We start from the raw sequence: 72,089 nt of genomic DNA, 5'->3' as shown, positions 1-72,089 counted from the left end.
TTTCTTTCTGTCTTTCTTTCTGTCTTTCTTTCTGTCTTTTTTCAGTCTTTCCATCTTCCTTTGTTTCTTTCTTTCTGTCTTTAAAAATAATCTGTCTTTTTTCCTTTCTCTCTTCCTTTCTTTCTTCCTTTCTTTCTGACTTCCCGTCTGTCTGTCTGTCTGTCTGTCCGTCTGTCTGTCTGTCTGTCTGTCTGTCTTTTTTGTCTTCCTTTCTTCCTTTCTTTCTGACTTCCCGTCTGTCTGTCTGTCCGTCTGTCTGTCTGTCTGTCTGTCTGTCTGTCTGTCTGTCTGTCTGTCTTTTTTGTCTTCCTTTCTTCCTTTCTTTCTGACTTCCCGTCTGTCTGTCTGTCCGTCTGTCTGTCTGTCCGTCTGTCTGTCTGTCTTTTTTGTCTTCCTTTCTTCCTTTCTTTCTTCCTTTCTTTCTGACTTCCCGTCTTTCTTTCTTTCTTTCTTTCTTTCTTTCTGTCTGTCTGTCTTTTTTGTCTTTCTTTCTTTCTTTCAAAATAAAAGGGTGAGCAAAATTTCAGGAGGACGTTATATTGTGTGTGTGCGCGCGCGTGCGCGCATGTGTGTGTGTGTGTGGGGGGGGGTTTGTCTTGAGCGTACATGAACAGCTGAAGCAGAAGTCAGACGTGAGGCTTGTATCCTCTGCTCCAACGCCACCTTGCCTCCTCCTCCTCCTGTCTGGCGGCTCCTCATCCCATGACCCTCATTGTTCTTCCTCTCTTCCTGCTGGGCAGGTGGCATCACAATGGCTGGCAGTGAATAGCCCCGCCCTGCATGGCTCTGCTGCCTGCCGTCCTCACACAAGCTTGAACACTTCACCAGTCATGTGATGTGAGGCCACGCTGTGTCAGACAGCCCAGCCCCGGCATGCCAACTGGAGGTGATCAGCCCTTCAATCCTATCCAAGTAGGGGCGTCAGGGTAGCGCAGTGGTCTATTCCAGCGCCTAACAACGCGGGGATCGCCAGTTCGAATCCCCGGATTGAATCCCCGTGTTGCCTCCGGCTTGCTCGGGCGTCCCTACGACACAACTGGCCGTGTCTGCGGGTGGGAAGCCGGATGTGACTGTGTCCTGGTCGCTCCACTAGCGCCTCCTCTGGTCGGTCGGGGCATCTGTTCGCGGGGGGACACAGTGGGGAATAGCGTGATTCTCCCACGCGCTACGTCCCCCTGGTGAAACTCCTCACTGTCAGGTGAAAAGAAGCGGCTGGTGACTCCACATGTATGGGAGGAGACACGTGGTAGTCTGCAGCCCTGCCCGGATCGGCAGAGGGGGCGGAGCAGAGACCGGGACGGCTCGGAAGAATGGGGTAATTTGACCGGATACAGTTGGGAAGTGGAAAAAAAGAAAAAGAAAGGGCATGTCTGTAGGATAACATACCTAAATAATTAGCTTGGTCAGGTTGGGCGCTAGAATGCAGAGATGAGAGACAGCAGTCATGTCATTACACAGCTGCTTTCTTCACGTGACCGCGAGACACGTGGCGTGGAAGAGAAGCCAGGCGATACTCCGGCTGATCCGTGCTCTGCCCTCCGCTTTACGCCGTAGTGTGCTTAGACACGCACCACAGCCGCTGCTGCCAAGCTAGGAAAGGGCACGTCAGGCAATATGAGATAGATATGTCACACATTGTCTATGGACAAGGAAGATATTTTGTAACAACAAGGGTACTTGTTGTTTCGCTATTCAATCTGAGTCAACAGTAACACGTGATAGCGCTTGTTGGGCTGCGCGACACTGCAGCCTTTACTGTCCCAGCCCACATAACCGTAGAGAAACTGGTCTGAGCCTTTTCATAGCCTCTTCATAGCGTCTTCATAGCTTCTTCATAGCCTTTTCATAGCCTCTTCATAGCCTCTTCATAGCTTCTTCATAGCCTTTTCATAGCCTCTTCATAGCCTCTTCATAGTCTCTTCATAGCCTCTTCATAGCCTCTTCAAAGCCTCTTCATAGCCTCTTCATAGCCTTTTCATAGCCTCTTCATAGCCTCTTTATAGCCTCTTCCTAGCCTCTTCATAGCCTCTTCATAGCCTCTTCATAGCCTTTTCATAGCCTCTTCATAACATCTTCATAGCCTTTTCATAGCCTCTTCATAGCCTCTTCATAGCCTCTTCCTAGCCTCTTCATAGCCTTTTCATAGCCTCTTCATAGCCTCTTCATAGCCTCTTTATAGCCTCTTCATAGCCTCTGCATAGCCTTTTCATAGCCTCTTCATAGCCTCTTCATAGCCTCTTCACAGCCCAGTCGAACCAACACATACCCAAGGCCTACATTTCCCACAACCTTTGCGCGTCGTTTTCCTTTCCAGCCGGAAGTTACCGACTGTAAACAAGATGGCGCTGTCCGCGGATGAGGAAGAGGAGCTGCTCTGTTGCCGGCCTGTGTTGCAGAGAACAACCTCGCGGAGGCGGTGTGCGCGCGCGCCCACTTGACGAAGGGAGGAGTCGAGAGGGGGAGTTCAGCATGTTGCTGAGGGGTATGACAAGTATGGATGAGGAAAAACATCGTTTCCATACTGTATAGAAGTTGTAAAGCCACGAAGAAGAAACCAAAGGTTTCCAGTGCCACAGGAAATGTATGTCGATGTGAAACAGTTTCATGCCGAGCCATGTTTTGTGTGACACTGGTACGCGAACGCTAGGTCCGCTATTGCGTCATTTTGGTCCGTGTATGGTACGGCAGGACTATGAATTGGCCTTAAGATCAACAGCTAAGCCTGCTTTGTTGTTTTCCAAATCAAGTCAAGTCAATTAATTTGTATCGCCTAAATCCCAGCAGAGGGCTTACGTTGTCCAACACAGGCAAATAGAGTAAATAACAATGAACGACACCCCCTATCTTGACTCTCGATTTGGATCAGCAAAAAGTCGTCAGGAACCTTTTCAGTTAAACATGGGCACATCAGAGGAAGAATCCCTCTTCAAGGATGGATAGGCGTGCAACAGGTACCAAGTGGGCATAGTAGACATGTAGCCACAGATTTACAATAAGCACTCAATGAGGCACTTAGTGATTGGAAAAACAATGCTAAATACATGGAGCAAAATGTCAGGCATCTTCCCCATCCCCCCAGGAGCACACCAGCTGTTCTCCCAGGGAGTATGTCAGATATCCTACACAGATGCCACCACAGAGCACGTATAGCCCTGTGCTTCAACGCTAGTTGAGTATTGTTGAACCCTGGAAAAAACATAGAGCCCCCAAGCACACGGGAGACAGACGCAGACACAACATTCACACAAGACAGTGTGGAGTGAGAGTGATGCATAGCTGGCACCACCACAAACAGTGACAAATGAGTCACAAACAAAAACCAACAAAAGGCAGACATTGGAGGAAACAGAAATAGGCTACAGGAAAGAGAAATAGACTCCCCCAAAAGATGCATATGCATATGATTATAATTAACTATTGGTCTCCCAGATCCTTACCTCGACCTTCACCACACCGAACCCATATCAAAACTTAACCGTCTTTTAACCTTTCACCTTAATTTAACCATTCACATCAGCATAGATAAGATAGATCAGACTTTGGCATTGTTTCTAAGAATCAGAATTAGAATACTTTACTCATCCCTGAGGGGGAATTGGGTAAGCTAAGGCTGACAAAAACAGCTTTGGTGATTTCTTCATTGCTCAAAAGAGAAGATTAAATCAAAAACACAACCAAAATACTTGACCTCAGAACTTTGGAAGACCACACAGCTAACAAGATTTGAAGTTAAATTTCATACTTATGTCTGTGTCTCGCATGACCAATCACCAGGATCTCCGTTTTGTCAACTTAAGAAGACGACAAGCAGACAAGCATGTCTTTAAATTTGGAAATTGTGAGAGATCATTTGACTTTACAGGCACATACAATTGAGTGTTGTCTGTGTAGCAGTAGGAAATAATTCTGGAACTGTGGATAATTTGACCAAAAGTTCAGTTTAAGAATAAAAATGCTCAGTACCCAGATGAGCCCTGGGTTCACCACAATGTATTTAGAGGTAGCATTCTCTCTCTCGTCTCTCATCTTCAGCCGCTTTTCCAGGGTCGGGTTGCGGTGGTAGCAAGCTAAGTAGGGCACTCCAGACGTCCCTCTCCCCAGCAACGCCCTCCAGCTCCTCCTGGGGGATCCCAAGGCGTTCCCAGGCCAGATTGGACATGTAGTCCCTCCAGCGCGTTCTGAGTCTACCCCGGGGTCTCCTCCCAGTTGGCCGTGCCCGGTAAACCTCCAAAGGAAGGCGCCCAGGAGGCATCCTAATCAGATGCCCGAACCATCTCAACTGGCTCTTTTCGATGCGAAGGAGCCGCGGCTCTACTCCAAGCTCCCTCCGGATGTCCGAGCTCCTCACCCTGTCTCTAAGGCTGAGCCCTACGGAGGAAACTCATTTCAGCCACTTGTATCCGCGATCTCACCCTTTCGGTCACTACCCAAAGCTCATGACCATAGGTGAGGATTGGAACACAGATTGACTGGTAAATTGAGAGCTTTGCCTCCCGGCTCAAATCCTTCTTCGCCACAACGGTCCAGTACAACGTCCGCATTACTGCTGATGCTGCACCAATCCGCCTGTCAATCTCCCGCTCCATCCTACCCTCACTCGTGAACAAGACCCCGAGATACTTGAACTCCTTCACTTGAGGCAACAACTCATCCCCAACCCGAAAGCAAGAATCCGCCATTTTCCAGTAGAGAACCATGGCCTCAGACCTGGAGGTGCTGACTCTCATCCCAGCCGTTGCACACTCAGCTGCAAACCGCCGCAGTGCGTGCCGGAGGTCGCGTTCGGATGAAGCCAACAAAACCACATCACCTGCGAAGAGCAGAGATGCAATTCTGAGGTTCCCAAAAAACGGACACACTCCTCACCTTGGCTGCGCCTTGAGATCCTGTCCATGAATATCACAAACAGAATCGGAGACAAGGGACAACCTTGGCGAAGTCCGACACCCACCGAAAACGTGTTTGACTTTGTGCCAAGAATGCGGACACAGCTCTCACTTTGGTTATACAAGGGCCGGATGGCTTTTAGCAACTGTCCCGGTACCTCATACTCCCGCAGTACCCCCCACAGAGTGCCCCAGGGTACACGGTCGTAAGCCTTCTCCAAGTCCACAAAACACATGTAGACTGGCTGGTCAAACTCCCATGCCCCCCTTAGTGCTTCTGCAAGGGTAAAGAGTTGGTCCATTGTTCCACGGCCAGGACGGAATCCGCATTGTTCTTCCTGGATCTGAGGTTCAACAATCGGTCGGAGCCTCCTTTCGAGCCCCCTAGAGTAGACTTTCCCAGGGAGGCTGAGCAATGTAATACCCCGATAATTGGAGCACACCATCTGGTCCCCCTTTCTGAATATGGGATCCACCACCCCAGTCTGCCACTCCACAGGTACTATCCCCGACCTCCACGCGACGCTGAAGAGGCGTGTCAACCAAGACAGCCCAACAATGTCCAGAGCCTTCAGTATCTCAGGGCGAATGTCATCCACACCTGGCGCCTTGCCACCGAGGAGATTTTTAACTACCTCAGAGACCTCTGCCAGGGATATGGGTGGGGCTTCCCCTGAGTCTTCAGACTCTACCACCTGGTGGTGAGTTGGATCAGATGGCGGGGAAGGCTGCTGGACAGACCTGGCAAACCCAAACGTGTAGTGAGGGTGAACTGGGAACGTCTGGTGGAGGCCCCTGTCCGTGAGGTCTTCAACTCCCACCTCTGGAAGAAGTTCTCATGTATCCCGAAGGAAGCTGGGGACATGGAGACTGAGTGGGCCATGTTTAAAGCCTCTATTGTAGATGCGGCAGGCAGGAGCTGTGGTCAAAAGGTCATCGGTGCCTGTCGAGGCGGTAACCCAAGAACCCGCTGGTGGACACCAGTGGTGAGGGAAGCCGTCAGGCTGAAGAAGGAGGCCTTTCGGACTTGGCTGGCCCAGGGGTCTTCTGAAGAAGCAGACAAGTACCAGGAGGCCAGAAGGGCTGCTGCTTCGGCAGTCACAAAAACAAAAACTCGGGTGTGGGAGGAGTTCGGCGAGGCTATGGAGGAGGACTTTCGGTTGGCCTCAAGGAAGTTCTGGCAAACCATCTGGCAACTCAGGAAGGGGAAGTAGGACTTGACTCAGGCTGTGTTCAGCCGGGGAGGGGAACTGTTGACCCGGACTGGGGATGTTGTCGAGTGGTGGAAAGAACACTTTGAGGAGCTCCTGAACTCGACTAACACGTCCTCAGTGGAGGAGGTAGCATTACCATGACAGATAAAATATGCTGTCTCAGACAGATGGGATTTAGCCAAGAAAGAGATAGTCCGGAGATACCTAAGTAGATCTCAACATGGTCTAGACCAGTGGTACTCACTAATTTTCTTAGGTGAGCCACTTATGAGTAAGACCATTCCTCAAAGAGCCACAGAGATTGCAGACATAACTCGGGTGTTTTTTTATCATCACTCTCAAGATATTTACCATCTTTGTGTATGTTTAAAAAAATATATAGTACCATGCTTTCCATCCTTACATCTCTTTTTATTCTCAATTAATAATTACATTGATTTATTAAAATATGTAATACTTGTTTGTGAGTTTATAAGGCTGGGAGTGGAACCCATCTTATGTATGCATGTACATATGCAATTATACATAAGCATTATCAACGTGAAAAAAATGTTTCACAAATACAAAGCTACACACATAGGCTATACGTCTACCCATGAGCCCACGCTGTTACGTAGCCTACGTTCTTTCACGTATCTTCAGTATGCTGCCACCTGCTGGATAATTCATTTCAATATGCTAAAACAGGACACAAATGGAACCTATAGAAGTAAGTTATAGCTGTGTTCTTATTGTTATCAGTGGATCTATATGAGGCACAAAACAAAGTCTCACAAGCCGCATGTGGCTCGCGAGCCGTGTAAAGAGCAACACTGGTAGACGTATATTGTGGTCAGTAGTGTCAAAGGCTGCACTAAGATCAAATAACAACAACACTACTAGAATCAGAATCCACTACCAACAGAAGATCATTTGCCACTTTTTGTGAGCCCCAATCTAATTGAATGAAAAAAATCTAAACATGGATTGTTATGGCTTAAGATTGCTGTTGGACAGCAATTTTGGTCACTAACCTATTGGACACTAACCTTCAGCGCTGGGTTAAGGTTAATTTTATTTTTTAATAGCGGTTTAATCATCACACTTTTAAAGGCAGTATTGGTATCGGGGTTCCTACAAAGAGCCAAAGTTCTTTAAAACATTTTTTCAGGGAGAGAGTCATGTAAGTGGTGAGTTTATAAGGCATTTCCAATTCTGGAAACATACGTATCCAATTAGACAGATTTCAGAATTGGCCTGAGAAGTCACCAGTTGCTTTTCTGCCAGTGTTTGTAAAATTGATGGAGGGTATACTATATTTCGTTTAATTTCTAGCCCTCTCAATCAATCTTGCTACACAAAGAATTTCAAGAAGTTTTGAGCTGCAAATAAGGAACATCTTGGTGGAAGATTTTTTTTTTCTTGTCAAAGTTAAACTATGGGATCAAAATAAAATGCTAGGCTGTGCTGAGAGATGGAGAATGGAATATTTGGAAAGGGTGACCAGCAGCACAGTTTTGGGCCAAGTCCAGCCAGAGGTGTCACTTTCTCATACAAGCAGATATGTCTGCAAGACAAGTAGCAACCTGCACAGGCACCTCAGTGTCTCCTGATAGGAAAAAATGTAGAATTGGGCAGTATCACTGTTGCAATGGTTGGAGAAACCATGTGCCAAAATGGTTGGACCAAGCAAAGTGTTGCAGGCTGTAAAAAGGAGTGGGCTAAGTACTTAGCCTTGAGACTGACCTATTATTACATATCAGGGGGCAGGCCCCTGATTTGACCCACCTTGGTGCTACACCAACAAAACCTAGGTCCATCAGTGTTGAAAGTATAACCTGGTAATTCACTGTGTAGGTCGAGGAGGATTATTATTGATGAATTGGAGGAAGGTTTGCCTGGGTGGAGTGCTCCAGTAACTGCAAAAAGTTTGGTTTCAGTTGAGGGACAGCCCAGACTGATTTGGCTCAAGTATGTTATTTTGGAGAGAAAGAGAGAGAGCTGATTGCTTTCTGTTTGCTCAGGAGTTTTGGCAAGAAATGGGAACAGTGAGACGGGATGATAGTTTTACACAAGACTGATGTTTTTTCAGCAACTGCGTGATCTCAGTTAGGCTAATGTTGGATGGAAAGACACCAGATTGGAGTGACAAATTGAAAATGTGGGTTAGATAAGAGCTTATGATGGGGTTGATAGTCTGGAGGGTGAGTGAATGGGATCAAGTTGTGAGACAGTGAGAGAAGAAAGAAGACCCGTCTGTTAAACTCCTAAAGTTTGCAGACGACACAACGATTATCGGCCTCATCTGGGATGGTGACGAGTCTGCATACAAATGGGAGGTTGAACAGCTGGCCCTCTGGTGCAGTCAAAACAACCTATAGCTGAACATGCTCAAAACTGTGGAGATGACAGTGGACTTCAGGAGAACCCCCCCCCCAACACTGTCCCCCGCACCATACTCGACAGCACTGTGTCTGCGGTGGAAACCTTCAGATTTCTGGGATCCACAATCCCCCGGGACCTATGGTGGGCATCCAACACAGACACAACCATCAAAAAGGCCCAGTGGAGGATGTACTTTCTCTGTCAGTTTAGGAAGAATGACCTGGCTCAGGAACTGCTGATTCAGTTCTACTTTGCAATAATCCAGTCTGTCCTCTGCACATCCAACACTATCTGGTTTGAATCGGCCACCAAACAGGACAGGAACAGACTACAACAGACAGTCAGGACTGCAGATGAAATCATTGGTGTCAACCTGCCTTCCATTCAGGACTTATACACCTCCCGAGTCAGGAAACGGGCAGGCAACATCACTGCAGACCCATCACACCCCGGTCACAACTCCTTCCAACTCCTCCCCTCTGGTAGGCGCTACATAACACTGTATGTCAAAAACAACCAGACACAATAACAGTTTCTTTCCGCAGGCTGTCACTCTGATGAACACTTAACAATGTCATAATAAATCTAAGCATGCTGTATACACTGTCGTATACATGCACATTCTGTCGTGTCCACCTACCTCACGTACATAAATAAACTGCTAACATTTATTCCAGCAGCTTTGCACTCTGCACCATTGCATTGTTGCCTTCTTGTTTCACCTGTATATAGTCATTACTTGTATATTCCTGAAGATTGTTGTGTTGTTATTCTATGTAAGTACATTGACAGCCACTAAACCGGAGTCAAGATTCTGATTCTGAAAGTTTTGAGACTAGTTTAAGAGGAGGGGAATTCTGGCATTATGGACGTCTCAAGACCAGTGGTAGTAGGAAGTGGAATGACAGAAGAAGCAAAAACAGGGAATTGACCTGTAATGGCTGCCATTTTCTCCTCAGAAATCGAAGGCAAAGTCATTTGGAGTGTGGAAGCATGGTGAGCGTGTCGATGAGGTCAGACAACGTAGAGAACAGCTTTCAGGGGCTGGAGGCATTGAAACCTTTGTGTTCATAATAGGGTGTTTTTAGGAGGGCTAAATGTCTAGAGAAAGAGGATAGGAGTGATCAGTAATGAGTCATGATTTTTGTCCCTGGACTAGAAGGAATAGGTATTGATACACACATCCAGTCTAATGAGGGCAAAAAAAATCAAAATGAAGAGCAAAGAGAATATCTGCATATCGAAAAAGAAAGCTCCCAAATACTTGATGTAAATACGTATTCAGTGCAGTTTCAGTCACAAATACATTGATGACTGAAGAAGGTCTATGTGACCTCTATCTCTTTGCTCTTTATCTCTGGACTTGAGCAATGTCTCCTCAGCTACCTGAAGCTTGGCCCTGTCCTTTGTCAGGGTTTAAACTAAAAGGTGATGCAAAAACACTGCAGACCACTGATTGGTCAGAGAGAAATTGAACAGCTATGTTTACGCCAAAGTGAGACTCGTCAAACTTGTATCATAGTTGACAATCTATCCATTTGAAAAATTGACCTTTTCAGCGAATCTGTTCGTTACTCTGATATTGTTCATATGAAGCAGCCATTTCAAGTTGGCCTTGTTGGTTTTTTTGAAAATAAAACACCCGTGGGCATCCGGGTGGCGTGGCGGTCTATTCCGTTGCCTACCAACACGGGGATCACTGGTTCGAATCACCGTGTTAACTCCGGCTTGGTCGGGCGTCCCTACAGACACAGTTGGCTGTGCCTGCGGGTGGGACGCCGGATGTGGGTATGTCACACGAGTCTAAGCCATATCACATGAGTCCATGTTCTTAGTATGTTAATGATAGAGTTTGTGTATACTTATATGTATCGTGAATGAGTGTTCTTGATGTGTGTGTGTGTGTGTGTGTGTGATGTGACTATGACTGATTCATTGTACTGCTGTAAGATGGGGTGTTTATGGAGGCATTGTTGTCAGGTCATGTGCTGAACTGTGTCTCCGTCTCTTGCTACTACATCAGGAACTTTTGATAGATACATACAAATTGTGTGTACCACATTGCTATAATTGTTTCCTGAAATATGCTGTCTGGAGAATGCCACTTTTCAAGCCTCTTCAGGGTTTGAAGGCAATTCTCCTTCACGTTCTCTTTCCAATTATATATTGTATTTTTTTTAAAATATTGATAAATAAAGAAAGAAAGAAACAAACACGCTCTCACATTCTCAATGCTTGCTCTGCAGTTATATTCTGTGACATTTTAATTTATCATCCTTTAATCCCTCTCTATAGCCACCCTTAATCCAGATGCACTGTTAAATTCATTAAATGATCAGCGTCTATCCATCCTTGACCAAATTACACCGTAATAACCTCCCCTGGCTGAAAGATGACACTCGTGCCCACAGAAGACTCTGTAGAAAATCTGAATGACAATGGGAGGTCAACAAGTCCGAAATAGCACATAATAGCCTTAAAAACCAAATGTTAATTTACCAGAAGGCCATTAAGGATGCGAGATCAGCGTACTTCTCTGAACTGATGTCAAGAAACAACTGCAATCCTAAAATTCTCTTTAGGGTAATTGATTGTGTTATTAATGGTCCCTCCACTTCTTTTTTGAACCTGATGTTGAACTGTCTGAAAAAAATTCTCACTCATTTTGTAAATGAGGTGGAGAATATCAGGTTCCCAATCCAGCCTGGCTCTTCCATTCGTTCCATTCCCCATGTAATTCTGCCTCTTTCACCCAGTTTCAATTTCAGTGTTACAATTTCAGTGTTAAATTACAATTTCAGTGTTAGAGAGTACAGTTTCCAATATGAACTCCTCCTCCTGCATCTTAGACATCATTCCCATTAAGCTGCTCAGGAGGTATTTTCAACTATTAGCTTCGTTATTCTGTAAATTCTTCATTATTATCTGGCCTCTGGTTCTTTTCCAGATGGTTTTAAGCATGCCGTTGTTGACCCATTGCTAATTTAGATCCCCTGTCCTTAAGCAACTACAGACCAGTCTCCAAATTGGCTTTTCTATCTAAGGTTCTGGAGAGAGTAATTTCATCTCAATTGATTTCTTTTATGAACACTAATAATGGTTTTAACAGTTTGCAGTCTGGTTTTAGCGCACTTCATAGTACCGCGACAGCTGTAGTTAAGGTAACTAATGACCTACTGCTGACTGCAGACAGAGGTGACTGCTCGTTTTTAGTTCTTTTAGACTTAAGTGTCGCCTTTGACACGGTCGATCACAACATTATCTTACATTGCATAGAGACTTGGGTTGGCATCAAGGGCTCAGCTCTTAGTTTATTACACTCTTACCTCACCAACAGAACTTTTTCTGTTGTTCTGGGTAACTCTACTACCTCAATGGCTCAGATAAGTTGTGGTGCCCCTCAAGGTTCAGTTCTTGGCCTCCTTCTCTTTTCTATATACATGCTGCCCCTTGGCCAGGTCATTCAAAATCACGATATGTTTTACCATTTTTTTTCTGACGACACTCAGTTATACATGCCACTAAAACCCACAGATCCAACCACCCTAGCAAATCTCACAATGTACCTCTCTGACATAAAATCCTGGATGTCCAAAAAGTTTCTTAAGTTTAATAATGATAGGTCATTCTGTTCTGCCCCCAAATTCCATCAGCCCTTTTGGTACTGATCCTGGTGGTCTGTCAGGTAGTCCTATGCAGACTGCTAGGAATCTTGGGGTAATATTCAATGCTACCCTCAGTTTTGATACTCAAATCAAACATGTTGTTCAGTCATGCTTTCTCCAGCTCAAGGTAATCTCCAAAATTAGGTCATTTTTATCAACTGCCGATCAGCAAAAAATTGTACATGCTTTTATCTATTCTCGTGTTAACAATTGTAACGCACTTTACTCAGGTATCATTAAGGGCTCCCTCCACCATCTGCAGCTTGTACAAAACGCCACTGCTCGGCTCAATACTGGGACAAAGAGGCATGAACATATCGCTCCTGTGCTTGCCTCCCTACACTGGCTCCCTGTTATATTTCGTATTGGCTTTAAAAAATGACTGCTCACTTTTAAAGACTTAAATGTTCTTGTTCCTACATACATTTGTTATTTATTGACTTGGTATATGCCCTCTCCACCATTTAGATCTGCAGATGGAGCCCTGCTTGTTATTCCAGGTCCGGTTTGTCACAAAGGGTGATCGGGCTTTTGCTATTAGAGCCCCCACACTATGTACCTCTCTTCCTGCTGAATTAAGACTAACCAAGTCTCTAGATTCTTTTACATCTTATTTCAAAACTTTTCTTTTTATAAAAGCTTTTACAAATGTTATTTGTTTTTATTTATTCATGCTGTTTTTATTTTTCCTCTTACTTATTAGGTCCTATTCTTATTTTTGCTTTATCTGGTTTTATTCATTTGTAAAGCACTTTGTAACATTGTTTTAGAAAAGTGCTATGTAAATAATAAAATTAATATTTGTCTTCTTAAAGAGAAAAGATGTCAGGAACATAGGAGATCATAGGCCAAAAAAAGTAACCTTTTTATGTTTATTATTAAAGAATGTGTCTTTATGCATGCTCAATAATCCAGGTAAGAAAATCAAAGAAAGTTGAATCAGTTCATTTGGACACAACGTTTATTGACAGATACATTTCATCACTCTTCTAGTATGTGATCTCTTCAGTCTAAATTGATCATATGAAACTGATTGTTGGCTTTGGTTGTTATGCAACTCCGATTCAACTGATTCAGCGGATTCATCAGATTAACTGATTCAACTTTCTTTGATTAAGGAATATAATGAATGAATTCATCTTCTTAACTTTAATATGATCCCGTAGGGTATTGTGTGATTTGTAATGAGTAGGGTTTTTTTCTTCTTGTATTTGAACTTGTGACTCTGTTGTTAATTAACTTGTAACTAATTTGAGTTACAAAAGTTTATATACTCCTTAGAACACACCACAATTTTTGCTGGGCGGCTAAATTTGGACTGCAGTCTCCAGGTCACGAGCTCAGTAACTATCTGAATGGTATATAACTCATAACAAAATAAAGGTGATAAATTGATGACATTTTTTCTACTGATTACTGCACAGTTAAAGCAGTAGTAGTGGTAGTAGTAGTATACAACTGCACAGTGAAATTTGGATGTTCATCCATCCATCCATCCATCCATCCATCCATCCATTATCCAAACCGCTTAACCTGATCTCAGGGTGCGGGGATGCTGGAGCCTATCCCAGCCAGCAGTCATTGGGCGGTAGGCGGGGAGACATCCTGGACAGGCCGCCTGGCCATGACAGGGCAATAAACCAATCCAATAAACTAATAAAAATAATTCATCAATATTTTTTTTATTGGGACCAGGCAGAAGACTGCCCCCTATTGGCCCACCAAAACCACTTCCGGCAGCTACTCAGTTTTCCCTTAAAATAATTACCTTTAAAGCGCTGTAGCAAGCTCTCCTATCTTGTTCAGGGAGTTTGCATGCTCCTCAAGTTTTCTTATAGTTGCCAGGTGGTTTCCCACTGCTGCTACCTCATTGCTTTTACTAAGACCACAAACATATAAGTCATGATGTTTCACTTTGTACCAATCCTGACTGCTCCCCCAGCACACAATCTGCTCAAGCCACAGAGATACTCTAAATCTATCCCTTGCTGTTCCTGTTAATGTGTTCCACCTTTTCCCCCATTATCATGTTTATTCTTAAATACGGGGTGATTCTAGTATTTTAGAAAGTCAACTTGACATAACTGATGTATTAGAGAAAAATTAGCATCATGCAAACAAACAAATCAGTTTTGATGTGAAACAAGCTATATCAGTACTGGAAAAAGAGCTTCGCGAATCTTTGTAGATTGTTAGTCTACATTCAAAACATAATCAATTTATATTCTTAATGAGGTTTTGTGAAAATAGCATTTTAGACTGGTGCACGCACATGTAATGATTGTGAAGTGTATGCTGGATAAATATTATGATGTTTAAAAATCTATTGTGTAGTATTTGAATAGCAGTAAATAAAACTGAAATATATTAATCATATTGTGTCACTCAAATCTGCTTTTGATCCTATGACCTTTTCTGTGTCGGAGAAGAGACCATGTGGCTAAATGATCCTTGAGCTACATCAAGTACCTAAAGGGAGACGTCCAAATCTTATTTCTGTCTAGCCACTGGATTTATGGCCTTATCATTGGTAGAGCCGTCAACTAGCTGATCCAATCACTAATCCTAATTTGCTGCAGCTAATTTTGCTTCACAACACTTCTTGGGAGGGAGCAAAGGGCAAAGAAATAAGAAGTAATGTAAGGATGGACAGAAACCACAGAGAGGAGGTGATATGAGCTGGAGAAGAAGAGAGGAGCTAAGAGAAATATCAGTGCAGTCAACGATACCAGGAAGTGTGTCTAAAGGGGATGTCTAAATTCATACCTGCAGGGTCAAGAGGTGACCATCTACATTATTAATGTAGCTGTCAAACAGCTTATTCTATTACTGGGCCCAACTGGCTACATCTCAGTTTTTCAAGGTCTTTAATAAGCAGTGATGCCTCTGTGATTCACCATGCTGTGTGTGCACGTGTGTGTGGGAATGCACATTTGACAGTTGGCTTGACACCTGCTGATGAATGAAATAATTACTCAAATTAAATGTGAAGATATAAAGAAGAGATGACATCCCGGAAAATTAGGATTACCTGTCCTTGAATACTTATATTATTATTCTGAGTGTGAAAAAAAGACATACACTTTGGTCAGATTTGACTAACATAAATCATTGTCTGTATGTCAGATGATGACAGAAATGTCATGGTGGTGGTAATAAAATGAAACGGACAATATGGTTATTCTGCCCCCTGCATGCGCAGCTCTACAGGAAGTGACAGATAAACGGATGTGCCAGGTACTGAAAGGGCTACATGATGACTCAAATGCGGGAGTAAAGTTGAGGGCTGTTTACTTGTTCATCTTTGTCAACTCATTTTCTTACGCTTTTCCAGAAACTCTGACACTAAAAGTAAATACACAAGCAATTGTTCTTAATGTGAATAAAACAATTAAGAAATATAAACACCTGCTTGATACTGCATAATTACACAGATGACTGCACTACATGTGGCAAAAAACAGGGTTTGTGTAATTATCTATAAATCTCCCGAAATATGAAATAAAACAAAATATGCATCAATCCTTATCTATTCGTATCCATGTCAGTGGAGATTTTAACTATACTTAGCACAAAAAGTAAGGAAATTTGAGTTTGGTAGATTATTTCTTTGTTTTGTTTTTTTAAATGTATTTCTAGTTTTTCCCCTTATCCCACCCGATTAACCCAATGGCATACGGCCGGAACTCTTGTCGAATAACTCCCCTGGCTCACGTGTCCACAGGAAGGAGATAGTCGTAACACCAGCTTCCTTCAAACTCGTGTCGGCTGCTCTCGCTATTTTCCACGCTGCAGCCTCTTCACATGGATTGCATCACCTTCAGGCCGCGAAGGAGGCGTAGGGAGAACGCTTTCAGCTGCTTGGCTGCAGGCGCCCGGGTGGGCCAGAGGGGTCGCTAGAGAACGACGAGTTCCCGAACACTAACCGATATACACCCACTATCCCTCGGGTGAGGGTGGCCTAATGAATGCCTTACCCCGTGGACGCTCTGGCCGTGACCGGTTACGGCGAGTCTGGGATACGAACCTCCCAGCCACATGACGAGCGGGTTGCAAGAACGGCGGTTTATTCCGCTCGGCCACCAGAGCGGCATTTCTTTGTTGTAACAATGCTTCTTGGCAATACATCTTATACCGTTGGAAAACCTGTTTATTTCCCTTTTAAATGGTGCCACATTTGTAAGGAACATGCATTTGTGGGATGAGCAGCAGAGCTGAGTATGTAGGTTGTGCCCATGAAAAATTTGCAAAATCTTCTCTGCCAATGCCAAACAGCTTATCTTGCTGTTTCTATTGACTCTTGTTTTGAGCTTCTAGTACCACAGGTGCTGACATTCAGGTGCCTGATATAAGATTTATTGCAAAGAAACATTGTTACAACAAAGAAATAATCTACCAAACACAAATTTCCTTACTTTTTGTGCTAAGTTTAGATTGTTTAACACAATCTTGGAACGTAAAAGGATACCTGAGGAGTGGAGAAAAAGCATACTGGTACCGATTTTCGAGAATAAGGGTGATGTGCAGAACTGTAGCAACTACAGAGTTATAAAGTTGATCAGCCGCAGCATGAAGATATGGGAAAGAGTAATAGAAGCTAAGTTAAGAGGAGAGGTGATGATCAGCGAGCAGCAGTATGGTTTCATGCCAGGAAAGAGCACCACAGATGTGATGTTTGCTTTGAGAATGTTGATGGAGAAGTATAGAGAAGGCCAGAAGGAGTTACATTGTGTCTTTGTAGATTTAGAGAAAGCATATGACAGGGTGCCGAGAGAGGAGGTGTGGTATTGTATGAGGAAGTCGGGAGTTGCAGAGAAGTATGTAGGAGTGGTGCAGGATATGTATGAGGGAAGTGTGACAGTGGTGAAGTGTGCGGTTGGAATGACAGATGGGTTCAAGGTGGAGGTGGGATTACATCAAGGATTGGCTCTCAGTCCTTTCTTGTTTGCAATGCTGATGGACAGGTTGACGGACGAGATCAGGAAGGAGTCTTCATGGACTATGATGTTTGCGGATGACATTGTGATCTGTAGTGAGAGTAGTGAGCAGGTTGAGGAGAGCCTGGAGAGGTGGAGGTATGCACTGGAGAGCAGAAAGTCAGTAGGAGCAAGATGGAATACCTATGCGTGAATGAGAGGGAGGACAGTGGAATGGTGAGGATGCAAGGAGTCAAGGTGACGAAGGCCTATGAGTTTATATACTTGGGGTCAACTGTACAAAGTAACAGGCAGTGTAGAAGAGAGGTGAAGAAGAGAGTGCAGGCAGGATGGAGTGGGTGGAGAAGAGTGTCAGGAGTGATGTGTGACAGAAGGGTACCAGCAAGAGTTAAAAGGAAGGTTTACAAGATAGTTGTGAGACCAGCTATGTATGTTGTATGGTTTGGAGACAGTGGCACTGACGAAAAGACAGGAGGCGGAGCTGGAGGTGGCAGAGTTGAAGATGTTAAGATTTTCATTGGGAGTGATGAAGAAGGACAGGATTAGGAACGAGTATATTAGAGGGACCGCTCAGTTTGGACAGTTTGGAGACAAAGCAAGAGAGACAAGATTGACATGGCTTGGACATGTGTGGAGGAGAGATGCTGGGTATATTGGGAGAAGGATGCTGAATATGGAGCTGCCAGGAAAGAGGAAAAGACGAGGGCCAAAGAGGAGGTTTATGGATGTGGTGAGGGAGGACATGCAGGTGGCTGGTGTGACAGAGGAAGATGCAGAGGACAGGGCGAGATGGAAACGGATGAGCCGCTGTGGTGACCCCTAACGGGAGCAGCCGAAAGTACTACTAGTAGTAGTAGTAGTCAGTGTTGCAGTCGAGTCACTAAACCTCGAGTCCAAGTCGAGTCTCGAGTCCCCAGTGTTCGAGTCCGAGTCCCCAAGAAGAGTCCGAGTCGAGTTCGAGTCAAGTCCCCATTACTTGAGTTGGAGTCCGAGTCATCAAGGTTGAGTCTGAGTCAAGTTCCAAGATGGGCTCCAGTGCTCCACTCTGGCACGGTAAAAAAGCTGACATACAAATAAAAAAGGTCTACATAAAACAAAAATGACACAGCTGTCACCATTTCAAAGAGAGTTTATTTACTTTGTGACACAATAGCCAAACCAAAAAAAAGTCCATCAATTAAAAAGTCCTCATCTTCAACTTCCGAGTCCGAATGCAGTCAATGCTCGAGTCCGAGTCATCGCTGCTAAAGTCCAAGTTGAGTCCTCCAAAATTATGACTTGCGTCGGACTCGAGTCCGAGTCTTGGACTCGAGTACTACAACACTGGTAGTAGTAGTAGTAGTAGTAGTAGTATCTACTTCTGGCGAATCTCTTGGTGCTCTACACGCCCAGGGAATCTAATCTATGTAGAGTATTCTCTCAGACAGGAGCACTCTTCATGAAGTAAAGGCTTGTGTTTGCATTCAGTTTTTTTTCCAAAGTTGAAGTTTGTCACTGCTGTTGGAGCAGCTGACAACTGCAGAGGTCCTTCCCGAACTCCTAGACATCGTTGTCAAAAGTAACGTTAAGTAACAAGTAAAGGAAAAAGTTAAAAAAAATGACCACTTCGTATGACAACTTGTATTCAAACGCAAGCATCTTGTAGGGAGATGCCACCGCCGTAATGGCGACGTGTCTGCTTCCGGTACCTCCCCGGATTCGTGTAGTGTCATTGCCCGAGCCGTAAGTCAAGTCAAGTCAATTTTATTTGTATAGCCCAATACTGCAAATTACAAAATTGCCTCACGTAGCTTTAGAGCACGTTATAGCTTTCCGTACCGAAAACCCGATTTGTTTTCGTGTCAAACAGTGCTTCTGTTATGACGCCGCGCCCCTTCCTGTCAGGACGGCCGACTGGCCGGACCCGCGAAAATAGACCCGCTAAAAAAAAAAAAAAAAAGTTGGAGACCCCTGCTTTATGCAATACTGTATACATCCAAGTACTTATTTTGTTATTTGACCAGCAACGGGAATGGTTTTAGTCCGATGTGCTACCAACTGGCAAAAAACATGGCATGTCTATTTTCTTGTTACTAAGCAGGATTTCCAAACATCTTCACCTAATGCAGTACTCTTGATAAATACACTGCCAAGATAACGCACTAATGTATTGAACACTTGGACATCAGCAGAACAATTGGTTTTAAGGTGACATTATTATTTCATATTCACGAGGTGCAGCTATGAGAGGTGCGCGCGCTGTCACCAGAAGCTGAGTCGGAAAGCCTTTTCTCACTTATGCAGTTCCACAATCCCGTGAAACATCCACTTTCCCAGCACAGGGGGGTTACGTATCTATGTCAAAAAATATTTAAGAAGCTGTTGACTTTTCAGAGCGGAACTTTATTGAAAATAATCTATTATATAATACTAATAACATGTAGGAAATGGGTTATTCGAGTTTTAAAGAATACACTGTTTAATGTTAAAACGACAGTAATAAGCACCCCCTCGCTTGAAGATGCCCCAGTCCAGAGCGCGCTCAGCGATTTGGCGCTAGCGAGCGCTCTCTGGTTTAATGGTCCGAGCCAGCTGCAGCCAGATAGCTCGCCTCTCTCCCTCTCTCTCTCCCTTTCTCTGTCTGCCGGACTGACTTCTTTCATGTGCAGCCATATAAGATTAATGGACAATCATGTCTGACGAAGAACCAAAGGTCCCCGAAGAACTTTTTAAAGATGTCAAATTCTACGTGGTGGGGGACATTGATCAGAAGGTGAGGCTCTAAGCGTTAGCTTTTAGCTAAGCAGCTAGCATGCTAACTGTTTAGCGTTGAAAGTAGCGGATTTGTCGGGAGAAGCTAACCACATAGCTGGCTAATGTGTCCAGTGGTAAACAGATGATCTCGCTTGCTAGCGGGCGAGCTGACTGGCATTCCAGCACCTATTCTGTGCTGCGTATCGTCAGAAGCTGTTGGAATCTCGTTACGGTAGCTATTGACATACACAGGGTGTTTTGCATGAATGTTATATCGTCGCACTTTTTGCATGCATAGAACTTGGCTATAGAGTCATCTGTTAGCTTCTAGCTAGCAGTTTATCCAACTGGGGATTGCTAAGCTATTGCGTTAGCGAGCTTCAACTAGGTTAGCTCTCTGCTATTGCTCACGAAGACCAAATAAACGAATTGGCTCTCCTTTTTTCTCACAACAGAATTCTGTTCATAGTTTAAACTCCCACCAACCTGTAACTATATCAACATCTTGCACAAATGAGCGCCCATTAGTGCGCATGTGTCAGGGGTTGGGCTTGCCTTTGGTACTTTCGACCTGTGGCATAGACTTGTATTTCCTGCCAAATGATGACTCCTGTCGTTTCTCCTTCGAGGTTCAGTGGCAGTGCATGTTTTCATTTTCTGGTCATCAGAACCGTTGTACAAATCAGCGTTGACATTTAATATTTATTAGTGAATTGTCAAATGAATTGTTCTTTTCGTCCATACGGTCTTGTTTCAGAGATGTAACAACAGTTTTAAGCACAGATGACTAACCTCAATCCTCAAACACCTTGCTGACATTTTTGTTGCACTTTACTATGAGCTTTTTATTTATTACTAATTGTAACGGACTCAGCCTCTTCAAAAATAAAGACAAAGGTGTAAGAACTAGATAATTTCCTGTGATTTGATGCTGATCAGCATAGCCGTAATTCACTATCGTCTATAGTGGTATGAATATTGATTTTGTTGCTATTATGGGGAACCTTGTCAATACTGAAAATTTTAATTTTTCCTCTGTAGAGATTTCACCCAATTTAATGATGAAATCAACTGAATTAATTTAATTTCTATCATATTTAAAAATTCCTGCCCCCTTCCCCAACAACATCTGTTGTTCAAATCTGGGATTGCTGAGGTACTTTATATATATATATATATATATATATATATATATATATATATATATATATATATTTATTTTTTTTTTGAGATGATGGCAAATATAAAGCAGGTCTTTAGAAGCACTTCTGTGTTTATAAGTTATGGCAATGCCTATTTTCCGTCAAAATACTGAAAAAAATAAAATTGTGTTTTGTTTTACTGTCTATTCAAGTACTTATAGAATTATGGCATAGTCTGCTTTTATTACATGCTTTGCTGTTCCCTAGACAATTTTCACCATCTGGTGGGGTGCAAGGTCACCTAGGCATCCCTTAAGTAGTTGGTTGGTTATGTACTATCTTGGATAAGGATACTGTTGACAGGTATGGCTGCACAGGGGGTTGTATCTCAGTCTAGTCCCAGCTAACCTCAGTTCCACTTAGCAAACCTCATTAACCACTAGGTCACCCTTTTAGGCACTGAACCCATCTCAAGACAAGTTGAATTGTCTCTTTGCCCTTTGACTTCAGGGCTGTAAACACTTTTTTTTAGAGTTATTGCTTCAGGTAAACCAGTGTTATTCTTGCATTTTAGTCTCGTGCTTTTACTGATATCATGATATATATCCAGTATGGGTTTACTCTTAGGCACCTAGCCCGGGACTTGTTACAGAGTGTAGATTAAGTTAAGTTGAAATGAATGTTTTACTGTAATGGTTCTGAGACCTTGACAGCCTTACAATATCAAACAGAATTTCTAGCCAAAGTGTTTTCTTACATCTTACTTCTTATTTGTTTCATTTTATTACTGGGCTCTTTTTGTAATTTGTTTATCTTAACTGTGAAGATGTAAAATGCTTCTTAACTTATTTGTGCTTTGTACGTCTTTTTTTTTTAAAGCTACTACGAAGTGGCCCCATGATGTCACTTAGTCCTATTATTTTCTTGCTTTATCACATTTGGGAGACCATTGTGGCTGAAAAACCTTATGTGAATAACATTTCTATATTATTTTCTTAGGTGGTGCAGCTGCTGAAAGCTGGGAAAGGTAAAGAAGTATCATACAATGCCTTGGCCACTCACATCATAGCAGAGGATGGGGACAACCCAGAAGTGGGTGAATCACGAGAGGTTTTTGACCTGCCTGTTGTCAAGGTAAGAGTTATACCACATGATGTACATAGTCACTCTCTGGGTGTTTTTTTTAACTCCCATAGTATAAAACTAAACAAAAGCTGTAGCTATGTTTCTTCAACCTATTGTGGTTTATTATTGTGGCATATGCAGTTTCACCTCTGGGGCTTCTGGTTATGTCATTTTACCTTTTTCTGTGACCCTCCCTTGCTAAATAAATATAGTACCCCATTCACAGCCTAATCTATAAACTGTGTGGCAGTTTTATGTGTGACTGTGAGATGGAGTGGAGTTGGTATTCCGTAAAAGTTTTATTGGCGATTTGCTGACTCAAGACCTAGTAACATTTATGGAAATGTCTCTGGATAACAATTTGAACAAAAGCTGTGAGATTGCTGTATCAATCTTATGCAAGATGCTTTTACAAGAGCAAGTGAAACAATCAATAGAAATTCAACTGTGACTTAGTCATGGCGGGCCTTTGTCTGAAGCGAGAATTTTATTTGTAAACCAGCAAAAGTAAGAACATGTTTAGGAAATGGGTTGACCTAAAAATAAGAGCTTCTTTCAGTCTACGCAGAGGATGAGCTCATTCGGCAGCTTTGTGGTAGGTACAGTTACAGATGGCATACTTTAAGATGTTAAATGCATCCTATAGGAGTAGGGTGTAATGACACAGAAGGCACTGTCATGTGATGTGTGAACAAATGCTGTCTGTAAATATTACAGATAAAAGGTGTGTGTGTGTGAACAGGGAGAAAACACCAGTGGTGCTGGAAAAAACATTGCTGCAATGTTACAGAATGTATGTTTGAATGTTGTTTAGGAAAAAAAAAACTTTTCTTGGTTGAGATCACAAATGCCTCATCATTCCAAAAGTGCTTCTGAAGGCCTGCTTTGTATTTGCCATCATCTCAAAAAAAAAAAAAAATCAGTATAAGATACCTCAGCAAACCCAGATTTGAACAACAGATGCTGTTGGAGAAGGGGGCAGGAATATTTGAAATATGATACAAATTAAATTAATTCAGTTGATTTCATCATTAAACGGGTAAGATTTCTACATAAGAGAAATTAAAAATGTCAGTATTGACAAGGTTCACCATAATAGCAACAAAAACAATACTCATACCACTATAGATGATAGTGAATTACAGCTATGCTGAGCAGCACAAACTAAATCACAGGAAGGTATCTGGCTCCTATGCCTTTATCTTTATTTTGGAAAAGGTTGATGAATAAGTAGTTAATGATTTTCCTTTTGTTTACAAGGTTGGCTCTGCATTTTTCTTTTGGAAGAAAGGCTTAACAAAGTGAGAATCAGTGCAAATTAGATTATCGTTTTAAGAGTAAGAAAAACATTTTTGATAGTTCTGTAATTCTTTTATTTTTATTTTTTTGCTGTCCAAGGGAGACCAAAAAGACATTGTCAGCCTTGATCAAACAGTGTAAATAACACTTTTGGCATACCATAACTGAATCATTGTAATACAGCACAACATAAGAAAACTGAAAATATCAAGTAATAATGTCGTCTCTCATGTCTTACAGCCATCCTGGGTGGTCCTGTCAGTTCGATGTGGAGACCTGTTACCGTATCCCTTCAAATCTCAATCCAAATCCCCTCTGACTTAAATGTTATAATTTTGATTGTTAATGTATCATAAACACTAACATGTTATATTTTTCACATTAAGGGGGGTAGTGACAGCATTAAGTCTATGCTCTCTTACTCCTCTGTTCATGTTCGTCTCTGCCATGAATCACTTACCAAATGTATGTGTTGCTGCTTTCATGTGTAAACATTCAGTTTACATATCAACAATGAAAAAGTAATCATTTTCAGCATTCTATTAAATTAAAAATTGGTTTGCAGGTATTTCATTTGCACATGGTATTGGAACTGGCTAAAATAATGAAGCTAATTTAAAATGTGTATTCAAGTAAAAATGAGAAAAAAACAACATTAAATTCATCCAAATTTGTGTCATTAGGGACTGATGTGAGAGTCATGTTTTATTTTGTTGTTGTGTTGTTTTCACCTTAACCAATGACACTTCAGAGTGACTGGATTCTCCCCAGAGTCAGGCCAGATATTCTTTGGAGTCACTGCTTGTCTACCTAGGGTAAGAGTGTGTCGCTGCATGCACAGCTTGCTATATGTGTGACTTAGTGAAACAACAAAGTCCTAATGTCTGAATATGCTATTTACATATTTAGATGCATTTTCTGAGGTCTAAGTTGTTTTCTGATTCTGACTTGTTATGGTTCTGATGAGAAACATCCCTTTTTGAAAGAGTTTTACATTGCTTTTTTGTAATTAATTAGGTAGGATGTTTAAGAGTGACAAGATATGATGGATTTGAACCCAGGGTGTTCTGTTAGTCCTGAACCTGAGAAACCCAGACTACACATTAAAGAGATACTCCAAAGTTTTGATTTTAGTTACTCATATAGTTGAACTCAATGGCTCAAGATCATTCTCTGCTAGATTTGTTTGGTTTATTGGTCCGGAGGTGTCGTACTGTGTGCCATCAAAGGCCATGTTGAGTTGACGGGGCCTGTGTGGCCCTGCCTTATGAAGTATCAGGGAGCAGAGTACTTAACACCTAACATATTACTGCTTTAGCTGGAAGACCCTGTACCTCAACCAAAAGGGTTAAAAGAGAATTTCTGCCCTGGGGATCAACAAACCACATCAAATAAATAGATGGATAAACTAAGATGGAAAAAAGTGAATCAGCAAAGTAAGCAGTACATTGTGTGCGTGTGTTTCTTATTTTTGTGCTAGCTTCCAGATGATCTCAACATGCTCTGGGCTTATATTACCTTCTATGGAGGGGAATGTCAGCTTAATCTCAATAAAAAAGTCACCCACCTGGTTGTAAAGGAACCAAAAGGGGTAAGTGTGTTTTTGTACCACTTTAATATTGATATCTCATATTGTTTGAGTGTAAATTCTATTTCTATTTCTATTTTTTTGTTTTATTTTATTTTTTATTTTTATAGTACTAAATTGTAAAGTGCATTGCACCAGTCTCTATGCATGAACTGTGCTATACAAAAGTTTGATTGATTTGGATGAATGTGACGATGAGAACTTAATGAATTTATCCATGTTTTTCATAACTGCTCTTCATATTCAAAGCTTTGATGCTTCATGTTTGATGTAGACACCTATGTTCCTTACATGCAAATGGACAGCCCCTTTGTTGTACTTTTCAGTTTACAGTTACAGAATAGCGTCCCTCGGCTTTATAGCTATTAATGTATTCCTGTAGGGACACAGAACAGAAGATTGCAAAATTTGATGATGATCCACAGTATAGTGCTTAGCTTTTGCTGGAATACACCGGGTCAGTCTATTTTATGGAAGGGGCAGGTTGTCTTAACTGTCAAATATCATGTCCATTAAATTATGTTTGACAGTGAGTTTGTGCATATTAAAATTTGTCCTCAATGTTTTATTTATCTTGTGTAATTTTCTTGAAGTGATCATTACTGCTGCACTCAGTTAAATAAATACCTGTTTTGTTTTGTTTTTTTTCTCCCATTCCCAGGCCAAGTTCGAATGTGCCCTGAAGCACCCTAGCATCAAAATTGTTGTTCTGGATTGGATTACAGACTCAGTCAGGGGTAATTTTAAGTGAAATACTTGGGAAATACTTGCTTAAGTTCATATTTTTCTTTATCATTTAGTGCTTTTTTTCCCTGCTTCTTACCCTTGACTCTCCACTTGACATCTTATTCAAAGATAAAACCAGGAAGGACGAGGCCTTCTATCATCCCCGTCTCACTTTTATAGAGCCAGAAGAAGAGGAAGACAGTGATGGTGAGTCATATGACCAGCGATCCCATTCAGATGGTAGTTATAGCCCACGGCACTCTCGAGCCTCCAGTGCTGCCTCATCCTGCGACGACTCCCCTACCAGCCCTGAAAGACGACCTGGACCAAAAAAACTCAACTCTGTTTCCCCTACTCCCTCTCGCAAGCCAGAACGCCGTAGTGAGCGCATGTTTGACGACTCAGATGATGACTCCTCCACAGAGAAAGAGGGGCAGAACCTCAATTGGACACCAGCTGAGGTTGTTGCACCGACCACTGCTGTGACAACTAATACAGCTAGAAGGCGGGGGGTACCAACTGGTAGCAAAGACCCAGTTTCATCCTCAGGCAGTGGGTTGATCAATCTGTGTGCCACTGTACCACCTATACCTGGCAGTATTGTTCCAACGCCGCCGGATGGCCGTTCTCTTGCTGCTCCCCTGGGTCAAGCCACACAGCAAGGTCAGTATGCTGAGGGCAACTGGCACTACTGTGCTGGGTTTGTGTTTTTGTTGATGTTTTTGTATCTCTGTCCTTGCAGAGGTTAGAAGAGTTTTTAAGATTAGATTAAATTTGGTTAAAACTAAAAGTTTGGGAAAGAGTAAGCCAATAGAATGAATATTCCACAACCCCTTTGTGTCTGGCTGTAACGTACTTCCAGTATATAGATTGTGCCTAGTTAGGATTTAGAGCTATATTCAATAGCCACATCACATACAGCAGTACTCTACGACCCCATTTTTATAAACAGTCCATACTTTGCATTTACACCTAGTATTCATATGCATTCTCATTGTCTGCATTGTGATCAGATCTAATATTTCATGTGCACTATGCAAAGAATACGAATGGATGTGAAGGTAGTAAGTCTGTCCAATGTCATCAAAAAATGGTAGGCCACAAAATTGTTGAAGGGTTAATTTTAACAGTTCAAATTCAACTAGCAGAAAGAATAGATAGCTACTTTATTGTACGACGAGAGGATATTTGTTTTCACCTTGTACAGAGCCTCACATACAGGATTTGGGAATGTTTGCAATCACAGCATTGTAAAATGGCGACAGATGTACTCTTAGCCCCCCCTTGGTTCAGAAATGGTCGTTCCCTCTTCGCATAGATGGCTTCTTTGACTTCCTGTTGAAACTAGGGCCTAAGAGTCCATTTGTCGTCATCTTACAATGCAAACATTCCCAAATCCTCTGTGAATAGTACACATGGCCATTGAAACTCTAGTTACTGGTCACACCTATTTACATATGAAACTGATTGTTGGTTTGAGTCGTTAAGCAGCTGTATTGCTTATAAGGGTGGGGATACCTGCAGTCAGACTGAAGAGGTCACTTAGATGAGTGATGAAACGTTTCTCTCAGTAAACGTTGCGGCTAGATGAACCGATTCAACTTTCATTGATTTTCTTACCTGTTTTATTGAGCATACATAAAGATGATCCTTTAATTTCTTTTAATTCTTGGTCTTAATATTCTTTTAAGTCCTTTTAATCTTGTTCTGTATCTCTTTTTATTGTTTTTTAGGCCTTTAAGGCACTTTGAATAATCTTTATGTATGAAATGTGCTATATAAACAAACTTGACTTGCAAGACATAGTCACCCAGCTTTGATTTAAAGCTTATTAAACCTAATCATATGTCCCTCTTGTTTCCTCATCTTCAGGGGGTTTTAAGGCTTATTAAACCTAATCATATGTCCCTCTTGTTTCCTCATCTTCAGGGGGTGTATCAGGGTCAGATGGCATCTCTGGGTGGAGCCCAGCTACGAGGACTTTGCGGAACATCACCAACAACTCTGACATGCAGCAGACCAACCGGCCTGCTAATGTGGCCCATGTAAGAAATTATAGATGTTTCCATAACCTAATGGGAGCATTCCTTCAGAAAACGCATTCAGATCTTGGATGTACTGAGTCACAAATGGTTATTGAACAAAACCACTTCAACATCTCCCTTTCAGCTAACTAATTTACTTTGTTAAATTCACTTTTCTCTTAACTGCTGCAGTCACACACCAGAGCACTTGGTGAAATTGGTCGAAATATAAGTCTTGAGAAAGACTATTTGAGCAAGACTTTAGTCTTACCAGAATATATCTTATTATAGTTATATCTGAATGTGTCTTATTTTTTGTGTCAATTATATCATCAGTGTCTGCCTTGTTGGTTGGGATGCACAATGTTCCCTGTAGTTTTTTCCTCACGTACCACTAAGCTCTATGCATATGCTTTCATTGTTATAGTAAATGCTAAAGTGGAAAGTGTGCACCCTTCTGTAATGCTGGAGTGTGCTCTATTGTGAACAACATAAAAATATCCTGACAACAGGCCTTGTCCCCATGTTTAATGCCGTTTGGAAATTTTAAGAAATCAAAAGCCTTCCACAAAACATAATGTGAGGAACAAAATGCGTCAACTTCCAAAATAGCACGTCAACTTCTGAATGAAATGCCAAATAATGCTTACCTTTAAGAGCCATGAAAAGTCTTGTATTCTAACCTGTTCTAACTGTTGAGTAATTCACTCAAAATTATTTGCTCATTGTAATCCATAGAGAAGCAGTGAAACTGCCCTAGTAAAGCTTCAGGAATAAATAACAGGTTGCACTGGGCAACCCCCAGGTGAATGAATGTAGGGCTCTGTGTGCAAGTGTATATAGTTAGGTGTTCGGGAAAACGTATGAGCTCACTCAACATTTTGGTTGACAAAACAGAAGGACAACTCTTTGTATTTAAGCTGTTTTGTCTGTCTCCCTTAATACCCTCCTGGCGAAGATGACACTTTTTCCCAGCCATTTTGAAACAGGATAGATGGGACAATACCCAATATTCTTGCTGTCAGAAACTCTGTAACATTTTGTCTTTATGGCAAATAATTCATTATTTCACTATTTGTAATATTATTTTCTTGAAACTTGCAGATTATCCAGAATCTGACGGCCAACCAGTCAAAGCCGTTGGAGCAGCAGACAAATCAGAGCCAAGCACCCATCCCAAACACAAACAATCCTCTTCTCTTTAACCAATCAAAACTACCCAACCAACCTCTTACAGCGGAACAGCAGCAGCAATTAATACAACAGCAACAGCAACAATCACATCAGGCTGCCCAGCAACAACACCACCAACAGATGCCGCAACAACAGCAACATCCTATGATGCACCTCCAGCAGCAGCATCAAATGATGCAGCTTCATCATCAACAGCAACAACAGCAACAATCACAGGTCACGCAGGGGTTTCCACAGTTACCCCAACAACAGCAACATTTTCTGCAACAACAGCAGCAAATGCACCATCAACAACAACAGTTATTTACCCAACAACAGCAGCAACAACAACAGCAGCAGCATGCGTTTTCCCAACAGCAGCTACGGCCCCAGCAGCTGTTAAGGCCTGGCTTACAGCAACTTCAGCAACAGCAGGTACTACAGCAACAGCTCCAGCAATTCCAGCAACAGCAGCGCTTGCAGATGCTACAGCAACAGCAGCAACAGCAAAATCAGCAACAGCAGCAACAACAGTTGCACCAACAACACCTGCAACAACAGCAGCAGCAACATTTCCTACAACAGCAGCAACAGCAGCAAATGCAGCAGCAACACATACAACAGATGCAGCAGCAACATCTGCACAATCAGCAACAGCAGGCCATGCATCAGAGCCAGCAGGCAATTCAGCAACAACAGCAGCAACAACAACAACAACCACAACAACAGCAGCAGACGTCATTGCAGCCTCAGCTCCAGCAGCCCCCTCAGATCTCCCAACTGTTTGGTCATGAGCCTGGCCAGGAAAGTAAGTAAAACAATCTGATTTGTTAGCCTAGTAAATTTTGGTTTACCTGGCATTTAACTTGGTTAGGTGCTTACATGGGAAACTCAGACAAAATGCAAAATCATGTATGTTTAATGTAAACATGATAAAAACATAATTGTGGGTTTCTCTGGATATCAAACATTCAAATTTATGGTTATAGAACTATTACAAGTATTAGATAATTTCATTAAAGTAAGTGCAAATAAGAGATAGTATGATAAGTTAAAGTATAGTATGATAACTTAAAAGAAATAAGGCATCTAGTAGGCATGTTTGGTGGGCACTTTTCATGGCAGTATATAGTAGCATCATTGTTGAAAACTCAACGTCATCCATACTTTTATTTTGTTAATACAAAATAAAAGCCATTATTGCTCTAGCACTTACACATGTTCTAGGTTAAAGGAAGGAGCTCATGCAACTATGCACCTAACATGTTGATCGCTAGTTCATTACAGTGTAAGTTAGTGTTATTGTTCAGCCACTTTATATTGCTTGTTAACGTCAATAACAAATAAAGCTGTGTTCCTAATGGCATACTAGCAAACTGTAACTACATGCTCAATGATTGATATACTGCCCAAGCAAATTGTAATTAAAGCAATATTATGCAACTTTTTACCTTAAAATAACAACTTCAAAATCATTTTGATGATACACTGACTTGTAATAGGGAGAACTGTGCCTCTTTCATTCCCAGTCCATGGCCTGAACACCTTATTCTTGCACTATGTAACTTGGGTTGAGTGGGTAAGGTCTCCCACAAGTGATATTTATTTTCCTAGGATGGTTAAGGCATGACCCACCCTATTCTGCCTCTGATTAGCTAGTATTCATTGCCTTTATTGGTTGGGTTGGTTGGTCGCATGAGGAGTGGGATTGGTTAGGGTAAGAATATCAGGGTAAGCCAGTCAAAGGCAGAGTAGGGTCAGCTCATGCCTTCGCCATCCTTGGGGGGAAAAAAATGTCATTCGCAAGAGTTCGTACCTGCTGAAGCAACCAAGTTACTACGTAGTGCAAGAGCAGGCGTTCGGGGCTCTCCATTCTCCCTATTACAAGTCAGTGTATCAGTAAAATTATTTTTGAAGTTGTTTTAAGATAAAAGATGTGTAATGTTGCTTTAAAGGATATGTTCAGTATGTCTTTATGCATGCTCAATAATCCAGGTAAGAAAATCAAAGAAAGTTAAATCATTTCATCTGGGTACAACTTTTATTGACAAAAACCTTTCATCACTCATCAAACTGACCTCTTCAGTCCCTTGACTGACCTCTTCAGTCAGGAACTGAAGAGGTCAGTCCAATTAGACAAACATTTAATTCTTCGAAAACAATGATATATTTGATTTGGAACAACCTTTTGCAGTTGATGCATCCCAGTACATCCCAGCTAGCTGTAAACTTCCACACTTAAGAGAAAGAGATCCTGTAGCTTTGCAGTCCTGTAGCATGTTACTGTCATGTACTTCCAGAGACTTGCGGATTTAGCCAATGACATTTATTGCGCAAGTGAAAAACAGTCACGTTTTTGTTTGTCCTACTTTTTCTTTGCTTTGCTCTATGAACATCTGCATACGTTTTATTTCTTAATATCACTAGAACATTCAGTGTTTTCTTGTTTTTTATGCATCTTTTGTATTGACCAGAATCCTTTAATGCAATTAATTACATTTGTGAAAACGTTTAACTTTGAAAAAAGAAACTGTAGGAGTACAAACCTTATTATCAAGCTGTGTGTCAAGGTAATTTTCTGTTTCTAACTCTTCTTTGTGTGACTATGCCTTCGTTTTTAGTCCCCGAGGATGGCTTCCTGCTAGGCTGTGTTTTTGCTATTGCTGACTACCCTGAGCAGATGGCTGACAAACAGCTCCTCACCACATGGAAGAGGGTAAGGAAATTACTCTGAGAATGGCCCGTGAGTGTTTTCTCTAAAAATATAAAAGAAAGAATGAAATGACTGAGTGGTCACAAGTTTTAGAAGGGTGCCATTTAAGCTGTAGTGCAGATACCATATCCTTATACCACCATGATGGCGCTGTGGATCGCAGCCTTGGTACAGCGCTCTTTAGTACTGTGTTTTTGTTTATTGTCTGTGTCCAGTTACTAAAACCCGATTACTTTCACTGGAGAAGAGCTGCTTAACATTTGGCAGTTCACTCCAGGTAGTGGTTAGTCCATTTATTGCCATATCGATACAGTAGCATCTGCATTGATCTGATGGGTGCATCAGCAAGGAGTACCGCATGATATAGTGCCACATTGATTTTTTGAGCACAGCTCTAGACTGCACTACATCCTGCAACACTTTGACTGCTCAGCGACATATGCAAGGATCCTATATGTGGACTTCAGCTCGGCGTTCAATACCATCATTCCAGAAATCCTCTTCTCTAAACTCTTCCAGCTCCCTGTACCCGCCCCCCCCATTGGTAAGTGCATCACCAGATTCCTGATGGGCAGGAAACAGCAGGTGAGGCTGGGAGAAGTAACTTCTGGTATACAAACAGTCAGCACTGGTGCTCCCCAGGGATGTGTCCTCTCCCCACTGCTCTTTTCCCTCTACAACGACTGCACCTCCAAGGACCCAGCTGTTAAACTCCTGAAGTTGGCAGACAATACTACGGTCATCAGATTCATCCCAGATGCTGACAAGTCTACATATTGGCAAGAGGTTGAACAGCTGGTGCTATGGTGCAGTCAGAACAACTTGGAGCTGACCATGCTCAAGACTGTGGAGATAACAGAGGACTTTAGGGGACACCCCTCAGTACTGCTCCCCCTCACAGTATCCAACAGCTCTGTGTCAGCCATGGAGACCTTCATGTTTCTGCGAACTGCCATTTCCAAAGACCTGAAGTGGGAGACCAACATCAACTCCGTCCTCAAAAAGGCTCAGCAGAGGATGTTCTTTCTGCGGCAGTTGAGGAAATATGGTTGAGCCAGTTTTACACCACAGTCCTTGAATCTGTCCTGTGTACATCCATCATGGTCTGGTTCAGAGCAGCAACAAAACAGGATAGGAACAGACTGCATTGAACAGTAAGGACAATGGAAAAAAAGTCATTGATGCTCCCCTGCCTACTCTGCAGGGCTTGTACCCCTCTAGAGCCCAGAAATGGGTGGGCAGAATCAGCAAAGACCCCCCCCACACCCAGGACACAGTCTGTTTGAACTCCTACCCTCTAGCAAGCGCTACAGAGTAATGTGCACCAAAACCAGCAGACACAGGAGCCGTTTTTTTTTCTTCTTCTTTTTTTCCCCACAGGCCATCTCTCTTATGAACGCTTAACAGCATGGTGCAATAATGGACACTTATTATGGAAACATGACACTTTGTAAATACCCCCTCTGGTCAAGATGTCTCACTTATGATGTGCAACTGCCTCTTTGAAGCCAGATGTGCAATACAAATGTACAACTGTAAATACACATACAACTGCTTTATACTTGTTACAAATTATTATTGTTATAATTATAACATCAGTATATAATATATCATATGATATATAATAGATAAATATATAGTATATATTTACGGGCTCTTTAGTCGACTGGTTAATGTAGTCGCCCGTGGTGTGGGAGATTGGGTTCCCATCCCGGCTGCGGTGGTTCCTTGCTGCCTCCCAAATTCACTACAATATATATTTTCATCCGAGGATACTTGACCTGATGATCATGATAATGATATATTTTTAGAATATGATATAATCTAAGCACAAGTTATAGATTATTCAGCCATAACACAATTCTGTAGAAAACTGTCAGAAAGTTGAATCAGTTCATCTGGACACAACGTTTATTGGGAGAAATGTTTCATCGCTCATCTAAATGACTTCATCGGTCTCAACTGACTACAGGTATACCCAACCTTATAAACAGCCCAGTTGCATAACGACCGAACCAATGATTGGTTTCATATGCCAGTTGCCGCTGTCTCCAAACCATGTAACATAGCTATTCTTACAACCATTTTGTAAACCTTTCCTTTAATTCCTAGTGGTACCCCTCTGTCGCAAAGCACTCCTGACACTCTTCTCCACCCAAGGTTTTTCCCGCATAGAGGAATTTTTGGCACCCCCCAAACACGTTTTAGCCAGCGCCAAAGGAAAATCACTAGCGCCAAAAAGATAAGAATTGAGAATAAAAATAACAATTCAAATCCTCTCAAAAAGTGTTTAATAGCTTGTTTCAAGTTCAGCCCATTCAGCCCCTCTTTCTTGCAATTTCCGTGGTTTGGACCAATAGTAATCGAGTTGATAGACAGGTTATCAGTATCTGAAACATTTTGGCTTCATATCTATGGGTCCATTTCGTGTCATGTCGGAGATTTCCCGCGATTGCGAAGAGCGAACTCAGAGTGATGGCGGTGCGTGAGCTCGGTGACAGCGAAGCTTATTGAAGCAGGCAGCCGGCACATAGACAGCGGAACTTTTCTGAAGACAGCCTTCGAGTCAGATCACCTGAGAGGTAAGTTTCCAGTGAAATTGAGCTTATTTTCTATGTATTGATTTGAGTATGTGTATAGCTACATATTTTATTCCAGATTGCCGGTCATTGACTGTGTAGTAGAGTTATGATAGACCAAAATCACCCCCACCAGACGCTCGTTGTCTCAACAGGTGCGCATTAATTAAATTTAGCTTGATTTTTTTTTGTTTTGTTTTTTTGTGGCGCAGTGGTTAGCACGGTCGTCTCTCAATAAGAAGGTCCTGGGTTCGAGCCCCGGGGTAGTCCAACCTTGGGGCTTGTCCCGGGTCGTCCTGTGTGGAGTTTGCATTTTCTCCCTGTGTCTGCATGGGTTTCCTCCGGGGGCTTCGGTTTCTTTCCACAGTCCAAATACATGTAGGTCAGGTGTATTGTCCATACTAAATTGCCCCTAGGTATGAGTGTGTGTGTGTGTCGGCCCTGTGTGACAGTCTGGCGGCCTCTCCAGGGTGTCTCCCCACCTGCCGCCCAATGACTGCTGGGATAACCTCCAGCATCCCCGCGACCCTGAGAGCAGGATAAGCGGTTCGGAAAATGAATGGAATGAATGGATTGTTTTCAATTTATAAATATCATGAGTAACGTTAGGCTATAAAATATGTATGATGTATAACCATCCCGTTCTTAATAATAAGAATTTGCGTATTATTGTATTGTCTGTATTGTTGTTGCGGAGAAAAGAGAAGGGGTTATTGAAAAACGATTGAGAGGAGGGAGAAAAACACGTTTTATGGTAAACTGTTGTAAAAGACTGAATAGTTTGTATTTGGGCGGCCTGCTGTATCTACATTAGTCTTAGAGTTGAATGTTTTATATTCCTTACAGTAATACACCGTAAATGTTAGCTAGCTAGTTTCTTTTCGAGTTAACAGCTGTTCACGTTAGCTACAGTCAGCTATGTTGCATCGATACCTGCTGCAAACTAACGTTGCATTAGCTAGCTATCGAAAGACCGTGGCGGGCGGCCAAGAAGACTCTGGTCGTACTGTACTTGTGTTTGCCCACCCCCCTTTATTTTATTTATTTATAACCAAGAGATAACGTTGCTGTATTATTTTCTCCACCACCCCCTGTCATCCATTCAACTGTGCTGATTAACCCTGGTCAACTCAGCCAGCTAGCTAGCTCCCTCAACCCCACTCACCTCACCCTCACTCCCTCCATTCAATTTTCAACAGGTGAAAACACCACTGAGGAACCAGCTCAAGGATGACCACCTTGATGTGTGCTGCAGGGTGGTGATTGACGGCCCAAAAGCAGATGACATCGACTACCATGGCCTTGTCAGATCCTTTTATTTCGTCAATAAAAAGAGGAGGGTGAAGTGCGCTGAAGCAGGCTGTGACCTCTGCAATTGACTACCTCCCCTCTCCCAACCCCACACCCCTGTCCCTCAACCCCACTCGCCTCACCCTCTCTCCCTCAACCCCACTCCCCTCTCCCTCAACCCCACTCCCCTCTAGCTCAACCCCACTCCCGTCTCCCTCAACCCCACTCCTCTCCCTTAACCCCATGCCCCTCAACCCAAATCCCACTCCCCTCTCCCCCTTACAATGCTGTAATAAAATGAATTTTTTAACGAGTTTGTTAATTGGAGTTTCATTTACTCAAGCATAATAGACATTTTTGTTTATCAATTTTTGTTTGACAAATGGTCAGAAATAACAGGAAAATGCATAGATTTCTATCAAATAAGGCAACACAGACTCATTGACTTTACTGTTGCGCATAGTCGCGATGCGGACCGATCATGCTTACTGTCATGCGTAGTCACCCCCCAAAGGCCCCTTCTGAGCCAGGAAAAACCCTGCCACCCTGCCTGCACTCTCTTTACCTCTCTTCTGCACTCCCTGTTACTTTGTACAGTTGACCCTAAGTATTTAAACTGATACGCTTTCGTCAGCTGTACGCCTTGCACCCTTATCATTCCACTGTCCTCCCTCTCATTCATGCATAGGTATTCCATCTTGCTCCTACTGACTTTCATTCCTCTTCTCTCCAGTGCATACCTCCACCTCTCCAGGCTCTCCTCAACCTGCAACCTACTCTTGCTACAGATCACAATGTCATCCGCAAACATATTCCACGGAAACGCCTGCCTGATCTCGTCCGTCAACCTGTCCATCACCATTGCAATCAAGAAAGGGCTCAGAGCTGATCCTTGATGTAATCCCATCTCCACCTTGAACCCATCTGTCATTCCAACTGCACGCCTCACCACTGTCACACTTTCCTCATACATATCCTGCGCCACTCCTACATACTTCTCTGCAACTCCCAACTCCCTCATACAATACCACACCTCCTCTCTCGGCACCCTGTCGTATGCTTTCTCTAAATCCACAAAGACACAATGTAACTCCTTCTGGTCTCTCTGTACTTCTCCATCAACATTCTCAAAGCAAACATCACATCTGTGGTGCTCTTTCGTGGCATGAAACCATACTGCTGCTCGCTGATCATCACCTCTCCTCTTAACCTAGCTTCTGTTACTCTTTCCCATATCTTCATGCTGTGGCTGATCAGCTTTATACCTCTGTGGTTGCTACAGTTCTGCACATCGCCCTTGTTCTTGAAAATCGGTACCAGTATACTTCTCCACTCCTCAGGCATCCTGTCACCTCCTAAGATTGTGTTAAACAATCTTGTTAAAAACCCCACTGCCATCTCTCCTAAACATCTCCATGCCTCCATACGTATGTCATCTGGACCAACTGCCTTTCCACTCTTCATCCTCTTCATAGCTGCCCTCACTTCCTCCTTGCTAATCCACCGCACTTCCTGATTCATCATCCAACCTTCTCTCTCTCATTTTCTTCATTCATCAGCCCCTCAAAGTACTTCTTCCACCTTCTCAACACACTCTCCTCAACACCTACTAACATATGCAATGCATTAATATCTCAATTGGGTATTTATCTTGACACAATGTAGAGTTCAAAAACCGGCGGTCATTAGGTAAGAGTGACATCCTGGTCCTTCTAGTGTTAATAACACATGATCTCGTGAAATGGGGAGTGTCTCGAACTGTGAAGGCCGAATAGAACGATTCGGAATTTGATCCAGTATCATCCCACCCCTAGATTAGCACACATGGCCATTGCATTTCTAGTTAATGGTCACAGCAATTTGCATATGAAACCGATGGTTGGTTCGGTTATTATGCAACTGTGCTGTTTATAAGGTCGGGAGATACCTGAAGTCAGTGGAGACTGACGAAGTCATTTAGATGAGTGATGAATCGTTTCTCCCAATAAACATTGTGTCCAGATGAACTGATTCACCTTTCTGGGATTTCCTTGCCTGGGGTTTTGAGCATGCATCAAGACAAAACCTTGTATAGTTGTGACATACCTGTTGTGCTTAAATACTTACCTCCAGTATTCTATTTATTATTGCATTTTTATTTTTTGTGGGTGATATATGTTATATGTGGTATATGATAAATACTAGAAGCTGCTGTAAACCGGAGTCAAACTCCTCGATTCTGATTCTAATAGCGATAGATGTTGTTAAATTTAACTTGTTTCCTCTTACACTAGGTCATCCAGGCTTGTGGGGGCACTGTTGACTCCACCCTCAACAACCGCTGCACACACCTTCTCTGTGAGAGTCAGGTCAGCAGCATGTATGTCCAGGTAGGCGGCAGCAGTATGCTCTGTGTGGCGATAACCAACAATTTTAAGTCAGTGCTATCAATAGCCTTACTTAGGGGTGGGTGATATCTGTATTCACCATATGCCATTTTATTTCACAGAAATGGTATATACATCACCATACATTTCTTTAGAAACTCATGGATGGTTTAGTAGGTAGTTGAAGGGGTGGCACGTATAGCCACATCAACAGCTGTTATGCAACACAGCGTGCAGGTTATATTTTTCTGTTCAGTGTTGGGTTTTCTAAACCTGAACAGAGCCCACACAATGGTAACAGCACACGGTTTCTGCTGTGTTATCTTGTGTTGTTTGGGAGATGTCCTGTTCTGCATTTGCAGCTTTGCACTCCTCCATGTCGCTCTTACATAGAAGTCACACAAAGCAATTCTACCAAAATCACATTAAGTGAATATTTCATAAAGCGGTCCTGTCCACGGATTTGTCGCATATTGCCAGATATACTAAAGGGAAAGGCTATGTTTTGGTCTGGTCTTATTATTCAGATTGCTGCGCACAAGAGGTCAGTACTCAGAAAGCAAACACAACCCAGTTTAATAAACTGTGGTAACTGGTATTCTAGTTATATGCCTACAGATGGTGATATTGGTCTTGTTCTGCATTGCGTCCCAGTTTCCTTCTGCCTAACCTCTGACTGCTTACCAATCACACTGTAAAGTATTGTGAGGTTCAGCATTTCAGTTATCAGATTCACATGACGACGAATGAAATTAGGTGTGTCCCTTTTTTTGTAACTACTTGCCAAATGTCATAGCAAAACAACAGTTTTAACAATATTGTGGTGTAAATAGCACTGGTTTTTGTCTTATAACTTTTTCATAGGGAAATCCAGCTAACACAATAATCCTTACTCGGATCTTTCCTTTGCCAGGCGCTAAGAGAGGGGAAGCGGTGTGTAACAGCCCATTGGCTCAACACTATACTGAAGAAGAAGAAGATGGTTCCCCCTCACAGAACACTACACCTACCCTTTGCCTTCCCCCCTGGAGCCAAACCCTGCTCGCAGCATGTAGGTTTAAAGCATGTCTAGTAGCAGTGTAGAGCAGAGCCTCTTTTGAAAGTTGTCACCTTGCTACTGATGTTCAGGTTAATGCATTCTTTTACATGAGTTTGAAGGCTTTTCACCTAAAATTGACTCAAGGTCTTGATTTACATTTGAAGGTATGTGGCAGTGTCTAAACCTAACTTTGTTAACGTGTATTTATGGATGTGCTCAAAATGTACATGTTAAAATAATCAAATATTGTGTCTCTGATCCCCCCATTTGACTTGGTTTACAAAGCAAGAGCAAACTAGTGGTCAATAGCATTTTTAACTCACATTTTGAAAACTAAATAGATATCAATTTACGTGGATCCTTCCAGTACAGTGTGGGTATCAGTTTGTCGATGTATCTCTTTATTTCTCTCTTTCCTTTTTTCTGCTCTTTCCCCTCTCTTCCTGCCCTCTAGATAATATCGGTGACAGGCTTTGTGGATACGGACAGGGATGACCTGAAGTTGATGGCTTACCTGGCTGGAGCTAGATATACTGGATACCTCTGTCACAGCAACACCGTTCTCATTTGCAAAGAGTAAGAGGGAGGGAGGAAGGAATGAATGGGGTAGTGGTTCGGAAAGGGTGGGGCGTGGATGGTCTGATGGGCAGGGAGATCTGATGTTGATGATGAGTGATGGATAGAGAAATTGGGGGGGTGAGAGCTGGGACTGGGGGAGAGATCTAAAGTTGTTAGCATACCCATTTTTTTTTCTCCTTCTCTGTCTCCCAAAGACCGAGTGGCCTGAAGTATGAAAAGGCGAAGGAGTGGAAGATCCCTTGCGTCAACGCTCAGTGGCTCTGTGATATCCTGCTTGGAAACTTTGAAGCTCTGAGGCAAATTCAGCACAGCCGTTACTCAAATTATAACCACCCTGAACCACTGGTGCCTAACCCACTGCTAGTACACAACCTGCTGGGTAGGTGAGCAGCAGGGCTGCCTTCAGTTTAACTGTAGATGGCCAGTGCATTTACTAATATGATTACTTCTTAACAAAGTCAGTTGCAAGGAATGTGATTGAATGATTTAGTGAGTTTAGCCCAGCCTTTGTGTGTAGGTTGATCTGTACTTGTGTTTGTGTGTGTATGTTTGTAACTGTCTGAACCTTTTTTTTTTTTTAATGTTGTTTGATTTGATTTCCCTTCTAGGCGCTTGGCGAACGCCAGTGAAAGTATCTCCAGAAGCTCTGGCGGTGAGTTGACCAAGTATCCAGTAGGTTCTATCCTTTGCTTAGGATAGCAAGGGCGATGGATACCACGTGTTGCCGTGCCAGTAATAAACTGGCCATACATGCATTCATTTTCTGCAACCGACATATGTTGGTTTATGTTGTGTATAGTCTGCTTTGTTCCTCATTTGTCAGTGTAATTGGTTTTTGCTCATTTTTTGTGTGACATCCCCTTTCAGCTGTCGAACCTTGTAGCATTATTTCTGTCTCTTCCCAACTGCTAGAACACTACTGATGTTTTAATAAGCAGCTCTCTAGTGAGCTAATGGTTCCCGTAGGTAAGTCAGTGGTGTCTGTTGAGAGTGTGGTCAGCCCAAACATGCAGTGACGTGGTAAACGCCTGTATTCACCACACCAGTAGCTTTACATTTGACAAGATTAGCTGAAAATATTTTCTCAAGGATTATTTATCTTCCCAGCACAATGTTCTATCTGCTGTGATGGGATGTTAAAATGAAACTTGTCAATAAATGTCCTGCTTTCACTAGCTATTGTATGTTCAACCACAGTACAGTACAGTACAGTAGGACAACAAAGGTGTCCCTTGATAGAGTTTCTTCATGTCCTAAAAACAGGATGGACATTTCCTTAAAATGGTTGCTTGGTTGCAGTTTAACTTATTTATATATCAATTAATATCTCCAGCTCTTGGGGGGTAAATATCCTTGGTGCATTAATATTTTTTGTTTTGTTTTTTTTTTGGGGGGGGGGGCAATCAGTACTGGAAAAAAGGTATTAATTAACAAAAGGTCTTCAGCGGTCATATTTTCAACTTCATAAAACGTACAGATGGCCATTAGTAGAAGTGTTGCACCTGTGTTGCAAACTTGTTTACACCCTGTGGTGACATTGTAGTAGCAACTTTTAACACAACTGCAAGGCAAATTTATTTGTATAACACATTTCAGCAGCAAGGCAATTCAGAGTGCTTCACATAATGAAGACGACATGTAAAAGCAACACAAAGCAATAAAAATACATTTAAAACAAATAAAAAGAGTACAAGTTACAGGGCAATGTAAGATGATAATTAAAAGCTTCACATTTTATTTAAAAGAGTCCAGCCCCTCTTCAGGAGTTTGGTACCAATCGCATACTATGTGTGGAGGTGAGCCCAACTATATCTAGTTGGTACCACTCCACCTCCCGCACCAGCTCAGGCTCCTTCCCTGCCAGAGAGGTGACATTCCACGTCCCAAGGGCCAATCCGCGATGCCAGAAGTCGGCACGCCCCGGTCCCCACCTTTGCCTGCCGTGCGGCCTGCATTGCGCCCTACCCCAATGTTCAGCCCTGCGTGTGGTGGGTCCATAGGGTGGTGGCTTCATGTTGGGTTTTTTTTCAGGCTGGGCCCGACTGGGCCCCATGGGCCAAGGCCCGGCCATCAGACATTCGCCAGCAAGCTCCCTTCCCAGGTCTGACTCCAGGAGGGGGCCTCGGTTTCCCTTTTCAAAGAAAAGCTAGTCTAGTTCCCAAGGGCAGCAGAACTCGTGTTTCAGTCTCAGAGCCCTGGAGAGACATTCTCTTCTCTTCAAAGAGATGAAATCTCAAAACGTACAAATTGAGGGAGGCGGGGAACAGGAAGTAGAGCTGAGGGCCATTGTGGAACTGTTAATGGTGGTTGTTCTCAAATGCGTTGATCTATTTAGATTGATAAATGTAGGCCTGCGTCACTTAATACTTTTTTCTTTCCTTTTTTTCAAATGGGAACCTTGACCCGTTCTGGTTCTCTCTGCACCTGTCTCTTGGCTGTACCTGTCTGTTGTCTGTGGCATACAGAATGTCCTGCTGCTCCAAAAGCAGAAGCTGTCTGACTCTATCAACCAGCCTCCTAATAAAAAAGCCAGGTCAGTAGATTATCTCAAAATTTATGCAAACACATTTAGATTGTTGAGAAATTTAACATGTCAGTATACATTGGCTTTTTGACACAATTTCACAACAATATGTCTCCCATTTTTAATCTTTACTCTTCATCACACATGTATGAATGAATGTATGTGTATTTATGTATGCAATATGTATGAAGACTTGAAGAAATCCAGTCCCCCAGTAAGAAGCTTCCACCAGAGTCCATACCTAACGCCATCTTGACAGGTTTTGAGCCTATGCAGGTGCAGCAGTACACCAAGGTAAATACACAATCTGTTTTTCTTTTTTTTCCTTTTTTTTCATTTATGCATTTTATGTCTAAGTGTCTTATACAAAGACAGGTGTGACAGTTGGAGATGAGTTTTCCATGTGCTTTTACGCTGTTGTTTGGGCTAATGACATCAATACATTGGGAATATGATATTCCCAAAACATGCATAATTTGGATTTTTTAATTATCTAAAAAAAATAAAATAAAAAATCTCCGTCAAAGGTTGTTTGCTTGAGTTTCCCCGGAGATACCAGAGATATTCATGAATACCAAGAACACAATCTCTTATATTGTATAATCCTCATGTGATTGTTGAGGAATAGGAATCAGGTCTCTACCGTTAACTGTGATAACCACTCAGTAGGGAGATTTTTATTTTAATTAAGTAATTTTGAATCAGCAAATAACATTATACCTGCAAGCCTTTCCCCTTTCTTATGCTGTTGTGCTTATTTCCATTTGCCATACACATGTGTGGGGCATAGCTAGCTGCATGTTGAGTGGCAACTATGAAAATGTGCTGCATCTAGTTTTTTTCTTTTTTTGCTACAGCAGACAACTATAAAGTTGAGAGAAGTGTGGCTTTTCTTAAGAGTCCTTAATGTCAATGGTTATTGTTGTGAGTTGTCCAATCACAACAGGTTTTATATTTTCTCAGCAACAGACGTTTTGCTGTAACAGCCAGAATAAGAATGTGGTGCAGATTCCAGTAAAAGCTGGTCATTAACTAATTCCCATAGATTCCAGTCATTAAATGTCATAAAGAAGCACATTAATTGCCATGTGGAAGCGTCTCTCAAGTATTTGAGAGTTGTAAGTCAGTGTCTTGTTGATGGTGATAGCTACTGCAGCTCACCATCGAAGATAAAATGTGATAGGCTTCTTTGCCCAAAGTTAATGTTGAGGCAGCACAGTTTTTTCTTTAAATTAAAAAAGTAAACAGCCTTACTGTCATTAACATTATGCTACAGACACAACTGACCGTGTCGGCGGGTGGGAAGCCAGATGTTGGTATGTGTCCTGGTCGCTGCACTAGCGCCTCCTCTGGTCAGTCGGGGCACCTGTTTAGGGGGAAGGGGGAACTGGGGGGAATAGCGTGATCCTCCCACGCGCTACATCCCCCTGGTGAAACTCCTCACTGTCAGGTGAAAAGAAGCAGCTGGCAAGTCCATATGTATCGGGGGAAGCATGTGGTAGTCTGCAGCCCTCCCCGGATCAGCAGAGGGGGTGGAACAGCGACTGGGACGGCTTGGAAGTGTGGAGTAATTGGATGGGTACAACTGGGAGAAAAAGAGGGGGGAAAAGCCACCAAAAAATATTACTTGTGATAGTGAAAAAACATTGTGTTCTATAAACCTTATCATGAAAAGGCTCATGAACCTTATCATAACATGTTTCCCAGACCCGTAAGATCGTCATAAATAGTTCCTGTGAGGAGTATTTTTTATAAACATCTACTAAACTCATGCTTCCTTCCCACTCCTTCACCAATCTGCCCCATCCACTCTCAGAGGTTACATGCTTTAGGTGGCGAGGTTGCAGAGAGCACCCAGAAAGCCACCCATTTGGTGGCTAACAAGGTGACAAGGACAGTCAAATTCCTGACAGCCATGTCTGTGGTTAAACACATTGTCACACCCGACTGGCTGGAAGAAAGCTGGAGGAGCCAGAAGTTTGTCGGTAGGTGTGATGTTTGTCCTAAGCAAGAGCATTAATAAGCAGCAGTGTCTAGCCTAATGTGTGAACATATGTGTGTTTGTGTACCAGAGGAGGAGAGTTACATGCTGCGAGATGCGGAGGCAGAGGTGTTGTTCGGCTTCAGTCTAGAAGAGTCACTAAAGAGAGCTCACAATGCACCTCTTTTCAAGGTTGGTGTTTTTTGTGTACAGACTGTTGGCTTGATCCCAAATGAGAGGAAACGTTCTACTGAGGTCTTTTCAGATGTGTGTGTCACATGATATCTTCCACTCTTCCATTTCATGAAATTGTACTCGCACAATGGCACAATGGCAGACTGGGGTGGTGGTTCCCATATTCATAAAGGGGGACCGGAGGGTGTGCTCCAATTATTGGGGCATCACACTGCTCAGCCTCCCTGGGAAAGTCTACTCTAGGGTGCTGGAAAGGAGGCTCCGACCGATTGTCGAACCTGAGATCCAGGAGGAACAATGCGGATTCCGTCCTAGCTGTGGAACAACGGACCAACTCTTTACCCTTGCGGAAGTGCTGAGGGAGGCATGGGAGTTTGACCAGCCAGTCTACATGTGTTTTGTGGACTTGGAGAAGGCTTACGACCGTGTACCCCAGGGCACTCTGTGGGGGGTACTGCGGGAGTATGGGGTACCGGGGCAGTTGCTACAAGCCATCCAGTCCTTGTATAACAAAAGTGAGAGCTGTGTCCACATTCTTGGCACAAAGTCAAACACGTTTTCGGTGGGTGTCGGATTCCGCCAAGGTTGTCCCTTGTCTCTGATTCATGATATTCATGGACAGGATCTCAAGGCGCAGCCAAGGCGAGGAGTGTGTCCGTTTTGGGAACCTCAGATTGCATCTCTGCTCTTCGCAGATGATGTGGTTTTGTTGGCTTCATCAGAACGCGACCTCCGGCACACACTGGGCCAGTTTGCAACTGAGTGTGAATTGGTTGGGATGAGAGTCAGCACCTCCAAGTCTGAGGCCATTGTTCTCTACCGGAAAATGGTGGATTGCTCCCTACAGGTTGGGGATGAGTTGTTGCCTCAAGTGAAGGAGTTCAAGTATCTCGGGGTCTTGTTCACGAGTGAGGGTAGGATGGAGCGGGAGATTGACAGGCGGATTGGTGCAGCATCAGCAGTAATGCGGACGTTGTACTGGATCGTTGTGGTGAAGAGGGAGCTGAGCCAGAAGGCAAAGCTCTCAATTTACCAGTCAATCTTCGTTCCAACCCTCACTTATGGTCATGAGCTTTGGGTAGTGACTGAAAGGGTGAGATCGCAGATACAAGTGGCTGAAATGAGTTTCCTCCGTAGGGTGTCTGGGCTCAGCCTTAGAGATAGGGTGAGGAGCTCGGACATCCGGAGGGAGCTCAGAGTAGAGCTGCTGCTCCTTCCTGTCGAAAGGAGCCAGTTAAGAATGGTTCAGGCATCTGATGAGGATGCCTCCTGGGCGCCTTCCTTTGGAGGTTTACCGGGCACGGCCAACTGGGAGGAGACCCTGGGGTAGACCCAGAACACGCTGGAGGGACTACATGTCCAATCTGGCCTGAGAACGCCTTGGGATACCCCAGGAGGAGCTGGAGGGCGTTGCTGGGGAGAGGGACGTCTGGAGTGCCCTACTTAGCTTGCTGCCACCGCGACCCGACCCTGGAAAAGTGGCTGAAGATGAGATGAGATTAGACAATGGCACAATATGCTAGTAAACTGGATGCTGTTGGTTGAAACGTGGCCGCTCAAAACGTTCACATTTAGATATGAAAACTTCTCAGGAAATTGGACATGATCGTTCTGTTCCACTCAGTTTACCTCTAATGCTTCTCTCTTTGCATCTTAAAATGTTCTCTCTTCACTGTCTCGCCATCTTTCCCTCTGTCTCATCTACCTGCTCCTCTTCACATTGTTTCTTGATGTGTGTGCAGGGGAAGTATTTCTACATCACTCCAGGGATCTGCCCTAGTCTCAGCACCATGAAGGCCATCCTGGAAAGTGCAGGAGGAAAGCTACTGCCCAAGCAACCCTCCTACAAAAAAATCATAGAGTACAAACAGAACAAGGTCAGGCAAAAGACAAGGGAAAAATATAACTGAAATGCTAGCTTTACTTACCTTTTACCTCCAGCCCTTTTTAGTTTTCTTCTAATAGTCCAGCACAGTTAGTATGCTACACAAGCTATTTTTGTACCTTCTCAAAGTCTGGAGTTGCTAAATTGGTTGTATCGTTGAGGTGAAACTATTAGTAGTATTGTGTGGCAGTACTAAGTCAATCAGAGCTTCTTTTTTGGAAAAGTATTTGATTGTTTATAAATGAAAACAAAAAAAACAAAACAAAAAAAAACTGATTCTATTACAGAACCTTCCAGAGATTATCATAATTTCCTGTGACAATGACCTGCACCTCTGTAGAGAGTACTTCCTCAAGAATATTGGTAAAATGCACACACACACACACACACTTGCACACGTACACACACTTGCACACGTACACACACTGTTGTTTCTCTGTGATTTAGATGATATTCTAAATTTAGACTCTAACCTTAGCATTAATCATCACAATTACATGCTAAATATTAACACTTAACCTAGTTTCAGTCTAATCTTCATTTTAATCTAAACCCTAAACCCAAATCCTAACCTTAAAATGGACCCTCACAAATATTGCAGAACAAGAATAGTCGCGTGCTCTCTCGCTGTCTCTGTCTCTCTCTGTCTCTGTCTCTCATTCTGTCTCTCCCTCCCTCTGTCTCTCTCTCACTCTCTCTGTCTCTGTGTGTCTCTCTCTCTCTGTCTCTGTGTCTCTCTCTCTCTCTGTCTCTGTCTCTCTGACTCTCTTTCTCTGTGTCTCTGTCTCTCCCTCCCTCTTTCTCTGTCTCTCTCTCGCTCTCTCTGTCTCTTGCTTGCTCTCTGTCTCTCCCTCCCTCTCTCTCTGTCTCTCACATGCAAACACATACAGAGGATGGGCAAACTTAACCAATCATATCCAAAGTCCCTTTAAATGTACAAGATGTTTAATTGAATTCCTTAAGAGAGAGGGAGGGGACCCTTTGTCATCAGACTAGATTATTCCTTCCATTGACGATGATGCCATACAAAGTGCAGTTCTGATGAAGGCCTGTAGTAGTAGGCCGAAATGTTAGCATGTTTTTCTGGCTAAAATAAATTGGTGGAAATGAGGCCCTGTCCCTGTCCTTTTTTAAATTGGTGAGTGCTACCCTATATCCTTTGATGGGGTTTTTGAAGTATATGTTTTTTGGGTTTAGCACCACAGTAAGAGTTTCTTTTTGGGAAGGCACATCCAACTCCTCCATTACTTCCCCAGTGTAATTTTCTTGTTTTATTAGTTTTATTGTTATTGTTTTCTTTTTTGTTTATGATATCGTTGTTCTGTGTGATGTTGCTTCTTTTGAAAAGCAATAAAAAGTGAATTACAGATAAGGCTATGTGAAAGGATAATGATATCTCATATTAACGACCTCCTATGTTAAAGCCAATTACACAATATGTTTTTTGACCGAGATTTGACTTCACAACGAAGGCTGTGTAAACTGAAGCTTCCCCACCCAGTCTCACATTCCCACATGCAGTTTGAAGTGGCAGCAGTAGGGCAGTTTGAAGTGGCAGCAGAAGGGCACTTGCATCTGATCTCTGCCAGAACAGACTCTCAGCGTTCATCTTTGAATAAACATTATACTGTTCTGAAGTGTAAACACACGCTGCTGGCAGGTGCTGTATACAGGGCTGGCCTCCTAAATTGAGGGCCATAATCTGAGATCAATTCTTACAGCTGTTGTCCCTCGTTTTGTCAAGTTAGGATTTAATTGTTTTCGTGGGAGGCTTCAGCTTCCATGTTGACAGTCTGGCTGACTTTAAAGTAGTGGATTTCAGCGATGCCTCATGCCCCATGGATTTTACAAGGAATGTCAGAGGACCCACAAATAACCATGGACACTCTTTGGATCTTGTCATAATGGACTGTCAGTAGAAATAGCATCCATTACTGGCATTGCTGCTGCTGGTCATCATTTCACTGTGAAGACATGCAGTGACTTGTTTGATACTGAACATGATGTAAAGAAATGTTGCTGTGACTGAGCATCAGTGGAACATTTATTGCATTGATAAACAGTCAGACAACTCCGTCACCAGTCGTCATGCTGACAGCTTCTGTACAAAAACTGTTATTGATTTTGCTGCCTCATATACAGTAAAAAAGAAAAACGGAATTCCCAGGAACAATGAAGACACAGCAGGGTTGAGGAGGATGTACATGGAGGAAAGCTGAACTGCAAAGTCATTAAGATGATTTTAAAGGCAGCCTCTCAATATAAAGTCAGCAGAAAAAAATTGCAAGAACATACCTCTCAAATATTATTACAAACAAATATGACAGTCCTCAAACATCTCCAACCACTGATCATCTGATAAAGCTGATAAGCATCTAATAAGCTGTCTCTCGTGGCTGTTGCTGAAGTACTCTACACATGCATGTAGTGAAACTAGCATCAGGAGTGCTGTGTCCACTTCAGTAAACTCTCACTAAGTCACGGATTATCACCACACAATACTTATATACTCTTTAGGAAGTGCATATAAATGTAATGATGATGATGATGATGATACTGGACTCAGTCATTTTAGGAACTATGGGGCAAGTTCCATGTTTTTGTTTCTCAGCAGGATTCTGCCCTACATGTAGTTGATCAATCCAACAATAAGAGCATGTATGACAAGTTTCAACCTGGAGGTTGTGCTGTGCACATTAATTTATGCACATTTTCCACAGGTCATAAAATGTTCTTCTCGACTTGGTTGATGTGTATTTCTTTTGTATAAAGCTTACAACCTGTGTTTTGTTGAGGCTGGAGGAATGTTGTTTAATTCTATGATAATTCTCCAGCCTGTAATTTTGTGATGTTTAGTCACTCATTATTATTATTATTGTTATTATTGTTGTTGTTATTGTTATTGTTGTTATTATTATTACATTGTTAAATAATAAGAATAATTATTGTTGTCGTTGTTATTGTTATTATTTGTTATTGGTAGTACATTGTTAAACAACAATAATTATTGTTATTATTGTTGTTGTTATTATTGCTATTATTATTACATTAAGTAATAATTATTGTTATTATTACTTTCTTAATTAATAATAATAGTAATTATTATTATTGTTATTATTGTTACTATTATTGTTATTATTATTACATTGTTAAATGATAATAATTGTTATTATTATTGTTAGAATTATTATTGTTATTACGTTGTTAAATAATAATTATTGTTATTATATTTATTATTGTTGTTATTATTATTATTACGTTGTTAAATAATAATAATTGTTGTTATTATTATTTAACAACGTAACTTTTGGCCGTGTCAGCTGAACTTGGACATGGAGCTGTTGTGGATTAAAGCTGGTCTGTTGAGCCAGAAAGGCTTTAGTCCACACATGACATTTGTCATCTTCAGAACTCCTTGTTGCTTCATTGGGATTTAAAAATGCATCAACGTTTTGAGTGTTAAACCTCTTAAAGCTGATGCATATTTTTAATCATAATTCAGTTTATGGCTTGCTGGCGTTGCTGCCTTCACAACTGTGATTTAGAGTAGAAATGTGAACAAACAGGAAAAGTACTCATGATGGGCGTTAAAACTAAGGTGTTAAATCAGACTTCAGGGTAGCGTGATAACGTGAGCAGTAAGAAGCTCAGTGACATTACAGTTTAAGTGGACTTAAACTACAGAAGGCCGACGTTATAGAGAATACAAAATCCATATAAGTGATCATTAAAATATGATGGCAGTACACAAGAAGAAATATGTGATGTAAAGAAATATTACAGAGTACAATATACACATGTAATTTAAAGTGACTACATGATGAAATAATGATGAGTGAAGAGTAGTTAAGTTGTTACATAATTTAAATAAAAATACTGCTTTATAACATGATGGTTCATGCCTACATATGCAGTATTCTACATATGCAGTATTCTACATGTGCAGTATTCACAGGAAGATGAGTGGATGTTCTGTGATGATTAATTTTTTGAATTCTTTCTCTTTTCCAGATGTGCACAATGCAGAGTTCATCCTGACAGGAGTTCTGACCCAGAAGCTGGATTTTGACTCATATCCTTCATGTTGTGATTCCACATGACAGTCATCAGGAGTGTGATTTATTTATTTATGGCTCGTTATGAAAACATATTTTAACATCAGCAGCATTTGCTGTCTGTATAGCAGCGGGCTGCTCTTCATCTTGAAGGTCCTCTGGATCTACTTATTTAGAAAGCAGATAAGGCTTTTCATCACACACTGTCTGTGCATGCAGTCACCAAAAATGAAGGTCCTTTTTCTACAGACAGAAATTTAAAAAAATCATTTGAGCTGTTTACATGAATTTTGTAGGGAGGAAAAATACTTGCGTCCATATTGCAGTTTAAACACGACAACACAAAGGATAAACAACGCTGTTTAATGAGAAACGCCTCCACTGTAGCATCACCGTGCACCTGTGTCTGTGATATAACTTCCTCTGCAGCATCACCATGCGCCTGTGTCTGTGATATAACTTCCTCTGTAGCATCACCGTGCACCTGTCTGTGATATAACTTCCTCTGTAGCGTCACCGTGCACCTGTCTCTGATATAACTTCATCTGTGGCGTCACCGTGCACCTGTGTCTGTGATATAACTTCATCTGTAGCATCACCGTGCACCGGTGTCTGTGATATAACTTCCTCCGCAGCATCACCATGCGCCTGTCTGTGATATAACTTCCTCTGTAGCATCACCGTGCACCTGTCTGTGATATAACTTCCTCTGTAGCGTCACCGTGCACCTGTCTCTGATATAACTTCGTCTGTAGCATCACCGTGCACCGGTGTCTGTGATATAACTTCCTCTGTAGCGTCACCGTGCACCTGTGTCTGTGGTATAACTTCCTCTGTAGCGTCGCTATGGACCTGTGTCTGTGATATAACTCCCTCTGTAGCGTCGCCATGCATCTTTCTGTGATATAACGCCCTCTGCAGCATCGCCGTGTATCTGTGTCTGTGATATAACTTCCTCTGTAGCGTCACCGTGCACCTGTGTCTGTGGTATAACTTCCTCTGTAGCGTCGCTATGGACCTGTGTCTGTGATATAACTCCCTCTGTAGCGTCGCCATGCATCTTTCTGTGATATAACTTCCTCTGCAGCATCGCCGTGTGTCTGTGATATAACTTCCTCTGTAACATCGCCGTGTATCTGTGTCTGTGATATAACTTCCTCTGCAGCGTCGCCGTGCACCTGTGTCTGTGATATAACTTCGTCTGTAGCGTCACCGTGCACCTGTCGTCACCGTGCACCTGTGTCTGTGATATAACTTCCTCTGCAGCGTCGCTGTGCACCTGTCTGTAGTATAACTTCCTCTGTAGCGTCGCCGTGCACCTGTCTGTGATATAACTTCCTCCATAGCGTCGCTGTGCACCTGTGTCTGTGATATAACTTCCTCTGTAGCGTCGCCATGCACCTGTATGTGATATAACTTCCTCCATAGCGTCGCCGTGCACCTGTGTCTGTGATATAACTTCCTCTGTAGCGTCGCCGTGCACCTGTCTGTGATATAACTTCCTCTGTAGCGTCACCGTGCACCTGTCTGTGATATAACTTCCTCTGTAGCGTCACCGTGCACCTGTCTGTGATATAACTTCCTCTGTAGCGTCGCCGTGCACCTGTCTGTGATATAACTTCCTCTGCAGCGTCGCCATGCACCTGTGTCTGTGATATAACTTCCTCTGTAGCGTCACCGTGCACCTGTCTGTGATATAACTTCCTCTGTAGCGTCGCTGTGCACCTGTGTCTGTAGTATAACTTCCTCTGTAGCGTCACCGTGCACCTGTCGTCACCGTGCACCTGTGTCTGTGATATAACTTTCTCTGTAGCGTCACCGTGCACCTGTCGTCACCGTGCACCTGTGTCTGTGATATAACTTTCTCTGTAGCGTCGCCGTGCACCTGTCTGTGATATAACTTTCTCTGTAGCGTCGCTGTGCACCTGTGTCTGATATAACTTCGTCTGTAGCGTCACCGTGCACCTGTCATCACCATGCACCTGTGTCTGTGATATAACTTCCTCTGCAGCGTCGCTGTGCACCTGTGTCTGTAGTATAACTTCCTCTGTAGCGTCGCCGTGCACCTGTCTGTGATTTAACTTCCTCCATAGCGTCGCTGTGCACCTGTCTGTGATATAACTTCCTCTGTAGCGTCACCGTGCACCTGTCTGTGATATAACTTCCTCTGTAGCGTCGCCGTGCACCTGTCTGTGATATAACTTCCTCTGTAGCGTCGCCGTGCACCTGTCTGTGATATAACTTCCTCTGCAGCGTCGCTGTGCACCTGTGTCTGTAGTATAACTTCCTCTGTAGCGTCACCGTGCACCTGTCGTCACCGTGCACCTGTGTCTGTGATATAACTTTCTCTGTAGCGTCGCCGTGCACCTGTCTGTGATATAACTTTCTCTGTAGCGTCGCTGTGCACCTGTGTCTGATATAACTTCGTCTGTAGCGTCACCGTGCACCTGTCGTCACCATGCACCTGTGTCTGTGATATAACTTCCTCTGCAGCGTCGCTGTGCACCTGTGTCTGTAGTATAACTTCCTCTGTAGCGTCGCCGTGCACCTGTCTGTGATTTAACTTCCTCCATAGCGTCGCTGTGCACCTGTGTCTGTGATATAACTTCCTCTGTAGCGTCGCCATGCACCTGTGTCTGTGATATAACTTCCTCTGTAGCGTCGCCGTGCACCTGTGTCTGTGATATAACTTCCTCTGTAGCGTCGCCATGCACCTGTGTCTGTGATATAACTTCCTCTGTAGCGTCGCCATGCACCTGTGTCTGTGATATAACTTCCTCTGTAGCGTCGCCATGCACCTGTGTCTGTGATATAACTTCCTCTGTAGCGTCGCCATGCACCTGTGTCTGTGATATAACTTCCTCTGTAGCGTCGCCGTGCACCTGTGTCTGTGGTATAACTTCCTCTGTAGCGTCGCCATGCACCTGTGTCTGTGATATAACTTCCTCCATAGCGTCGCTGTGCACCTGTGTCTGTGATATAACTTCCTCCATAGCGTCGCTGTGCACCTGTGTCTGTGATATAACTTCCTCTGTAGCGTCGCCATGCACCTGTGTCTGTGATATAACTTCCTCTGTAGCGTCGCCGTGCACCTGTGTCTGTGATATAACTTCCTCTGTAGCGTCGCCATGCACCTGTGTCTGTGATATAACTTCCTCTGTAGCGTCGCCATGCACCTGTGTCTGTGATATAACTTCCTCCATAGCGTCGCTGTGCACCTGTCTGTGATATAACTTCCTCTGTAGCGTCGCCGTGCACCTGTGTCTGTGATATAACTTCCTCTGTAGCGTCGCCGTGCACCTGTGTCTGTGATATAACTTCCTCTGTAGCGTCGCCGTGCACCTGTGTCTGTGATATAACTTCCTCTGTAGCGTCGCCGTGCACCTGTATCTGTGATATAACTTGCTCACCTGTGTCTTTGGTATAACTTCACTACCAGCTCTCTGGTGTCATTTCAGCCAAAATACGGAGCATGGGGACAGTTTCTTATTTTTTACGGTTTTATATTTTTTTCTTTCAATCTACTACTACTACTACTACTATTACTACAACTACTACTATTACTAATACTACTACTACTGCTGTTAACTACTACTACTACTATTACTACTACTACTACTTTCGGCTGCTCCTGTTAGGGGTCGCTACAGCGGACCATCAATTTCCATCTCTTCCTGTCTTCTTTCAGTCTGCTGCATACCTGTTTTAATGTGAACAATAAAGAACACCAGATGAGTGTCACCCATCAGAATCAGAGCCAGAACCAGAATACTTTATTCGTCCCGGGAAATTGGGTTCTATTACAGATGCTCACACTCTAGTAAGAAAAAACAATATAACAAGAAAATAGAAACAAATAGAACTAGAAGATAAAATAAGAAATGAAATAAAACAAAATATATCATCAAGCATGGTGCACATAACACCCTGTCTATACTGCAAACCGCAGCACACAACAACAGCACAAACACAACCCGACAGTGAGCATTACCTCCGAGTGTCTGACTGTCTGAGGGGGCAGTTTTAAAGTATGATGGCCACAAGGAGGAATGACCTCCTGTGACGCTCTGGATTTCAGGCTGCCACAATGAGAGAATAGGCTTTAAATAACTCCACTAATGAGGGTCGTTCCATGTTTTAATCAACTTAGACCTGATTCAGACCTGGTAGTTAAACTGTTTACATGGTGACGCCTTATTCAATTCACCTTCCTCAGGCTCACACTACTGTGTTATGCTGCCGTGTGTGTAGCTGTAGTCATCATGGCAGGCCGTGTGTGTAGCTGTAGTCATCATGACAGGCCGTGTGTGTAGATGTAGTCATCATGACAGGCCGTGTGTGTTGCTGTAGTCATCATGACAGGCCGTGTGTGTAGCTGTAGTCATCATGACAGGCCGTATGTGTAGCTGTAGTCATCATGACAGGCCGTGTGTGTTGCTGTAGTCATCATGACAGGCTGTGTGTGTAGATGTAGTCTTCTGTCAGTGCTGGTTTCTTCGTGTGAGTTGTGTGTCCAGTCTTCTGTCGGTGCTGGTTTCTTCGTGTGAGTTGTGTGTCCAGTCTTCTGTCAGTGTAGGTTTCTTCGTGTGAGGTGTGTGTCCAGTCTTCTGTCAGTGCTGGTTTCTTCGTGTGAGGTGTGTGTCCAGTCTTCTGTCAGTGTTGGTTTCTTCGTGTGAGGTGTGTGTCCAGTCTTCTGTCAGTGCTGGTTTCTTCGTGTGAGTTGTGTGTCCAGTCTTCTGTCAGTGTTGGTTTCTTCGTGTGAGGTGTGTGTCCAGTCTTCTGTCAGTGCTGGTTTCTTCGTGTGAGTTGTGTGTCCAGTCTTCTGTCAGTGTTGGTTTCTTCGTGTGAGGTGTGTGTCCAGTCTTCTGTCAGTGTTGGTTTCTTTGTGTGAGGTGTGTGTCCAGTCTTCTGTCAGTGCTGGTTTCTTTGTGTGAGGTGTGTGTCCAGTCTTCTGTCAGTGTTGGTTTCTTCGTGTGAGGTGTGTGTCCAGTCTTCTGTCAGTGTTGGTTTCTTCGTGTGAGTTGTGTGTCCAGTCTTCTGTCAGTGTTGGTTTCTTCGTGTGAGTTGTGTGTCCAGTCTTCTGTCAGTGCTGGTTTCTTCGTGTGAGGTGTGTGTCCAGTCTTCTGTCAGTGCTGGTTTCTTCGTGTGAGGTGTGTGTCCAGTCTTCTGTCAGTGCTGGTTTCTTCGTGTGAGTTGTGTGTCCAGTCTTCTGTCAGTGTTGGTTTCTTCGTGTGAGTTGTGTGTCCAGTCTTCTGTCAGTGCTGGTTTCTTCGTGTGCTTTGTGTGTCCAGTCTTCTGTCAGTGCTGGTTTCTTCGTGTGAGTTGTGTGTCCAGTCTTCTGTCAGTGCTGGTTTCTTCGTGTGTGGTGTGTGTCCAGTCTTCTGTCAGTGCTGGTTTCTTCGTGTGAGTTGTGTGTCCAGTCTTCTGTCAGTGCTGGTTTCTTCGTGTGAGGTGTGTGTCCAGTCTTCTGTCAGTGTTGGTTTCTTCGTGTGAGTTGTGTGTCCAGTCTTCTGTCAGTGCTGGTTTCTTCATGTGAGGTGTGTGTCCAGTCTTCTGTCAGTGCTGGTTTCTTTGTGTGAGGTGTGTGTCCAGTCTTCTGTCAGTGCTGGTTTCTTCGTGTGAGGTGTGTGTCCAGTCTTCTGTCAGTGCTGGTTTCTTCGTGTGAGGTGTGTGTCCAGTCTTCTGTCAGTGTTGGTTTCTTCGTGTGAGTTGTGTGTCCAGTCTTCTGTCAGTGCTGGTTTCTTCGTGTGAGGTGTGTGTCCAGTCTTCTGTCAGTGCTGGTTTCTTCGTGTGAGTTGTGTGTCCAGTCTTCTGTCAGTGCTGGTTTCTTCGTGTGTGGTGTGTGTCCAGTCTTCTGTCAGTGTTGGTTTCTTCGTGTGAGGTGTGTGTCCAGTCTTCTGTCAGTGCTGGTTTCTTCGTGTGCTTTCTGTGTGTCCAGTCTTCTGTCAGTGTTGGTTTCTTCGTGTGAGTTGTGTGTCCAGTCTTCTGTCAGTGCTGGTTTCTTCGTGTGAGGTGTGTGTCCAGTCTTCTGTCAGTGCTGGTTTCTTCGTGTGAGTTGTGTGTCCAGTCTTCTGTCAGTGCTGGTTTCTTCGTGTGAGGTGTGTGTCCAGTCTTCTGTCAGTGCTGGTTTCTTCGTGTGTGGTGTGTGTCCAGTCTTCTGTCAGTGTTGGTTTCTTCGTGTGAGTTGTGTGTCCAGTCTTCTGTCAGTGCTGGTTTCTTCGTGTGAGTTGTGTGTCCAGTCTTCTGTCAGTGTTGGTTTCTTCGTGTGAGGTGTGTGTCCAGTCTTCTGTCAGTGTTGGTTTCTTCGTGTGAGGTGTGTGTCCAGTCATCTGTCAGTGCTGGTTTCTTCGTGTGAGTTGTGTGTCCAGTCTTCTGTCAGTGCTGGTTTCTTCGTGTGAGTTGTGTGTCCAGTCTTCTGTCAGTGCTGGTTTCTTCGTGTGAGGTGTGTGTCCAGTCTTCTGTCAGTGTAGGTTTCTTCATGTGAGGTGTGTGTCCAGTCTTCTGTCAGTGCTGGTTTCTTCGTGTGCTTTGTGTGTGTCCAGTCTTCTGTCAGTGTTGGTTTCTTCGTGTGAGGTGTGTGTCCAGTCTTCTGTCAGTGCTGGTTTCTTCGTGTGAGTTGTGTGTCCAGTCTTCTGTCAGTGTTGGTTTCTTCGTGTGAGGTGTGTGTCCAGTCTTCTGTCAGTGCTGGTTTCTTCGTGTGTGGTGTGTGTCCAGTCTTCTGTCAGTGCTGGTTTCTTCGTGTGAGTTGTGTGTCCAGTCTTCTGTCAGTGCTGGTTTCTTCGTGTGTGGTGTGTGTCCAGTCTTCTGTCAGTGCTGGTTTCTTCGTGTGTGGTGTGTGTCCAGTCTTCTGTCAGTGCTGGTTTCTTCGTGTGTGGTGTGTGTCCAGTCTTCTGTCAGTGCTGGTTTCTTCGTGTGTGGTGTGTGTCCAGTCTTCTGTCAGTGCTGGTTTCTTCGTGTGAGGTGTGTGTCCAGTCTTCTGTCAGTGCTGGTTTCTTCGTGTGAGTTGTGTGTCCAGTCTTCTGTCAGTGCTGGTTTCTTCGTGTGAGTTGTGTGTCCAGTCTTCTGTCAGTGCTGGTTTCTTCGTGTGTGGTGTGTGTCCAGTCTGTGGTGTGTGTCCAGTCTGTGGTGTGTGTCCAGTCTGTGGTGTGTGTCCAGTCTGTGGTGTGTGTCCAGTCTTCTGTCAGTGTTGGTTTCTTCGTGTGTGGTGTGTGTCCAGTCTGTGGTGTGTGTCCAGTCTTCTGTCAGTGCTGGTTTCTTCGTGTGAGTTGTGTGTCCAGTCTTCTGTCAGTGCTGGTTTCTTCGTGTGAGGTGTGTGTCCAGTCTTCTGTCAGTGCTGGTTTCTTCGTGTGTGGTGTGTGTCCAGTCTTCTGTCAGTGTTGGTTTCTTCGTGTGAGTTGTGTGTCCAGTCTTCTGTCAGTGCTGGTTTCTTCGTGTGAGTTGTGTGTCCAGTCTTCTGTCAGTGCTGGTTTCTTCGTGTGAGTTGTGTGTCCAGTCTTCTGTCAGTGTTGGTTTCTTCGTGTGAGGTGTGTGTCCAGTCTTCTGTCAGTGTTGGTTTCTTCGTGTGAGGTGTGTGTCCAGTCATCTGTCAGTGCTGGTTTCTTCGTGTGAGGTGTGTGTCCAGTCTTCTGTCAGTGTTGGTTTCTTCGTGTGAGGTGTGTGTCCAGTCTTCTGTCAGTGCTGGTTTCTTCGTGTGCTTTGTGTGTCCAGTCTTCTGTCAGTGCTGGTTTCTTCGTGTGTGGTGTGTGTCCAGTCTTCTGTCAGTGTTGGTTTCTTCGTGTGAGGTGTGTGTCCTGTCTTCTGTCAGTGCTGGTTTCTTCGTGTGAGTTGTGTGTCCAGTCTTCTGTCAGTGTTGGTTTCTTCGTGTGAGTTGTGTGTCCAGTCTTCTGTCAGTGTTGGTTTCTTCGTGTGAGTTGTGTGTCCAGTCTTCTGTCAGTGCTGGTTTCTTCGTGTGAGTTGTGTGTCCAGTCTTCTGTCAGTGCTGGTTTCTTCGTGTGTGGTGTGTGTCCAGTCTTCTGTCAGTGTTGGTTTCTTCGTGTGAGGTGTGTGTCCAGTCTTCTGTCAGTGTTGGTTTCTTCGTGTGAGGTGTGTGTCCAGTCTTCTGTCAGTGCTGGTTTCTTCGTGTGAGGTGTGTGTCCAGTCTTCTGTCAGTGCTGGTTTCTTCGTGTGAGTTGTGTGTCCAGTCTTCTGTCAGTGCTGGTTTCTTCGTGTGTGGTGTGTGTCCAGTCTTCTGTCAGTGCTGGTTTCTTCGTGTGAGGTGTGTGTCCAGTCTTCTGTCAGTGCTGGTTTTGTGTGAGGTGTGTGTCCAGTCTTCTGTCAGTGCTGGTTTCTTCGTGTGAGTTGTGTGTCCAGTCTTCTGTCAGTGCTGGTTTCTTCATGTGAGGTGTGTGTCCAGTCTTCTGTCAGTGCTGGTTTCTTCGTGTGAGTTGTGTGTCCAGTCTTCTGTCAGTGCTGGTTTCTTCATGTGAGGTGTGTGTCCTGTCTTCTGTCAGTGCTGGTTTCTTCGTGTGAGTTGTGTGTCCAGTCTTCTGTCAGTGCTGGTTTCTTCGTGTGAGTTGTGTGTCCAGTCTTCTGTCAGTGCTGGTTTCTTCGTGTGAGGTGTGTGTCCAGTCTTCTGTCAGTGCTGGTTTCTTCGTGTGAGGTGTGTGTCCAGTCTTCTGTCAGTGCTGGTTTCTTCGTGTGAGGTGTGTGTCCAGTCTTCTGTCAGTGCTGGTTTCTTCATGTGAGGTGTGTGTCCTGTCTTCTGTCAGTGCTGGTTTTGTGTGAGGTGTGTGTCCAGTCTTCTGTCAGTGCTGGTTTCTTCGTGTGAGTTGTGTGTCCAGTCTTCTGTCAGTGCTGGTTCTTCGTGTGAGGTGTGTGTCCAGTCTTCTGTCAGTGCTGGTTTCTTCGTGTGAGTTGTGTGTCCAGTCTTCTGTCAGTGCTGGTTTCTTCATGTGAGGTGTGTGTCCAGTCTTCTGTCAGTGCTGGTTTCTTCGTGTGAGGTGTGTGTCCAGTCTTCTGTCAGTGCTGGTTTCTTCGTGTGAGGTGTGTGTCCAGTCTTCTGTCAGTGTTGGTTTCTTCGTGTGAGTTGTGTGTCCAGTCTTCTGTCAGTGTTGGTTTCTTCGTGTGAGGTGTGTGTCCAGTCTTCTGTCAGTGCTGGTTTCTTCGTGTGAGGTGTGTGTCCAGTCTTCTGTCAGTGCTGGTTTCTTCGTGTGAGGTGTGTGTCCAGTCTTCTGTCAGTGCTGGTTTCTTCGTGTGAGGTGTGTGTCCAGTCTTCTGTCAGTGTTGGTTTCTTTGTGTGAGGTGTGTGTCCAGTCTTCTGTCAGTGCTGGTTTCTTCGTGTGAGGTGTGTGTCCAGTCTTCTGTCAGTGTTGGTTTCTTCGTGTGAGGTGTGTGTCCAGTCTTCTGTCAGTGCTGGTTTCTTCGTGTGAGTTGTGTGTCCAGTCTTCTGTCAGTGCTGGTTTCTTCGTGTGTGGTGTGTGTCCAGTCTTCTGTCAGTGCTGGTTTCTTCGTGTGAGTTGTGTGTCCAGTCTTCTGTCAGTGTTGGTTTCTTCGTGTGAGGTGTGTGTCCAGTCTTCTGTCAGTGTTGGTTTCTTCGTGTGTGGTGTGTGTCCAGTCTTCTGTCAGTGTTGGTTTCTTCGTGTGAGGTGTGTGTCCAGTCTTCTGTCAGTGTTGGTTTCTTCGTGTGTGGTGTGTGTCCAGTCTTCTGTCAGTGCTGGTTTCTTCGTGTGTGGTGTGTGTCCAGTCTGTGGTGTGTGTCCAGTCTGTGGTGTGTGTCCAGTCTTCTGTCAGTGCTGGTTTCTTCGTGTGTGGTGTGTGTCCAGTCTGTGGTGTGTGTCCAGTCTGTGGTGTGTGTCCAGTCTGTGGTGTGTGTCCAGTCTGTGGTGTGTGTCCAGTCTTCTGTCAGTGTTGGTTTCTTCGTGTGTGGTGTGTGTCCAGTCTGTGGTGTGTGTCCAGTCTTCTGTCAGTGCTGGTTTCTTCGTGTGAGTTGTGTGTCCAGTCTTCTGTCAGTGTTGGTTTCTTCGTGTGAGGTGTGTGTCCAGTCTTCTGTCAGTGCTGGTTTCTTTGTGTGTGGTGTGTGTCCAGTCTTCTGTCAGTGCTGGGTTCTTCGTGTGAGGTGTGTGTCCAGTCTTCTGTCAGTGTTGGTTTCTTCGTGTGAGGTGTGTGTCCAGTCTTCTGTCAGTGCTGGTTTCTTCGTGTGAGTTGTGTGTCCAGTCTTCTGTCAGTGTTGGTTTCTTCGTGTGTGGTGTGTGTCCAGTCTTCTGTCAGTGCTGGTTTCTTCGTGTGAGGTGTGTGTCCAGTCTTCTGTCAGTGCTGGTTTCTTCGTGTGAGGTGTGTGTCCAGTCTTCTGTCAGTGTTGGTTTCTTCGTGTGAGGTGTGTGTGCAGTCTTCTGTCAGTGCTGGTTTCTTCGTGTGAGTTGTGTGTCCAGTCTTCTGTCAGTGCTGGTTTCTTCGTGTGAGGTGTGTGTCCAGTCTTCTGTCAGTGTTGGTTTCTTCATGTGAGTTGTGTGTCCAGTCTTATGTCAGTGCTGGTTTCTTCGTGTGAGGTGTGTGTCCAGTCTTCTGTCAGTGCTGGTTTCTTCGTGTGAGTTGTGTGTCCAGTCTTCTGTCAGTGTTGGTTTCTTCGTGTGAGTTGTGTGTCCAGTCTTCTGTCAGTGCTGGTTTCTTCGTGTGAGTTGTGTGTCCAGTCTTCTGTCAGTGCTGGTTTCTTCGTGTGAGGTGTGTGTCCAGTCTTCTGTCAGTGCTGGTTTCTTCGTGTGAGGTGTGTGTCCAGTCTTCTGTCAGTGCTGGTTTCTTCGTGTGTGGTGTGTGTCCAGTCTTCTGTCAGTGTTGGTTTCTTCGTGTGAGTTGTGTGTCCAGTCTTCTGTCAGTGCTGGTTTCTTCGTGTGAGTTGTGTGTCCAGTCTTCTGTCAGTGCTGGTTTCTTCGTGTGTGGTGTGTGTCCAGTCTTCTGTCAGTGCTGGTTTCTTCGTGTGAGGTGTGTGTCCAGTCTTCTGTCAGTGTTGGTTTCTTCGTGTGAGTTGTGTGTCCAGTCTTCTGTCAGTGTTGGTTTCTTCGTGTGAGGTGTGTGTCCAGTCTTCTGTCAGTGCTGGTTTCCTTGACAAGCTTACATATAAGTTCACTTGATGGTGACCCAGCCAGAGGGGTGGATGAAGATGGAGTTGGTGTCCTCTGATCAGGAAGTCACGGAAGAGAAGCGTCGTCAACTGTACAGACTTTTTCGAGCGTTTGTACCCTGTGGACAGGACTTGTCATTTTGTAGTTTTTGTTACATGTTCAATGAGAAACAAACGAGTGTTATTTTTGTGACATGAATGTTTAAATTATGGGCCGATCTGGATGTTCCCTGTATATTTTAAAAACCACTGTAAAGGCTGCTTTTGGAATAAAGACTATTTGTTTGTGCAGATGGCTGTGTGGAAGTCTGCTTCATGAGGTGTAGAGGTGTAAAAACCTGCAGTTTCCCATTTCATCCAGCAGAGGCGTGCTGTGGACCCCGCAGAAACCTGTATAAATATGTGAAATTAGTTTCAAGACCGAAGTGTGGAGACCTCTGAAAAGAGGGACAAGGACTTGTAATGAACGAAGCATGTAAGGACGTGGCGATGTGCGTGTGTGGAGAAAGGAGGTGGAAGGGTGAAGTTGGACGTGGCCATGAAGGCGTCTCATGTCAGTCAGAACGACGCATCAGTTGGAACAAAAGGACAGCCGTGCCTTTTGCACTTAAATATCTTTTTAAGATTTCTTTCAGGAATCCCTTCAAGATTTTTGATGATAATTCCTAATAGATTTGATTCAATTAATAGTTAATGAGGTGGCTGGGGTAGTTACTGGTGAAGTTCTAATTGCCAGCTGTCAGACGGATAGCCCGGGGTCCTCTCTGGGCAGCAGTGGTGGGTGGGAGGGGGAGGTAAAACACAGCTTGTGGCGGTGCCCTCAAAACTTGCTATGACTGAATTAGACACTGCCTAAGCCAAGGTCATGTGCTATATATTATATGTGTCTCATGCAAGGGGTACTCAGTACGTATTTACACATACTTTAGTATAAATGATGTTACTGTGGATACTAAGGCGGGGTAAAAGATTTTGTGGTTTTCACTGATGTGGCAAGTCAGGTCTGTACATAACAGGTTAAAATCAAATTGGCCCTTTGTATGGATTTACTTAGTTTAAAACCATTCAGAGACTTAAAGGCTCTCTGGTATCAAAATATGTCATGTTACAGTGAGAAATGAATAGCCGTTATACGGAGGCATATTTAAACCAATATTCATTTCAGAATATTCTGTGTGCAATTCTGAGGAGTGCTGTATTTTTATGCTGTTGATGTAGGGTCAGGTGTGCAGTGAGGGTGTTGATGTAGTGGTCAGGTGTGCAGTGAGGGTGTTGGTGTAGTGGTCAGGTGTGCAGTGAGGGTGTTGATGTAGTGGTCAGGTGTGCAGTGAGGGTGTTGATGTAGTGGTCAGATGCGCAGTGAGGGTGTTGATGTTGGGTCAGGTGTACAGTGAGGGTGTTGATGTTGGGTCAGGTGTACAGTGAGGGTGTTGACGTTGGGTCAGGTGTGCAGTGAGGGTGTTGATGTTGGGTCAGGTGTACAGTGAGGGTGTTGGTATAGTGGTCAGATGCGCAGTGAGGGTGTTGATGTTGGGTCAGGTGTGCAGTGAGGGTGTTGATGTTGGGTCAGGTGTACAGTGAGGGTGTTGATGTAGTGGTCAGGTGTACAGTGAGGGTGTTGATGTTGGGTCAGGTGTACAGTGAGGGTGTTGATGTAGTGGTCAGGTGTGCAGTGAGGGTGTTGGTGTAGTGGTCAGGTGTGCAGTGAGGGTGTTGATGTAGTGGTCAGGTGTGCAGTGAGGGTGTTGATGTAGTGGTCAGATGCGCAGTGAGGGTGTTGATGTTGGGTCAGGTGTACAGTGAGGGTGTTGATGTTGGGTCAGGTGTACAGTGAGGGTGTTGACGTTGGGTCAGGTGTGCAGTGAGGGTGTTGATGTTGGGTCAGGTGTACAGTGAGGGTGTTGGTATAGTGGTCAGATGCGCAGTGAGGGTGTTGATGTTGGGTCAGGTGTGCAGTGAGGGTGTTGATGTTGGGTCAGGTGTACAGTGAGGGTGTTGATGTAGTGGTCAGGTGTACAGTGAGGGTGTTGATGTTGGGTCAGGTGTGCAGTGAGGGTGTTGATGTAGTGGTCAGGTGTGCAGTGAGGGTGTTGATGTAGTGGTCAGGTGTACAGTGAGGGTGTTGGTGTAGTGTTCAGGTGTGCAGTAAGGGTGTTGATGTAGTGTTCAGGTGTGCAGTGAGGGTGTTGATGTAGTGTTCAGGTGTGCAGTGAGGGTGTTGGTATAGTGGTCAGGTGCGCAGTAACGGTGTTGATGTAGGGTCAGGTGTGCAGTGAGGTTGGTGTAGTGGTCAGGTGTGCAGTGAGGGTGTTGGTATAGTGGTCAGGTGCGCAGTGATGGTGTTGATGTAGGGTCAGGTGTGCAGTGAGGTTGGTGTAGTGGTTAGGTGTGCAGTGAGGTTGTTGATGTAGGGTCAGGTGTGCAGTGAGGTTGTTGGTGTAGTGGTCAGGTGTGCAGTGACGGTGTTGATGTTGGGTCAGGTGTGCAGTGAGGATGTTGGTGTAAGTGGAAGAGTGATGTTACTCCAGCAGGAGAAGACCAGTTGGATGTTTTGTAGCACCTGAGCTTTGTTACTGTGACGGAACATGGAGTGGTCCACTGACGGTCAGACGGCTGATGGTATGACCCAGCTTGTGATTAGTTAACATTTATCTAGTTCATGAGATTTAGATATATATGTGATAAACAGGAGTGGAGGGTTAATTAATGGTCTGGTTTCCATTACGATCTTGTGCATAACTTTTTACAAATAAGGACAATATTCTCATAACAGAAGTACCCTTCCAACAACGTTGTTTTAGTAAAACACAAGCTTCACATCAGGTCACGATCATGATCAAGACCCTTGGCACCTGGCTGTGATCATATAATTTTATATATATTTACTAATTATGACTGTATACCTACCAAAAACCTTTTCACTCTCTCATACATGACAAGTAAAACGCTGACGTGTATCAACTTACATGACCCCCATCATAATACAGCACAATATCTCTCCTGTGAAATCCAACCAAAATGCAATTGTATGTCTGTGGTGTAGCCTTAAATAATACATGTTAGAATGTTGGTCTGATCTGCTGACTGGACATTTTGGAGACTAAACCAACTCAACTACTGTAACGGTGACTTTACAGGTCTTTCCAAAAAGTGGATCAAACAGCTGCAAATGACCTGTAGAGTTCACCAAGGCTCCATTCTGGGGCCGCTTCTGTTTAAGAACTATATGCTCCCACTAGTTCAGATTATGAAAAACAGCAAATATGTTACCATAATTATGCAGATGACACACAGATTTACATAAACATATTACCCAGGGACTATAGTCCCACACAAGCACTGAGTAAATGCACTGAACAAATAAAGGATTGAATATCTCAGAAGTTTCTTCACTTAAACAAAACTGAGGTATTTGTCTTTGTAGCCAAGGAAGAATGATTAAAAGTCACCGCTCAGCTGCAATCAGTAGTGTTAAAAACCACAAACCAAGCCAGAAATCTTGGTGTAGTCATGGACTCAGACTTGAATTTATATAACCACACTAAGATACTTATAAAGTCAGCCTACTATCACCTGAAGAATATATCAAGAATTAAAGGATTTATGTCTCATCAGGATTCAGAAAAACTTGTCCATGCTTTATCTTCAGTCAGCTCGACTACTGTATTGGTGTCTTTACAGGTCTAAAAAAAAACAACAAAAAAAGCAATCGATCAAACAGCTGCTGCAGAACGCTGCTGCTCGAGTCCTTACTAAGACCAGAAAATAGGAAGATGTCAGTCCAGTCCAGTTGGATTGCCTTGTTGTTGAAATGTGCTACTTAAATAAACTTGCCCTGCCTAAGGGCAGATTTATTTAAGTATGTGTCCCAGAATGTACTGATGCATGCAGAAATAGGAAGATTGGAGTATGAGGGTGACTGAAAGGCACATCCCAAAGCTGAAATATTTACAAATGGGCCCGGACATAGTCTTTCTAGTACACGTTACTGGTTGACAGCTTCCTAAACTCCCAAATAATAAGACACTCATTCATGCAGGGAATCTCCCTTTGCCAGTGTACTGTGGTTGAGGACGTCATCACAGGATGTGAATAGGAAATCCGCATAAGCAGGAACATCCCAGAGTCCAACTGAAACACACAGACATACACATGCATACTAATTGGACAATCCTAATTAATTTCAATTAGAAATGCAAATAAGGAGCCACATCTTTGATTAAAATTTACTCAAGTTCCTTGTTGGTTTGTGGACGTCCTCTGCTGACGCAGCCCAGTTGTCGGGAAAAGGGGAAAAAAAGTATTGAGAGACTGAAAATGTTGTAATTAATCTTTAAATGCTTCAAGTGAGTTACTTCTAATTACTCCCCAGCCCCCCGTGTTGCATGTCCCGTACTTTTTGACTTTCCTATTAGATAGGATGCAGAGGAATTACAGGCTAATTACATGGAGATGGCACTGGGATTCGTCTGGCACTTCAAATTTACATATGAGCTAATTAGCATATGATGGAACTAATTACAAATAATTTAGCCAATTACAGCGCAAGAGTATCTCATTAGGGTTGGGGGAAGGAAAGCTTGGAGGTGGAGCCGTGTCTCTAAAACAGGTACTTCAGACACTGAGGAGTGAACATGGCAATACTAAGCAGTCTGTTTGTAGGTCAGATCATGTTGTAGGAGTGTTTCCTTGATATTTTGACATTGCTCTGGAAAAGAAAATGTGATAATTATAAAAACTGACTCTCTGATGTGTTTTTTGACTACGATTTCAGCACAGAGGGAGCTGAACCAGACACTCAACACAGCAGAAAGACAATATAGAATCCGTTGAAAAGGACTTCTGTGCAAATAACACAAAGAATCTGTGGGCCACTATGAAATCCACTAGAGATCTGACTCCTGGCAGGGAAACACTGCACACAACACATGAGAGCACTGCAGAAAAACGACCTGAACAACTTCTACTTCAGGTCTGATTCACATGATTTATCTTTAGGACGTGACAGTTTCATCAACACCATAATAACGTATGACTGTTCCGAGGATAGACGTTAGTCCCAGAGAAGTCACAAGACCATTTAAAAGAACAAACACCTGGAAGGCAACAGGTCCTTTCCAGATGAAAACCTGTACAGAGGGTCTTACACCACTCTGGGTCTGTCTGTCAAAGGTCTGTTGATTCACATATAGTAGCTCCATCTCTCTGATTTAAGGTTTTTGAGATACTTTATTAATCCCTGTAGGGAAAATCTTTCTCTGCATTTAACCCATCCTAGCTGTTTAGTTAGCAGCTAGGATGGGGGAAACCGAAGCACTCAGAGAAAGCCCACCGCAGACACGGGGAGAACATGCAAACTCCACACAGAGGACGACATGGGATGACCCCCAAGGTTGGTTCAAAGGACCTTCATGCTGTGAGGGGACAGCGCTAACCTCTGTGCTGCCATGCTCTGGAAAATGGCAATTATCACTCCTCTTCCAAAACAGCCTGTTTTGAAAAATAATGAAAATAACGAATAGACGAGAGTAGGCCTGACGTCTGTTGTAATGAAGTGTCTGGAAAAGATGATGGTGTGGAAGCTGAAGTCAAACATACATACAGATAGATTCTGATCAATTTGCCTATAAAGACAATTGTGGCACTGATGATGCAATACTAACCACAATACACTTTATTTGCAACACCTTGAAAACCCCAAGGCCCATGCCAGACTGCTGTTTGTAGACTTCAGCTCTACTTTAATGCCCTGCAGCCACACATCCTCCTCCTGTTAACCCACATATCATCAGGTGGCATCACTCCTTTTTCACCAACAGGACCCAGCAGGTCGGAGTGAACCAGACATTATGTGAGTCTAAAGTCATCAACACACGCCTTCCTTGGAGGTGTGTGAGTTTTCCCGTTCTGTTTGTGTCATATATAAATTATTGTACCAACAGTCATCCCAGCACTTTTGTTGTCAGGTTTGCTGATGACACTGCCATCTTGGGATTTAAGGATACAGACTCCGGCATGTCTGGCTTTAGTTCAGAGGTTACTAAAGGCTAGTACAGTGCTGTGATGACCACCATCTCATTGTAAACACTAAGAAAACAGAAGAAAGGATTTTTGATCCCGGACATCTGGGGGTTCATTCTTACAAATACGACTGTCATCTGTCTTGGCAAGTCCATGTGAATTATGTATGTACCAGGATCCACCAGAGACTCCACTGTGTGAGCAGACTCAGGGTGTTTGGGGTTGGACAGAGGGCAATGAAGTTATTTTATCATGCTGTGATCGAGAGTATATTATGTTAAGAGTCTCAGCTTGGTTTGGTAACATATCAGTTAAGTTAAAATCATGAATAAACAGCAATGGAAGTGATGGGGGTGAGGGAGCATCCCTCCTTCCAGATGCTCTTTGAGAAGACAATCCCTAAACAGTCCAGGAACATTATCGCTGAGCCCTCTCATGTCCTGTATTCACAATATGAACTGCTCCCATCAGGCAGACGTGACAGGGTTCCAGTTAAACACAGGAAAAGATACCTGAACAGGTATAAAAACTCTTTCATCCCTCCATTAGTGAATCTCCTAAACGCAGAACATGAGGAGGGGGTGAAATGAGGGGCCATGTCACATGTGTTTGAATGTACTTTATGTCCTGTTACTGCACTATATTGTATGTATTTTTATGTGGCACCTTTATGTCCAAGACAAATTTCACTCAGGACAAATAAAGTAATTTTGAATTCTGAATCTTGATTTTGTAAATAAAAACATGCAGCTTCAGCGTTTTACTCTTGTATATTTGCAAATACACTATATGTACAAAGGTATTGGGACACACCTCTTAATCACTGAATTCAGGTGTTTCATTCAGACCCATTGCCACAGGTGTATAAAATCCAGCAGCTAGCCATGCAGTCTTCATTTACAAACATTTGTGAAAGAATGGGTCGTTCTGAAGAGCTCAGTGAATTCAAGCGTGGTACTGTCATAGGATGCCACCTTTGCAATAAGTCAGTCGGTGAAATTTCTTCAATGCTGGATATTCCACGGTCAACTCTAAGTGGTATTGTTGAAAAGTGGAAGTGTTTAGGAACAACAGCAACTCAGCCACAAAGTGGCAGACCACATAAAGTCACACAGCGGGGTCAACGAGTGCTGAGACGCATAGTGCGTAAAAGTCACCAACACTCTGTTGACTCAATAACTGCAGAGTTCCAAACTTCCTCTGGCATTAACATCAGCACAAAAACTGTGTGCCAGGAGCTTCATGGGATGGGTTTCCATGGCCAAGCAGCTGCATGGAAGCCTTACATCACCAAGCACAATGCCAGGCGTCAGATGGAGTGGTGTAAAGCACGCTGCCACTGGACTCTGGAGCAGTGGAAACGAGTTCTGTGGAGTGACGAATCACACTTCTCTGTCTGGCAGTCTGACGGACGAGTCTGGCTTTGGCAGATACCAGGAGAACGTTACCTGCCTGACTGCACTGTGCCAACTGTAAAGTTTGGTGGAGGAGGGATAAAGGTATGGGGTTGTTTTTCAGGGGTTGGGCTAGGCCCCTTAGTTCCAGTGAAGGGAATTCTTAATGCTTCAGCATACCAAGACATTTTGGACAATTCTATGCTTCCAACTTTGTGGGAACAGTTTGGGGAGGGCCCTTTTCTGTTCCAGCATGACTGTGCCCCAGCGCACAGAGCAAGGTCCATTAAGACATGGTTGGATGAGTTTGGTGTGGAAGAACTTGACTGGCCCACACAGAGCCCTGACCTCAACCCCATCGAACACCTTTGGGATGAACTAGAACGGAGATTGTGAGCCAGACCTTCTCGTCCAACATCAGTGACTGACCTCACAAATGCTCTTCTGGATGAATGGGCAAAAATTCCCAGACAAACTACAAAATCTTGTGGAAAGCCTTCCCCAAAAAGTGGAAGCTGTTATAGCTGCAAAGAGGGGACCAACTCCATATTAATGCCTATGCATTTAGAATGGGATGTCATAGTGTCCAAATACTTTTGTACATATAGTGTATATCAAATTGTTCTGAAAATACTTAGAAGCAGTGTGTGAACAGGCTTTCTACTATCCTTATAGCATGTCTACACTATAACGTGTCTACACTGTAGCATATTGTCTACACTGTAGCGTGTCTACACTGTAACATCTCTACACTATAGCGTCTCTACACTGTAGTGTCTACACTGTAGCATGTCTACACTGTAACGTGTTTACACTGTAGCATATTGTCTACACTGTAGCGTGTCTACACTGTAGCATGTCTACACTGTAGCATATTGTCTACACTGTAGCGTGTCTACACTGTAACATGTCTACACTGTAGCGTCTCTACACTGTAGCAGCATGTCTACACTGTAGCGTGTCTACACTGTAGCATATTGTCTACACTGTAGCGTCTCTACACTGTAGCAGCATGTCTACACTGTAGCGTCTCTACACTGTAGCATGTCTACACTGTAGCAGCATGTCTACACTGTAACGTGTCGGTAGCACCTCTCCACTGTAGCATGTCTACCCTGTAGCAGCATGTCTACACTGTAGCATTTCTACACTGTAGCACCGTTCCACTGTAGCGTGTCTACACTGTAGTGTGTCTAGACTGTAGCAGCGTGTCTACACTGTAGTGTGTCTACACTGTAGCATGTCTACACTGTACGTGTCTACACTGTAGCATATTGTCTACACTGTAGCATGTCTACACTGTAGCGTGTCTACACTGTAGCATATTGTCTACACTGTAGCGTCTCTACACTGTAGCATGTCTACACTGTAGCAGCATGTCTACACTGTAACATGTCGGTAGCACCTCTCCACTGTAGCATGTCTATCCTGTAGCAGCATGTCTACACTGTAGCACCTTTCCACTGTAGCGTGTCTACACTGTAGTGTGTCTAGACTGTAGCAGCATGTCTACACTGTAGTGTGTCTACACTGTAACATGTCAACACTGCCCTCTTCTGGCACAGCAGTGTATTTCCTAACAACGGAGGCAGACAGCTTCGTTATTTTCAACACCCTCAAATCCCTTTATTAGTTAGTATAGCTCATGGGCACCCGAATTCTACAAAACCCTAGAGCCACATGGCTGACATATATCATAAAAAATCAGATAACACAATTATTTACAGAGCTGTGTAAAACAAGAATGTCTTTCAAACTGACACAGATAACTAAGGGCATGCAGAGGCTTAAACGGAGCATGGTAACAAAAATAAAACACACTAAAAATCATGTGTACACGTTTAAAGCCTTCTATTTCCAAACATTTGAATGTAAAACTCTTCTACTAGTTTATGATTTGAAACATTCTAAAAGTAAAATTTACACAACAAAAAGCTTTCACACAGTGCATGCCTGAAACCAAAGGAAAACTGAAGACTTCCACATACTGCATGGATATATAGAAGTATACTATTGCATGAATATACAGAAGTATAAGTATACATCTGACTTGGAAAGTATTGCAGCCCAAAGCAGAAGTCAGCAATTTTGACTTACAGACCATTCTCAAGTTACTGGTTGTTTTCTGTAGATATTGTATGGGAACTTAAGGGGAAAAAAAGAGTTCTGTATGTAGTCAGGTGTCTATTCAAAATACTTACCTACAGATCTGAAGCGTTTGGTATCAGCAAAATGACCAAACTTTGTGTTAAAATGAGCTACATAGGATTTACAGCTTTAATAAAGACATCTATACTTTGACCCTGAACTGAAATACAAAATACAGTGTTTAATCTGACACATAAACGTAATATATTCCTTAAAGGGGATTTTTAAACTTCTAAATATCTCAGCACTTAGACACAATTTACATATAAATAATCACTTGGCTTTTATTGGGCCAACACTGCAAAATGAACCTACACATTACATTCCTCACACACTGATTGTCAGCAAACTCTTCAAAAGCCCCCGTACAACCTGCTGAGAACAGCAGAGGCGCTGTGGTAGGATGTGTAGTACTGATGTAGTACTGACGTAGTACTGATGCTACGGATCATACTGATGAATGTGGAAATCACCAGAAAGCAAAAGTCACTCCAGTAGCAAGAGAAACAGGTTTTTTCATGTTTAACATAATACTGAGGCAACACCAAAAAATATACAGCATCTTTTTGTACACAAGAAAAGTAAAGTAAAGTAAAGTAAAGTCTGGTTCTTCAAGTTTTCCATTAAATCACTAGAATAGTTCACACAATATTTACTCACAACTCAAACAGCTCCTGTGCTTTTTAAGTCAGACCACATCATCAACACTCATAATACCATAAATATTAAAAAAGAAAGTTTAACCATCACACAGTGCTACTTTGCAAACACAATACACTCCCACACAAGTCCAACAAACACACAACTCAAAACTCCCACACAAGTCCAACAAACACACAACTCAAAACTCCCACACAAGTCCAACAAACACACAACTCAAAATGTGTCTGCGTGACAGCCTTTCAGAGTCCAACACGTCCGCTCAGATTGAAAACCCCATGCTGCATCCTCGGAGGCCGCCGCCGCCGGTGGAAGAGGGCCGCCTCGGCCGCCGGTGCGTTTCCTGCCGTGGCTCGGACAGCGGGGTGTGTGCGTGTGTGTGTGTGTGTGTGTGCGTGTGTGTGTGTGTATGCATGCATGTGTGTCACAGCAGTTGCTGATGCCCAAACACCCCTGGGGAGGATGGGAACGTTGGGGATAGAGAGGATAAGGTGGGAGAAGAGGATGATGAAGAAGAGGAGGAGGAGGAGTAGAAATTGTAGTGAATGTTTCGGGTGTTGCTGTATAGGGGAGGAGGGGAGGCGGAGGCAAGGGTGAGGTTCTTCTGTCTGCTGCTGCCACCACAGTCAGCGAGGTTGGAGGAGGAGGAGGAGGAGCTGCTGCCGGTTCTGCTGCTGCCACTACTGTGGCAT

At 43.5% G+C, this 72,089-nt stretch overlaps 1 protein-coding gene across 1 annotated transcript; it reads left to right on the top strand.

The window, feature by feature from the left end:
* The first annotated feature begins 19,632 nt into the window (after positions 1-19,632).
* Positions 19,633-61,459, top strand: paxip1 (PAX interacting (with transcription-activation domain) protein 1). The gene is made up of 23 exons (XM_056293158.1): positions 19,633-19,818; positions 21,941-22,075; positions 23,606-23,649; positions 24,117-24,180; positions 24,846-24,956; positions 25,615-25,690; positions 25,809-26,342; positions 27,609-27,724; positions 28,808-29,684; positions 31,498-31,592; positions 37,732-37,827; positions 38,738-38,875; positions 39,318-39,439; positions 39,637-39,821; positions 40,051-40,094; positions 41,908-41,975; positions 42,158-42,260; positions 43,783-43,951; positions 44,039-44,139; positions 45,885-46,019; positions 46,315-46,390; positions 50,039-50,103; positions 61,173-61,459. The coding sequence occupies exons 1-23, from the start codon at positions 19,738-19,740 to the stop codon at positions 61,182-61,184; spliced, it is 3,447 nt and encodes a 1,148-aa protein (XP_056149133.1). The 5' UTR covers positions 19,633-19,737; the 3' UTR covers positions 61,185-61,459.
* Positions 61,460-72,089: the final 10,630 nt, after the last annotated feature.

This window comes from Lampris incognitus, chromosome 14 (assembly GCF_029633865.1).
Source record: "Lampris incognitus isolate fLamInc1 chromosome 14, fLamInc1.hap2, whole genome shotgun sequence".
NCBI lineage: Eukaryota > Metazoa > Chordata > Actinopteri > Lampriformes > Lampridae > Lampris > Lampris incognitus.
This window is presented reverse-complemented; position numbering and strand designations above follow the sequence as displayed.

Coding starts and splice junctions, on each gene's coding strand:
- paxip1 (XM_056293158.1), top strand. CDS start 19,738: ATGTCTGACGAAGAACCAAAGGTCCCCGAAGAACTTTTTAAAGATGTC. Junction 25,691..25,808: donor GATTACAGACTCAGTCAGGG/GTAATTTTAAGT, acceptor TCTTATTCAAAG/ATAAAACCAGGAAGGACGAG. Junction 42,261..43,782: donor AGGTGCAGCAGTACACCAAG/GTAAATACACAA, acceptor ATCCACTCTCAG/AGGTTACATGCTTTAGGTGG.